General features: G+C 36.0%; 3 protein-coding genes and 1 pseudogene across 4 annotated transcripts; 2 read left to right on the top strand and 2 right to left on the bottom strand.

The window, feature by feature from the left end:
• Positions 1 to 1,944: 1,944 nt before the first annotated feature.
• LOC149236866 (putative RING-H2 finger protein ATL53) lies at positions 1,945 to 3,017 on the bottom strand. The gene has a single exon (XM_089461644.1). It carries the CDS (start codon positions 2,542 to 2,544, stop codon positions 1,954 to 1,956), a length of 591 nt encoding a protein of 196 aa, XP_089317770.1. The 5' UTR covers positions 2,545 to 3,017; the 3' UTR covers positions 1,945 to 1,953.
• Positions 3,018 to 6,807: 3,790 nt separating this feature from the next.
• LOC149236865 (high mobility group B protein 6-like) lies at positions 6,808 to 10,342 on the bottom strand (annotated as a pseudogene). Its single transcript, XR_016268450.1, has 5 exons — positions 9,356 to 10,342; positions 8,405 to 8,542; positions 7,878 to 8,012; positions 7,681 to 7,788; positions 6,808 to 7,309 (listed from the first exon to the last, which is right to left on the bottom strand). The product of XR_016268450.1 is annotated as a high mobility group B protein 6-like (transcript).
• Positions 10,343 to 22,259: 11,917 nt separating this feature from the next.
• On the top strand, positions 22,260 to 22,896 carry LOC149236864 (uncharacterized). The gene is made up of 2 exons (XM_089369056.1): positions 22,260 to 22,640; positions 22,891 to 22,896. Exons 1-2 carry the CDS (start codon positions 22,260 to 22,262, stop codon positions 22,894 to 22,896), a joined length of 387 nt encoding a protein of 128 aa, XP_089225182.1.
• A 5,283-nt stretch (positions 22,897 to 28,179) lies between these two features.
• LOC149236863 (uncharacterized) lies at positions 28,180 to 33,537 on the top strand. The gene is made up of 5 exons (XM_089369055.1): positions 28,180 to 28,530; positions 29,382 to 30,470; positions 30,605 to 30,898; positions 31,027 to 31,311; positions 32,177 to 33,537. Exons 1-5 carry the CDS (start codon positions 28,387 to 28,389, stop codon positions 33,323 to 33,325), a joined length of 2,961 nt encoding a protein of 986 aa, XP_089225181.1. The 5' UTR covers positions 28,180 to 28,386; the 3' UTR covers positions 33,326 to 33,537.
• Positions 33,538 to 62,363: the final 28,826 nt, after the last annotated feature.

Below are 62,363 nucleotides of genomic sequence, written 5' to 3'. Positions count from 1 at the left end.
TTATAATGGCGGGTATACGGCCAGGCCTATTGAAATTCAGACCTCTATTGTGATCCAACAAACACCAAATGTTTTTGTGGCTCGGTAACGTGTCCAACATGAGTCCTGGGAAGATCCTATCGCTACACTAAATTTAAATTACAATTTTTTATTTTCTTGGATAAGAAAAACCACTGCTTTTATTTTATGAATTCTTGGATAAGAAAAACCACCGCTTTTATTTTATGAACCTAGCAGAATACTAAATTTAAATTATAGTTTTTTATTTTCTTGATAAGAAAAACCAGTATTAATAATAGAGGTTGCAGGTGCATACTTCTTACTTTCACAGTTAAAACAATAACAGTTTTAAATGACTGCAAGCAACAAGAAGAGTTCAGTTGAATTCTACATATTTGCAAGCAACAAAAAGAGTTTAGTTGAATTTTACATATTTATTAGCAGAAGAATGGCTCCTTTTCATATGTAGATTCCTGGTCACATGTCCTTATCCAAGACTGCTATATCGTCTCAGGTGATGATATTGCCGCAAAAAAATCTCGTTTTTCTCTGTTCTTGGGGCGTGAAGCGGCCTGTTCCAGGCTGTTGCCCTTGCTGTGCTGAAGCAAGGGCACAACGAGTTGTAGCGATATTATATATTCTAAGGTGAGATCCGAGATTGTTATGGTATGAAGACAGAGACCTGGGATTCTCAGCACTAAGGTATTAAACCCAGCTCTGGAGATCCCAACACCACATAAGTGTTACAAAGGTCCAAATGGCTGAAAGATCCAGACGTCAAAAAGGGAAAGCTAGGAAAGGAAACATATTAAACTTACCATGTATGCCAGTGAAACAGAACTGGCATTTAATGTGCTCTGCTAATACTAGCATTAATTCAGCTAGTATTTACTAGTTTGAAAATACGAAACGAATTACTAATTATAACATATGGTTTTGCTCTTCGGCCTCGGGAAGAGGCCAAATAAGAAGGAAAATAAATCTGTATCGAAAAACTTTGGATGGCAAATCAGTTTTTGTCGAGAAACTTTAGTTATATCGTGATCAATGGGATTAACAAACAAGTGAACTAATGCTAAAATGGGCATAATCGATTACTATAGTCCCTGGCCATTGCCAGATGGTAGGGACTAATAAGTTAGAAAAATAGTTGTATGACAAGAACGATATCAGAACCATCAGTGAAGTAACACCATTCTTAGTGAAGTAACACCATTCTTTATGAAATCATAGCTCTGGCGTATAAAATTTTAGTGTATTTCAGTACAGAGATGTATTTACACAGATCAATTTAACCAGAATATTTTTCAGTTTAAAATCTCCAGGAAGCTAAAGTATAAACGGACATCATAAGGTGAAAACGGGCACCAAACCATAAGGGAGGAAATGCTTTCATTTTCAATGATTTGCATGATTGAGTAGTTCTTTTGGGAAGAAAAATTGTAAGTAAATTTAAGAGATGAATTTTTATCTTGATGGTGGCATTTTAGTAAATATGTTGGAATGTTTCATCTTAATGGTATTTTTAATGTACTTGCAGGAAGTGAGAGGTGACCATGTGAGAAATGACTATTTGAATGGGAATTTTTTTTAGTCTAGTCTAACAATTATGTTTTTTTTTATAGTTACAGAAATTCTGGTCATATTTTGAAAAAATTCGCCAGCGATTTTTGTAAATCTAACTAAAAGTTGTCAAATTTCATAATTTTAGGTGACCTAGAAGTTTTTGATGGTGCTGAATCTATTTCCATCATCAAAACCATAATTGAAACAAGATTTTTTGAAATTTGTTTACTCAGATTCCAACCACTTTTAACCCTCAGATTCCAACCACTTTTAACCCTATGAGCAATTCCTCTGCCCATAAACAACTCCATTCTTTTATATACAAAACTAATCATATACCCAAATCACCTTAATAACAACAACCGAGATACCCAACTATTTCGTTTATTATGATGTGGGAAAACCAAGTACAGTGGCTCTGCACAAAGAGCATGAAGAATTATTAACATTGCATGGAAGAAGCCACCGATCAATGCAGGAAATGTGAAAATAGCGTCTGCAATTGGGAAGAATACGTACTCCATCCTCCTCCCCAATACATCCCAAGCAGATAACACATGAAGATGAGGATGAATCATTCCTATATACATCCTTTGATTTTCTTAAACACCCGTACTTGCCTTTAGGCAGAGCTCTGATCATCATGGAGCGGCGAGACAGAGTATTAGCCGTGGTGTACGGATTGATTCTGGACCGACTGCTATTAACAGTGATACTAATATCAATCCTGCCCATTAGTATGGAAGATCCCACAAACAGGGCAAGCAATCCGTTGAGAAGCTGCAAAGTAGGGAGCACATGCTCATTCAATCCCTCCATCACAATTAGGAGGGCCTCCAAAACATGAGTCCCCGCTGCCAAATCCAAGAAACCCATGCCAATCAACATGATAAATACTACACCCGTGCAAAGCGCATAGATTGCAGTTGACGCCACCACAGGGTTTAATTTGGAAAAAGCACGGACGCCATTCAGCATACACAGTCTTAAACGCTGGAATTTGCTTTTCGCAGAATCCCAAAAATGGCAGAGGGCTTCTACCTTTCGCACTGAGTGCAGGCTCTGCCAACGCCATATGTGTAATATATGAACTGTACTCTACTTATTTTGATTCCTCCACACAATGCAAGCGATTCCCCGGAACTCGGAGCAATTGAATTGGTGAAAAATCCAAAACCTCCTACATATATTAGACTACGCGTATGATAAGACGTTTTAGAGCGAGGGGCGAATCTGGATATGGTTCCAAGTCATAGTTAGGTAAGTACTAAATAAGGTAAGTACTAAATAAAGGAATTTTGTTGTTGGTGGTTTCTGGTAAAAATATGAATCTGGTTTTCTAGAACGCAGGGTGGGAGTAGTCTACCTAGGCGGAGGAATGGCCCGTTTTCCGTTACCGGCCGGAAAATCGTCCAGCTCCGGCCACCGGCAATCCCTCTGCCCTCCGCCACCCTCGCCTAGCTCTGCCACCCTCTTTCTCTGCCACCCTCCCCTGGCATTTCTGATTTTATCCTGACATTCCCTGAAAAAATCACCGATCGCAGCTGGAAGCCTGACATCCCCTGACAGATCAGGGACGAGCTGGAATTGCAGCCGCAGAAATTTTATTGCCGGTTCCAATTCGAATTGAGAAAATGGTCACCCGCGGGCTGCTCTCCAATTCGACTCAGCGTTGCTCTGCAATTCCGCTCTGCAGCTCCAAACCCAGGTACTCTTCGGTGAACCTGTTAGCATCCTCTGCTAAAACAATGGCGTGCTGAGCATGACTTGATATTGGATGCTGTATAATTTTGCAATGGACTTACATGAAGAGCCGAATCTCCAGAGACAAACATTGAATGAAGTGAAATGATGTAATTTGTTATTTTACCCAATTTGGAAAAAGTCATATTTTCTGAGCTGTTTCTGTCATACGATTTTAATCGATCCAACTGTAAAAAAAACGTAAGATGCTTTCAATGAAATAAAGTTTCAAACCCCTATTTTGTACAATTATGGACAACGTTATAGTTTATGACATGAGACACATCCAATGAAATAAAATTCCAAACATATGTTTTGTCAATTCTCGAAAGGGTTAATGGAGTGCAAAAAGAATAATAATGTCTGAGCCTTCAGTGTCTTAAGAATTTTCATCGATTTAGCTGTGAAAAACATAAAATGCATTCACGGAAGTGAAATTTCAAACCTTTGTTTTTGTCAAATTCTGAAAAATGTTAATGAAGTGAAAAAAATCATAATTTCTGAGCTTTTAATGTCCGAAGATTCTTCATCTATCTAGCTGTAAAAACACATAAAACGCATTCCATTCAGAGAGAAATTATAATGCCAATGAAGCAAGCAAATATTACACATTTGATCCCAACCCAACATTGGCGCAGGTTAGAGTACCATTCAATGTCCTATCACAATCTTCTCAAAAAGAAATTGTTAGCTTTGGCTACAACTCAACTTATTTTATGTGTTCCTTAAAAATAAATTAAGTGGAAGGCTCAGCATTTTGGCCTTCCTGATATACTCGAGAGTTGGTCACCAACTTGTTTTGTTGGATATTATTATTTTTGGACCAGAAAATTATGCAATCCTGAGCTGGAACTTGGAAGTAGCTCATTGAACGTCAACAGATGCCTGCATTTCTTCCTTGTTTTCTAACACCAAGTAGACATTCATAGGTATTCTTTGCAACTTTAATGATGTTTGTAGATCAGACCCAATTGATCATGTGAAACTAGACTCTGATCAGTGATCAGGGATGGTTTACCTGAATTCAGTATTTGGATCCTCTACTGTTCACACCTAGCAGTTCTTTGAAATAATCTATTAAGCCCACTGTTCAATACCTTCATGACTGATAAAACACCTGACCATCGTAACAAGATCATGTAGAGCTTTCGTACTTGCCATAGCCCATTCTTGGTCTGTGTGAATTCTAGTGAATAAAGCAGTCCAGGGCAAAAGAACAGGAGCTGTGGGAAAGAATAGGGTGCTAAAAGAATAGGAGCTGTGGGAAAGAATAGGGTGCTAAGACACTCACTGAAGCTGTGGGAAAGAATAGGGTGCTAAGACACTGAAGGCTTAGAAATTATTATTCTTTTTGCACTCCATTAACCCTTTCGAGAATTGACAAAACAGAGGTTTGGAATTTTATTTCATTGGATGTGTCTCATGTCATAAACTATAACGTTTTCCATAATTGGACAAAACAGGGGTTTGAAACTTTATTTCACTGAAAGAATCTTACGTTTTCTTTACAGCTGGATCGATTAAAATCGTCTGACAGAAACGGCTAAGAAAATATGACTTTTTCCAAATTGGGTAAAATAACAAATTACAACATTTCACTTCATTCAATGTTTGTCTCTGGAGATTCGGCTCTTCATGTAAGTCCATCGCAAAATTATACAGCATCCAATATCAAGTCATGCTCAGCACACCATTGTTTTAGCAGAGGATGCTAACAGGTTCACCGAAAAGTACCTGGGTTTGGAGTTGCAGAGCGGAATTGCAGAGTGGCGCTGAGTCGAATTGGAGAGCAGCCTGCGGGTGACCATTTTCTCAATTCGAATTGGAACCGGCAATAAAATTTCCATGGATGCAATTCCAGCTCGTTCCCGATCTGTCAGGGGATGTCAGGCTTCCAGCTGCGATCGGTGATTTTGTCAGGGAATGTTAGGATAAAATCAGAAATGCCAGGAGAGGGTGGCGGAGAAAGAGGGTGGTGGAGCTAGGCGAGGGTGGCGGAGGCAGAGGCGGAGGGATTGCCGGTTGCCGGAGCTGGACGATTTTCCGGTCAGTGATAGAAAACGGGCCATTCCTCCGCCTACATAGACTACTCCCTAGTCAATGTGATACCCAGGGGCTGGTGTGGGCAGGATTTGAAAATGCCCTGACCAAGAAATTGCCTACTGGTGTTGGCAGGATTTGAAAATGCACTGACCAAGAAAATGCCTAACAAATTCTGCTAAACGCTTTGTTTAATCACAATGCATCAGTATCAGGTCGGCGGAAATATTCAGTTATTGACCACGAAATTTCCTAAAATTTCTATTTGATGCTTTATGTCTAATCAATGGAATACCTCGTAGTGACAGGATTTGAAACTGCATTGACGAGAAATTGCCCACGAAATTCGCTAAATTCTTTGTTTGTTCACAATGCATCCGTATATGGTTGGTGGCAAGATTCGTAGATATCTCGTCGGGAAACGGCGATTTTCAACTCTATAGATTCATTAATGCATCAAGGGTTAAATTTAACGCCTGTATACTTGTTTTTAGCTTTTTTACACGTAAAATACTTTCTAGTTTCAAATCTCCACATGATGTGTAACTTGCCAATAATTTTTAAGAATGTCAATATGACAAGCATATTTAAAAATGAAAAGTTTTAAAAATTATATATATATATATATAACCTTGCGCTAAATGGAGAGTGAATCATTGTGAATTGTGATTTATTAACATTTTTAATATCTAATTTAATAATCCACCCGTATCAGTTTCTGAGTCATAAATATCAGTTTCTAATTTTCAATAGGTAAATGGTATGGTATTATTGGTAATTAATTCCCAGCTACCCATTGCCGAGTTAGGTTACTAATTTATGGTGATTCGTTTGCAAGTTGTAACTTCCAAGTTCCAATTCGTGTCAAATTCCAATCCACAGCAATCTGAGTTATTCATTGTTGAATGTGGTGACTTTGGTGAGGAGCAGGTCATAAGAAAAACTCTGCTGTAACTTCGAATGCTACAAAACCAGAACTCAGCGGACCAAGAACTCAGCCGACCAAGTAACCAGTAAGTGCGCTGAATATCCCTCTGAAGCAGTAGTGTTTTGTTTTTTAATTTTTAATAAATTGAATTTTTCTCTTTGATTGGTGGAACTTCCTCTGCAACTTTTTAACTGTATCATTTTCTGTCATTCTTTACAAAGATTTGATTTTTCCCTTTCTTTTGTGCAGAGAATCGGTGTAAATGGGTCAAATAGGCATTTGAGAGGGATATCAAAACCACCATATCCACAATCAGGGGTTTCAGTCAGAGTAGCAGGAGGACGACACCGGATAAATGCCTTCTTCAATCCCCTTGATGATCCCATTGTGCAAAAAGCTATCAAGGTTAGATCCCAAACCATAATCAGCTATACCCAATTTATTTATATATATACACACTTCAGCCTGGCTGATAAACCTACAATGTGAATCTTTGTGTATAATGGTAGGATCATCAGGAAGACTGAAGTATATTCATTAAACATACATTTGGATGTTGCTGTGTATACTTGGCTATGTATTGTAACTATTCCGGCCCATAATCAAGTAAAATCCATATGATGACAGGATTGATTTAATTCAGCCTTTGTAATGAACCTTCTGTATGTATCCAGTTCAAATCCATTACTATCTATATTGATATGAAAGAACGATAAGCCGTGGTTCAACCTTCCCTATTATCCCCTGTGTATCTGTGTCTGTGAATGTTGTGCTTAGACTACATAGATATAAATCATTTGGGTAAAACATTGTGATTCTCTACCAATAAGGCAGCACGGCATTCCCTCGTGAATGCAAAGAAAGCAGTAACGGGATGTTTTGGCTTTGATGGATCTTTCTCTTTCCTGCAAAATAGGATGCTAGTGATTATGTTACTTCAGATACAAGACAGAATATAACCGAGAACTTCTGAGAGATGTTAAAAGCCTATTAATAGACCCACCTCTTACTCTTATCATTTCCCTCTGCATCCTGCAATAACCACAACATGGTTAGCCAAGTTTTTGATAAGCGCAACAATTCACATGCATATTAGATTTTCATTTTTAAAACGTGTAAGGCAATACCCAAATGAACTAATGGGAAATTTTTCCAGTTCATCTTCTCGCAACAGGTCACCAAGACCGTTTCTTGTTATACACACGGCCATGGTGACGTCCCAAGCCACAAAGAGAATGTGTGTACCTAACAATTGCAGAATTAAATTTGAGCCCTTCTTCTCAACAGCTCAAAATTAAAAATAACTTTTCAAGGTTTCTTAGAGAGGTGTTGGAGTTTGTAGTCTTCATTCCTTTATCGCAATTGTAATCATGGAGAATTCATGTGAAGTTAATGGACCTTACCTTCTAGTATTGTAGATATTGTTCCAGAAGCTCAAGTGTTGTCTTCTGCTTCTGTTCATCATGGAGAAGCTTTAGTGCTTCAGTCTCACGCTTCTCTTGTCCCACAACCTTCAAAAATACAATAGCGATAAGCCCTCTGAACGTCTGATGGAAAAACAGAGGTCCATAGTAATACTTTTGGTGGATCCAGAATTTACCTGCAAGTATGCTTCCTTTTCGGCCTCATATTTCTCTTCATATGGTTTCTTCTCTTCTGCGCTCAATGCTTTCCATTTTGCTCCCAAAATGGCTCCCATATCCTTGAAAACAACATTTGGATTTTCTGATTTCACCTGTTGGTTGTATAACAAAACAAATTTGAGCAAAGGATTAAAATGAGCAATCTGAAGAAACATGTGAAACATTCATATAATAAAAAACAAAGCCTTTCTTCTAATGCCATAATCAATTTGCAGAATGAAATTAGAAGACAATCAAAGATCCATCTGTCTTAGAAAAGACCAAAATGGTCTATGACATGAGGGAAATGCATATTCAGTATGCACATGTGATGATAAGATTGAAAACTTAAGTTGCAAAGGAATCTGAATTCTCTTTAGGCCTAGTATTGTAAGGAAGTCAATCAAACACCATTCTTAGAGAACTTTCGGGACATTTCCATTGAAAAGAATAGCAATTAAGATAAGCTTGCCTTCCACACCTACATTTTGCAAATAAGACCTACCTGATTCCATTGTTCTTGGCACCATAATATATATGTCGGAGAAGGTTTCTTTGGCCTGTTTGGATCCTTTTTCTTTTTCTTCTTCTCTTCCTCCTTTGCAAGCTCACTCATGCGTAGCGACTGCCCCAAAGGATGGCTCTGCTCCAACCAAAAATAAATCAAGTAACATATTATGTTAGCACAAAGTTGTGTATCATAGTTTAAACACAACCAAAGAAAGAATAAATCCTCTTAGAAGCTCTGCTCTAGCAGCTAACCCAGATTTCTGATTTAATAACTAATTAGAATACTCCCACAAAAATCCTTTCACCGGAAATGATATAAGAATAAATCCCATCAAATGACAAGGTGTACAGATATGTTCATACTGGACTTCAAGGACAGAGAAGGAATTTGACATCTGGGACATAAGAAAAAGCATGGAGGGGTCATAAGCATAGAAAATGTATTATTTAATGGCCAGGACAGAGGAAGGTGTTAACAACAGGAAACAAGCCTATAGCACTCAGGCTTCCAGGGAACACCTTCTTTTACGAAATAGATGATATAGTAAAAGGGTGAAGAGTAAAGGTAATTCTTTAGACCCTGGCCCTAAGCAGCACCAAGATTCATAATATGAGATAACCCTCTTGCTTGGACAACCACTCACCTACCCTACCCTTCAAGAATTTCAATCTCATAACATAGCCGGCAAACCACATTTTGCAAATCCACCTACACCCCCTCGGGGTCAAATCATAACATAGCCGGCAAACCACATTTTGCAAATCCACCTACACCCCCTCGGGGTCAAATAAAGAAAAAATTCTTCAGCATGGACGTAAAGCTCTGTAGCAGAAACCTAGATTGAGGGTTGGAGGGTTGAATCCCTTCAATTTCTGGAGCTTCTTGAGCTCTATAGCAAAAACCTAGGTGAAGGGTTTGGCGAGAAAAGTAAGAAAAAACTATTACCATAACAGGGTTGAATCCCTTCAATTTCTGGAGCTTTTTGAGCTCCAACTGAAGCTTCTCTTGAGCCTTCGCTTTGAGCTGCAACTCAGCCTCCTTCTCCCTAAGCAAAGCATCGTGTTCCTCTAGCAACTCGTCAGTCTTCTCCTTCTCCATATTCAGCTTTTAGAGTCTAATCCGCACTGCTTCCAACTCCTCCTGCAATGAATTAGTTACAGGGGGACGAATAAGGTTTGACACATTCTGAAGAGCACTTTTCTTCCTCGATCTCCCAACCGGCTTGGGAGTCGAAACCACCAAGTTCTCCTTCTGTGCTTCGTCTTCCATTAGAATAGCAGGAGAAGAAGAAAGAAATTTTTGGTCCTCTTTCAGCTTCTTCCCCACCGGAGAAGCAACAGTGTTTTCAATCACTGGAACAGTTTTTGGCTTCACAGCAGCCTTCCTCCCTCCCTTTCTGGTGAGCTTATTCTCGTCACTCATTTTCTCTACACAGGTAGCCATCTGTTCCTCCACTAACTCACTTGTTTGCTGTTATTTCCTTCAAAGCTCTGACTCTCTACGTTACACAGTGAGGGCATCAACCACTCGATATATAGCGGCCAGAACTTGACGGCACACAAAAATAAAAAATTCAAAATAGATCATGGTTACCAAATAGGAAATGGGCCGAAACTAGTGGATAACTACTATAAAATAAATTGGCTGGGTTGTAAAGTCCATGCCTGGAGAGTGAGAGCAGCCTCATCACTGAAAATATACCTGAAACTACGTTTATGACAACTTTCCGTAACTGAGGACTGAGGAGATCATTCCCTGAACAGTTTGTGCACTGAGCCTCCCATGAAAGTTCCAAACACAGGCAAAGAATCTAGTGCAGACACAGGAAATAAAATACAGAGGCGAACTGTTACAACAAGAAGAAATCTCTGTTCAATAGCGCTTCATAGATTCGACATGGAGTTTTACACAACGCGAAAAAGAGAAATTGCTTTTAGTTTCATTCATATACAGAAAATTGCTAGCCCAATACATTACACACACGTGGCTTTGATATAGCCAGCTGGAGTCTTTATTTGAGCAGCGATGGTCTTGTGTAAAACCTTATTGTTCATGGAATTTTCCACGTGGCGGGGAAACATAGCCATAATATATGGAGTGTTTATATCTGACAGTGACAAATCGACCTATGAGACTCTATGTTGGCAGATGGTACAGTCAGTGATGACATGTACGAAAGGCATTCACCTCGTGACAGGTGCATGACATTTTCCACGCGTCCGCTTTGCTCTCTTATGTTTGCTCATGTAATGTAAAATAAGTGATAATGGTAAAATTTGCAGCGATGAGTATGGTTGAGAAAGCCTCCAAACATTTGGAACATTGAAATGATTGTTTCAACTGAAATGTCAGTATCCAAGACAGAGTGTCCGCTGAAAATCCAGGAAAACTATGATTTATGTATCTTTAAAATTGACTTTTTCATAGCATTGATTAGTGAGTTAGTGGCTTAGCCAAACGCTGTCTCCCATCATGTCCACAAACTTTCTGATAGGCATATTATTATTATTATGTAATTTGTGAATTAAACTTTGTTATCATTAGTTACCCTAGCTCTATCATCAGCATGTGCAAGATTTTTCAAATATTCTGAAGTATCACCAATTTGAGAATCGAAATATACTAAATTCTACTACTTGTCATCTGGAGAAAATTGGTAAACCTGCTATTTGTTGTTACAGAGGCTACTACTTGTCATCTGGTGAAAATTGGTAAACCTGCTATTTGTTTTCACCGGTTGACATGTACCAACTTTTAGTCAACCAAACACTTCAGCCAAAAGATGGATATTGACTCAACCTCAATCAGAGGCAGAACAACTAGAACTCTAAATCATTGGGCACCATAGGGAAATCCTGGAAGATTCTCGGCTCCAGCTCCAATCAGAACAAAATGATTTTGTAATGAAAATGTACAGTTCTAACAATGTAAGAAGTGGTGGTATTACCAGTGGCTCGCACCAGTCTCATTAGCTGATTGCCTTCAAGATGCCTAATGGATAGGACAAGGCCCTAGGAGATCATGATGTAAATGGAGTATTTTACAGATGGGGCCAGAGAATCAGGAATTTTTTAAGAAATATTTGTAAACTTCGAAGTCAACTGCTCATATTCAGGAAGTAGGTTTGGTCAAGTAGGTATGTAGATGGAAATCTTGAAATAGCAGTCATGAATCAAATCCTATGGAGTCTATTTACACAACCATCACTCCTAATACAAAAGAATGACGTATCTATCTAGGGCATGAGAAGAGGAAAATCTCCTTGACCAATATAAATGGAAGGCAAATCATATTACTAAACTTGAATGAAAGGACATATATAATTTTACAGAAACTTTCTAGCAGAGTGACCGTAACTGTAAACATGACAGTTCCAATTTTGGAATATTTCTACATATATAGACTACTTACCTTTGCCCCATTACTAATAGTCTAATAAGTTAAAAGTGTTGGAGATATTTTTTATTTTTCCTGATATTTCCAATTTCTTCCCATTTTCAGGTAGCTGATTTGTCTTATAATTTCGGAGTTTTAATGTCCAAGTTTATTCTGGCCACTGTGGAAGTTTCAGTCTTCATTTATGAAAGCTACTCTTGAGAAATTATTAAATATTATAAAGAATTAACAGGTATATTTTTAAATATTATAAAGAATAAATAGGTATATTTTCTGGTTAATATCATTTCTTGTATCACTGCAAGATTATTTTTTTAATATGGTTTTAGTTGATGAAATGAAATTCATATATGCTAAATACTTTATTTTTATTATATAGATATTGTTGGTTTGACAACAAACTTGGTCAAACAGTTTTGTAACTGATTTAGTTTTTAGTTACGGTTAGTTTAGTTATATGTAACGGTAGCTGTTCATAGGTTATATTGAATACCATGTAATGAAATCATCATCGAATAAAACAGATTCATTTCAGTTTCTATTTCTTGGTCTTCTCTCTCTGTTCTTGATTCTTTCTTTCTCTGCACAACAAGTGGTATCAGAGCCAAGTTCGAGGTTACCCAAGTGGATGAATCCTCGGAATGTCGAAACAAAGATGGTGAGCCCCCGTAAGCCTGTGGATGAGCTCGGTTAAACAGGCGGTGTGCTCCGGATTCTTCATGGACGTGTCTTGCCTACCAACACGGTGAAGAGGAGTTGACCTGGGATGGAGCAAGCTCTCGAGACCGGTGGTGCTACCATGTAAGGCGTGAGCCACCAACGCATTGGAGCGGAGAATCCTGGTTGGTAGAGAGGGGAGAATCCTGTGGATGGTTTGAGGGGAGGCTCGATGGTCCTTTGTTCAAGGGGAGGATTGTTGGGTATACGACCAAATAGTCCCACATTGACTAGAAGTGGGGAGGATCATGGGTATATAAGGATGGACAAATATCTCCATTGGTATGAGGCCTTTTGGGGTAAGTCCAAAAGCAAATCCATGAGGGCTTAGGCCCAAAGTGGACAATATCATACCATTGTTGAGTTAATAACAGAGAAAGAATCAAGAACAGAATGAGAGAGAAGACCAAGAAATAGAAACTGAAATGAATCTGTTTTTATTCGATGATGATTTCATTACATGGTATTCAATATAACCTATGAACAGCTACCGTTACATATAACTAAACTAACCGTAACTAAAAACTAAATCGGTTACAAAACTGTTTGACCAAGTTCATTGTCAAACCAACAAACTCCACCTTGACAACAACTTTCCCATTCATCATCTTTCCTGCAAGCCAAGAGAAGCTAAACACCACCGCAACTTCTCTACTGTAACTGGCTTTGTGAATATGTCTGCACAATTTTCTCGTGTGTGGACCTTTTTAAGAGCTACTTTTCCACCATCGATCACATGTCTCAGAAAATGATATCTCACATCAATGTGCTTGGTTCTGCTATGATAGGCAGGATTTGTGGCCAAGTGAATAGCACTTTGACTGTCACAAAGTACACTCACTTCCTCCTGCGTTCTTCCGATTTCATCGAGCAAACCCTTTAACCAGATTGCTTCTTTACTGGCATCTGAAGCAGCTATATATTCAGCTTCGGTAGTGGACAATGCAACCGTGTCTTGAAGCTTTGACATCCAACTAATTGCTCCACCTGCAAGAGTAAAGACGTAACCTGTAGTAGATCTTCTTTTGTCCAAATCACCTGCATAGTCAGCATCTACATATCCGCAGACTGATCCTTCACTACCATCAAAGACGATGCAATGATCACTTGTGCCTCTTAGATATCGAAGCACCCATTTCACTGCTTGCCAATGTTCTTTACCTGGATTTGCCATGAACCTGCTGACAACTCCAACTGCATGTGAAATGTCAGGTCTCGTAGATACCATCGCATACATCAAGTTGCCTACCGCATTTGCATATGGTACATGAGACATATACTGCTTTTCTTCATCATCTCTAGGACTCAAAACCGAAGAAAGCTTAAAATGGGAAGCTAACGGAACATTAACAGGTTTCACATTATTCATAGAGAACTTTTCAAGTACCTTCTCCACATACTTCTGCTGTGATAACCAAAGCTTACCATTTTTCCTATCTCTGTGTATCTCCATGCCCAAGATATGTTTTGCTGCTCCAAGATCCTTCATATCAAACGCCCTAGAGAGTTGAGCCTTTAACCTGTTGATCTCTTCCATGCTTTTGCTTGCAATAAGCATATCGTCAACATACAAAGCTAAGATAATGAATATGCCATTGAAACTTTTGAAGTACACACAATGATCATACTCACTTCTTATAAAGTTCTGGCTCACCATGAAGGAATCAAACTTCTTGTACCATTGTCTGGGAGACTGCCTCAGACCATACAATGATTTCCTGAGCTTGCAAACTAATCTTCTGCTGCGACCTCGCACAAAACCTTCTGGTTGTTCCATATATATCTCTTCGTTCAAATCACCATGTAGAAAAGCTGTTTTAACATCTAACTGTTCTAACTCAAGATTAAGCAACGCAGTTAGTGCCAACACATTACGTATAGAAACAAGTTTTACAACTGGAGAAAAAATCTCATGAAAGTCTATACCTTCAACCTGAGAATACCCTTTTGCTACCAGTCTCGCCTTATACCTCTCGATACTACCATCAACTTTCCGTTTCAGCTTGAAGACCCATTTACATCCAACAACACTTCTCCCTTCAGGAAGCTCTACAAGATCCCAGGTATTGTTCTTGGCTAAGGAGTCCATTTCTTCTTCCATAGCCTTTTTCCATTTCTCGCTATCTGTATCATCTATCGCTTCCTGATAACAAGACGGTTCCCCATCTTCAGTAACCAAAGCAAAAGATGAAGCAGCAGAATCTTCATACCTTTTGGGAGTTTTCTTCGCCCTTGTAGACCTTCTCAGAGCGACTGGTTGCTGAACTGGTTTAGAAACTTGCTCTGGTTCAGAAGCTTCAACGGCTTCCTTTGTGTCTTCAATACCTTTGTCTCCAGAAGTCTCTCCTTCCTTTCGACTGTCACCGAAAGATCTAGCCTCCAACTGAACTCGTTGACTCGGCGATACCTGTTCCTGTTCAATTCTTTCAACATTTGATTTTAACAAAGAGGATTCATCAAATGTTACATCTCTACTGATAACTATCTTCCGCAATGTAGGATCCCACAACCTATATCCTTTCACTGCATAGTCATACCCAACAAAGACATAACATTTCGACTTTGGATCTAACTTTGAACGCTGATTTTTCGAAATCAGAGAATAAGCATCACAGCCAAATATCCTCAAATGAGAATAGTCACAAGACTAACCTGTCCAGACTTCTTCAGGAATTTTACAATCAATTGCTACTGAAGGTGATCTGTTAACCAAATAACAAGCAGTAGATACTGCTTCTGCCCACAACTCCTTTTGCAAGTTAGCATTGCTGATCATGCTTCTGGCTCTTTCCATAAGAGTCCGATTCATACGCTCAGCAACACCATTTTGCTGAGGAGTATAAACAGCAGTTTTGTGTCTAACAATGCCCTCATCCTTACAGTATTGCTCAAATTCAACAGAAGTGAACTCACCACCATTGTCAGTTCTTAGACATTTAATAGATTTGCCTGTTCTTTTCTCTACCATTACTTTAAATTGTTTAAACACATTGAATACATCAGCTTTCCTTTTTAGCAGATAGACCCAAACTTTACGAGAATAATCATCAATGAACGTTACAAAATACAAAGCACCTCCATATGACATAACAGAGGAAGGCCCCCACACATCAGAATGAATGTAGTCTAAAACATCTTTACTATTATGATTACCAACTTTAAATCTCTGTTTACACTGCTTCCCATACACACAATGTTTACAGAAATCTAAATTCAAGGATTTCAGACCGGGAAGAGATTTACGTTTCATCAGTATGTGAAGACCTTTCTCGCTCATATGACCCAAACGCTGATGCCACAGACGAGTACCTGCTTCTTCCTTTTCCGACGCAACCGCTGCTTCACCGACCTGAGTACTTCCTTTTAACCTGTAAAGATTCCCGACCTTCTCTGCCTTCATAACCACAAGGGCACCTTTGAAGACTTTCAAAACGCCATTCTGACCTGTAAACTTATAACCATCTGAATCCAACACTCCCAAAGAGATTAAATTTTTCTTCAAATCAGGCACATGTCTAACACTAGTTAATGTCCTAACTGTGTTATCATACATCTTAATCCTGATATCTCCCATCCCAACAGTCTGACATGACATATTGTTACCCATAAACACAGAACTACCGTTTACATTTTCATACGAAGTAAACTAGTTTCTATGTGGGCACATATGATGCGAAGCACCAGAGTCTAACAGCCAGCTATCAAAACTATGAGAGACATTACATTCAGGTGAAGTTTCATCTATCGTACACAAATCATCAGCAGATAAAACTTCGTCTACAATACCTGAATCAGCCTGATTCGCTTCGTTCTTCAGGTTTTCGGATTCCTTCCGTTTCCAACAGTCCTTCCTCAAGTGTCCAACTTTACCGCAGCTCCAACATTTTGCCTTACACTTTTTGCCCTTCGATTTCGACCTGGAAGTTCCCCTTGGTTTGCCTCCTCTTTCCTTTGAGCGTCCTCTAGCAACCATGGCTTCTGATGCATTTGTATCAGTGCTGGATTTCCTTCGTACCTCTTCAGACAGAAGAGCTCCCACGACTGATTCAAACTTCAAAGAATCAGCAGAGCTGAAACTAATTGAAGTTACGAAGTGATCCCATGATTCAGGCAGAGAACACAGCAAGGTTATGGCCTTATCTTCTTCGTGTATTTTTACTTCCATATCTGTTAATTGACAAATTAGTGTATTAAAGACATTCAAATGTTCTGCAATGCTTGAACCTTCTTTCATTCGAAGACTGTATAATTGTCGTTTCAGATAGATTCTGTTAGTTAATGATTTTGTCATATAAAGGTTTTCAAGTTTTTCCCACAAACCTGACGCCGTAGTTTCTTCAACGATGTTGAAGAGAACTTCATCCGCTAGACATAGCCGGATGGTACTGAGGGCTCGGGCATCCAAGTCCTCCCATTCTGTAGTAGTCATGGTTGTGGGTTTCTTAGTAACCCCATCCAATGCCTTGTGCAACCCTTGTTGCACAAGCAGATCCTTGACCTTCAGTTTCCAAAGAGCAAAATTACTCTTTCCGGTGAATTTCTCCACCTCGAATCTTGCATTCGACATCTTGGCCATTTTTCCTCCTTCCTAGGGTTTCAGTCTTTAAAAAAAACAAATAACTTTCCCAATTCAAAAACAGAAAGTCAGGTTTCAAAACCTTTGATTTCTTGCAAACCCTTTTGTTGTTCTAGTTTCACAACATCAAACAACCTTTTCAATCTGCTGTTCTTCCAATATTTAAAAAAAACAACAATCCTTTGCAACCTCTACTGTTTTAAAAAAAAATTCAAACCCTTCTGCTGTTCTACAATATGTGAAAAAAAACAACCACCTTTTCTTTCTCTGCTGTCAAAAAAAAATAAATAAATTTCTGAACAAACTTTGCTGCCTGCTATCTTTTTTTTAATTTCTGAAAAAGAAAATTCTGAACAAATTTTGCTGCCTGCTATCTTTTTTTTTAATTTCTGCAAGCCCTTCTGCTGTTCTACAGTATTTGGAAAAAAAACCACAACTCGATTTGATTTCAAAAATTTAAAAAAATACCCGGTTTTCACGCTGTCACAAATCCTCTGCAGCGCCTGCAATTTCCCTCACGCGGTCACTGGACTGGACAAGCTCTTCCTTCACACACAACAGCAAAAAAAAACCGCCTGCAATTTCCCTCACGCAGTCACTGGACTGACGTCCCTCACGCAGACAGCCTCACGCACAGCAGCAAAAAACAAGCTCACTGGACTGGACAGGCTCTTCCTTCACGCACAGCAGCGAAAAAAAAACGCCTGCAACGCAGCCAACGCAGCCTCAGACAGCCTCACTCACAGCAGCAAAAAAGAAAACAAGCCCTCACGCAGGTCTTGGACTTTCTGCAAGAACACTCTTTGGACTTTCTGCAAGAACACGCCGTCCACTCCACAAGTTCCAATCAATCACGAAGAGATTCTTCAAGCAATTCTGCAGGAACACACGCCGTCTACGGTCCACAGGAATTCAGGTTCGCACAACAGGGGTTTTGTCCAGGCTCTGAAGAACGAAGCGAATCAGGCTGATTCAGGTATTGTAGACGAAGTTTTATCTGCTGATGATTTGTGTATGATAGATGAAACTTCACCTGAATGTAATGTCTCTCATAGTTTTGATAGCTGGCTGTTAGACTCTGGTGCTTCGCATCATATGTGCCCACATAGAAACTGGTTTACTTCGTATGAAAATGTAAACGGTAGTTCTGTATTTATGGGTAACAATATGTCATGTCAGACTGTTGGGATGGGAGATATCAGGATTAAGATGTATGATAACACAGTTAGGACATTAACTAGTGTTAGGCATGTGCCTGATTTGAAGAAAAATTTAATCTCTTTGGGAGTGTTGGATTCAGATGGTTATAAGTTTACAGGTCAGAATGGCGTTTTGAAAGTCTTCAAAGGTGCCCTTGTGGTTATGAAGGCAGAGAAGGTCGGGAATCTTTACAGGTTAAAAGGAAGTACTCAGGTCGGTGAAGCAGCGGTTGCGTCAGAAAATGAAGAAGCAGGTACTCGTCTGTGGCATCAGCGTTTGGGTCATATGAGCGAGAAAGGTCTTCACATACTGATGAAACGTAAATCTCTTCCCGGTCTGAAATCCTTGAATTTAGATTTCTGTAAACATTGTGTGTATGGGAAGCAGTGTAAACAGAGATTTAAAGTTGGTAATCATAATAGTAAAGATGTTTTAGACTACATTCATTCTGATGTGTGGGGGCCTTCCCCTGTTATGTCATATGGAGGTGCTTTGTATTTTGTAACGTTCATTGATGATTATTCTCGTAAAGTTTGGGTCTATCTGCTAAAAAGGAAAGCTGATGTATTCAATGTGTTTAAACAATTTAAAGTAATGGTAGAGAAAAGAACAGGCAAATCTATTAAATGTCTAAGAACTGACAATGGTGGTGAGTTCACTTCTGTTGAATTTGAACAATACTGTAAGGATGAGGGCATTGTTAGACACAAAACTGCTGTTTATACTCCTCAGCAAAATGGTGTTGCTGAGCGTATGAATCGGACTCTTATGGAAAGAGCCAGAAGCATGATTAGCAATGCTAACTTGCAAAAGGAGTTGTGGGCGGAAGCAGTATCTACTGCTTGTTATTTAGTTAACAGATCACCCTCAGTAGCAATTGATTGTAAAATTCCTGAAGAAGTCTGGACAGGTCAGTCTTGTGACTATTCTCATTTGAGGATATTTGGCTATGATGCTTATTCTCTGATTTCGAAAAATCAGCGTTCAAAGTTAGATCCAAAGTCGAAATGTTATGTCTTTGTTGGGTATGACTATGCAGTGAAAGGATATAGGTTGTGGGATCCTACATTGCGGAAGATAGTTATTAGTAGAGATGTAACATTTGATGAATCATCTTTGTTAAAATCAAATGTTGAAAGAATTGAACAGGAACAGGTATCGCCGAGTCAACGAGTTCAGTTGGAGGCCAGATCTTTCGGTGGCAGTCGAAAGGAAGGAGAGACTTCTGGAGACAAAGGTGTTGAAGACACAAAGGAAGCCGTTGAAGCTTCTGAACCAGAGCAAGTTTCTGAACCAGTTCAGCAACCAGTCGCTCTGAGAAGGTCTACAAGGGCGAAGAAAACTCCCAAAAGGTATGAAGATTCTGCTGCTTCATCTTTTGCTTTGGTTACTGAAGATGGGGAACCGTCTTGTTATCAGGAAGCGATAGATGATACAGATAGCGAGAAATGGAAAAAGGCTATGGAAGAAGAAATGGACTCCTTAGCCAAGAACAATACCTGGGATCTTGTAGAGCTTCCTGAAGGGAGAAGTGTTGTTGGATGTAAATGGGTCTTCAAGCTGAAACGGAAAGTTGATGGTAGTATCGAGAGGTATAAGGCGAGACTGGTAGCAAAAGGGTATTCTCAGGTTGAAGGTATAGACTTTCATGAGATTTTTTCTCCAGTTGTAAAACTTGTTTCTATACGTACTGTGTTGGCACTAACTGCGTTGCTTAATCTTGAGTTAGAACAGTTAGATGTTAAAACAGCTTTTCTACATGGTGATTTGAACGAAGAGATATATATGGAACAACCAGAAGGTTTTGTGCGAGGTCGCAGCAGAAGATTAGTTTGCAAGCTCAGGAAATCATTGTATGGTCTGAGGCAGTCTCCCAGACAATGGTACAAGAAGTTTGATTCCTTCATGGTGAGCCAGAACTTTATAAGAAGTGAGTATGATCATTGTGTGTACTTCAAAAGTTTCAATGGCATATTCATTATCTTAGCTTTGTATGTTGACGATATGCTTATTGCAAGCAAAAGCATGGAAGAGATCAACAGGTTAAAGGCTCAACTCTCTAGGGCGTTTGATATGAAGGATCTTGGAGCAGCAAAACATATCTTGGGCATGGAGATACACAGAGACAGGAAAAATGGTAAGCTTTGGTTATCACAGCAGAAGTATGTGGAGAAGGTACTTGAAAAGTTCTCTATGAATAATGTGAAACCTGTTAATGTTCCGTTAGCTTCCCATTTTAAGCTTTCTTCGGTTTTGAGTCCTAGAGATGATGAAGAAAAGCAATATATGTCTCATGTACCATATGCAAATGCAGTAGGCAATTTAATGTATGCGATGGTATCTACAAGACCTGACATTTCACATGCAGTTGGAGTTTTCAGCAGGTTCATGGCAAATCCAGGTAAAGAACATTGGCAAGCAGTGAAATGGGTGCTTCGATATCTAAGAGGCACAAGAGATCATTGCATCGTCTTTGATGGTAGTGAAGGATCAGTCTGCGGATATGTAGATGCTGACTATGCAGGTGATTTGGACAAAAGAAGATCTACTATAGGTTACGTCTTTACTCTTGCAGGTGGAGCAATTAGTTGGATGTCAAAGCTTCAAGACACGGTTGCATTGTCCACTACCGAAGCTGAATATATAGCTGCTTCAGATGCCAGTAAAGAAGCAATCTGGTTAAAGGGTTTGCTCGATGAAATCGGAAGGACGCAGGAGAAAGTGAGTGTACTTTGTGACAGTCAAAGTGCTATTCACTTGGCCACAAATCCTGCCTATCACAGCAGAACCAAGCACATTGATGTGAGATATCATTTTCTGAGACATGTGATCGATGGTGGAAAAGTAGCTCTTAAAAAGGTCCACACACGAGAAAATTGTGCAGACATATTCACAAAGCCAGTTACAGTAGAGAAGTTGCGGTGGTGTTTAGCTTCTCTTGGCTTGCAGGAAAGATGATGAATGGGAAAGTTGTTGTCAAGGTGGAGTTTGTTGGTTTGACAACGAACTTGGTCAAACAGTTTTGTAACCGATTTAGTTTTTAGTTACGGTTAGTTTAGTTATATGTAACGGTAGCTGTTCATAGGTTATATTGAATACCATGTAATGAAATCATCATCGAATAAAACAGATTCATTTCAGTTTCTATTTCTTGGTCTTCTCTCTCTGTTCTTGATTCTTTCTTTCTCTGCACAACAGATATTATATATCAAAAATGTCTTCAAAAAAAGGGAATCAACTTTCTATCATAAAATTCTTTGGATGGTCTAATACATCTCAAGCTTCATTGCCCGATAAAGAAGATCATGATTTTGATCTAAATGAAGATTTAGATGTCTTGGGGCATAATGAAGAATATGATATCTTGAAGCATAATGAAGAAAGTGATGAAGAATTTCACCACGGAGAACCTAGCACCCAAAAGAAAAGAAAAATGAAAGTAAAAAGAGAGTTTCCTGATCAGTGGAAAACTAAGTATAAGTGGTTGAGAGAGGCAAAGCATGAAGGAAAAACAGTTATGAAATGCATATATTGTGAAATGCATAAGGCAATGGGGCCATGGGGAATTGGGACTGGTTGCTCTACATTTCGGCATGATTCTATAATTGTTCATGCTAATTCAAGCATTCATAGACTCTCACAGGGAAAGTGGATATGTGGAAATGAGAAGAAGGCGAAGTCTATTATAGAACACATTGCATGCATTGATTATATGAACAAGGAAAGGGTCATCACTACTATGAAATTAGTATATTGGATGGTGCAAGAGGATCTACCACTCTCAAAATATGAATCTCTTTGTTTGTTTGCAATGTCTTTACACACGCCAAATATGCCAAAGAACAAAGATTATACATCATATACAAATCACATGGCTGCGAAAGAATTCCTTTTTGCTATATCTCAGTATCTTGAAGAGCTACAAATTTCCAAAATGCTAGATAGCCACCTTTTTCATTGATGTTAGATGAAAGTACAGACCGTAGTTTAGAAAAACATCTTGTGGTTTATGCCACGTTTTTAACCTCAAAAGGATTGGGTCTTCCAATTTCACAGTTTTTAAAGCTCATAAATGTTTGTGATGGAAGAGGGAAAACAACTTATGATGCAATCAAACATTTAATGGAATCAAGGGGCCTTTCAACAGAAAGATTGATAGGAGTTTCCACAGATGGCGCTTCTTCAATGGTTGGTAATGAAAATGGTTTTATCACTTTCTTGAAGAAAGATGTACCTAATCTTGTAGGTGTCCATTGCATTGCTCATCGTGAAGCCTTAGCCGCATCAGATGCTTCAAAAAAATTACCTGAATTATTATTTGTTGAGAAATTAGCAAATAAGGTATATTCTTGGGTGCAAAATTCTACTAAAAGAAATAGTCAACTTATTGCTCTACAAGAACTTATGCAACTTGAAACTCTTCAAGCTCTTCAAATCCATGGAGTTAGATGGCTTTCAAGGGGACAAGTCATTGCAAGACTTGTTGTACTTATACCTCCCATATTAACATTGTGGAAAGATGAAAGAAAAGACTCATGGTATGATAAGGCAAGAATCTTTTCAGTACAATTTTGTTTACATATGCTTGCAGATATAATGTGTGAATTAAACAAGTTGAACAAGCAATTCCAAGAAGAGTACATTGATGTCAGCTCTTTAGGGGCAGCCACAGATGTCATGGCAAACACTTTGAAAAGGTGGCTTTTAAGAAGCGACACATTTGCAGATGGCACATGTTATTTATCTAAATTTATAGATGCCTCTAAATTTGGCTTTCTAGAAATTTGTGATAAGGAGGGGCTTGTTCACAAGCATGAATTACGATTTGTAGCAATTCCACATGCATATGTTGATTGTGTTGATATACAAAAACAATCATGGAAACCGTGTATTGAAGGTTCAATAGAAAGTTGCAAACAACTTGCAAAAGATTATGTTCAAGCTCTCATAGAGAATTTGAACGGAAGATTCTCTGATCTTGCATTTTTCAACTCAGCAAGGTTGTTTAGCCCTTGCCATTATTTAGAGGATGTTCATGGCAGAGAACGAAATTCAAAGCGTTGGCTCGAAAAGATTTTTCAACACTTACAACATCCTTATTATCAAAGTGAAGAAAACAAAACTACATTTGATTTTGAGGCTTGTTTGAAAGAGTTGCATCCATTTGTTGACACTCTTCGTGTTCATTGCGAGGGATCATCCATGAAAGATGCATGGAGAATTTTTATGTTACAGGGTTGCATACAAATTTTCCTAACATGTCAAAATTATGGCAGGCGATACTTACTATTCCTGCAAGTACAATTTCTTGTGAGAGAGGATTCTCAAGACAAAACATAATAAAGGATGTCCGAAGAACAAAGTTATCATTAGTTGCATTGGATGCCTTGATGCGGGTGTCTCTAATAGGGCTTGATTCATCAATGGTGGAATGGGATAGGGTATTTGACATCTAGAAAGATGCTAAAGAAAGAAGAATCTTAGATATTTAAAGTTTTTGCTTTTACTTTTATGTTTGTAATAGTGGTGTTTTGACAATTACCTCTTTTGGTGAAACTATCCAAAATTTAGTTTGTGTACGTGATGATATTGAATCTAATTTTTGAACATTTACATAGTTCATGCACATTATGTTTTTGGTTTGAAAATTATTTCACAACTATTGTTCTTTTAATGGGATTAACATGGTAGTGACTTAAATGGAAAACATGGTATGTGTGAGTGAATTATTTTTGTCAAATTTGTTGCAACAATATTAACATTCATTATTTTCATGTGAAAGTAATTATGAATATATATTTTTTCACTTTATAATATTATTTTTTGTTGTTTCTATATATATTTCCCATCTATTTTATCACTATTTCCATCTTAAAAAAAAAACTCAGAACATTTGAACAATCTGGAAAATTTGCAGAAAAGTTTGATCAACAGGTCTCAAAACAAAGTGTAGCAATGAGACTTGAGCCAAATGGTACAACAAATAATGGAAAATTTGAACAATTATAAGTACAAATTGAAATTAGATGAAACTTGTACAAATAAATATTAAAATTCATATGATAGGCAGTTTAAAAATAAAAACATCATAAATAAATTCCTTGACGGGTAGGGTCACCCGTCAAATTTAACTCCTGAATGCACCCTTACAACTCTATAGATTCATTAATGCACCCTTACAATACCTGCCACCACTCTGGATTCACCAACATGCATGCATGGTATGGATGGAAACCATAAGAAGATTTGACATGGTATGGATGTTAACCATAAGAAGATTTAACAGCATCTGGCAGCCTCCGTGCGATAGTCAAACATTTTTCCGGCTTCCAACACTTTCCGAGCTCAACTCTATTTCCGGGCAGCTCCGTAGCTCTGACTCCCATTAATGCACATCGCCTGGATATTTGTTGCGGCAACAGTCCCTCTATTTCAAATTTCAGATTTGAGTTTTGAGCGGGATGCACCTTTGTATACGATACATATACGACGAGTTAAGAAATACGTTGTGCACATTAATGAGACGCTTACTTGAATTTTGAAAACCCTCCAAACTTTGAAATTTGAATTTCAAGGCGCGCTCAAATTTTTGAAATGAACTGATGACATAACCATTGTTGGGTTTCCACCATGGTTTTTGTGTTACATTCGCCCAGCGCTGACGTTTCATGAAGTTTGTGGTGAAAGTATCAAAACGTTTATGAACGAATGCCTCTGCCTCTGCCTCCTCCTCCTGGTTTGAGGTCCCAATCCTCGCCATGGATGAATGGGGTCGAAGGCTACATGGGAATTTTGGTTAACACATGTTGAGAGCTAGAGTTTCCATTCATCGAATACACAGAAAAGGAGATAGAGAAGCCCATCTAGGCAGCAGGGCCTTTTCTTCCCTTCTCTTCTTTCTGGAATCAGTCAGAACCATATACTGCTATAACACATGATAGCGCCATCCACAACAGGAAGAGTAGTATCGATGAGGAAATCAAATTGTTTTATACTACAAATTTTCTTTAAATATCTTGTGAGACAAACTTGATCTATGTAAATGGAAACCTCTTCAAACTCAAGAAAAAAGCCATGCGCCATGTTAACCCAGTTTCCTAAAACTCTTACCAAATTCTTTCCATTAACGTTGCCTGATATTATTTTACAAGCTGCCCTCTACCAACATTTGCATTGGGAGTTGTCTATAATGCGACTTTTTGGAGATTCCGGTGACGGAATCTGGCAGAAGAAATTGAGGTTAAATCTTGATTTGTTGCAGTTAAAATGGTTTTTTAACTGGATATTTGGGTTCAGCACCCTAAAAAACCCCTGGGATGCTTTGATTGTGTAGAAACTAGCTATCAAACTTGTGATTCCAATAAATTGCTGCCGGATTTTGACCGGAAAAACCCACCGGAAAGGCTTCCAAAAAGTCGCAAAGGCTTCCAAAAAGTTGCATTATAGACCACTGCTTTGCATTGTAAGGTGAGAAGCATTAATCACGATTTGTTGAATCAAAATTTGGTACAATAAATGATGTTAAGTGTTTCACAGTTTAATATGGATTAGATATTGTAGTGGTTTTAATATGGATAAATTTTTAAAGTAATGATGTTAAGTGTTTCACAGTTTTCAAAATAAAGTTTGATTATGGATCAAGACTTTTCGCATATCTAGTAGTGTGAATATTCCTCCTATGAGTACTATCATTATCACAGTTTATACATAAAACAAATAATATAGGCTAAAAGGTCTTAATTTTTTTGTATAAACACTTCACATAAAAGATGCATTGAATCTTACCATCCATATGCAGTTTTTTCAAATAAGGGTGGAAAAAATTATTTTTATCAATTTTTGTAGTAATATTATTTATATAGCTTTTTCTGAAATTTCTAAAATAAAGAAAAATGTATTAAGAAGAAGCATGCTAGCTCAAAGTACAGGAACTCAAAACTTTTTCTTGAAATAGGCTTAAAGGTGTATATGCATAATGTAATTTTGAATCGTTTTATAAATGAATGAAAATTAGGGTTTTAAGAAGAAGAAAAAAAGAAAAATTAAAAAAAGCTAAAAATATTAATAAAAAATAAGAGCTAAATTTAATTTGTTATATTTGTTTTTATTAATAAAATTACATTTTTTTTTAAATAAATAAATAAAGAATTTAATCATAATATGCATATTAGATTGAAAACAATTTAAATAATAATTTTCAAAACTTTATTTTTAAATTTAATTAATAACCATATACAAATTATCTATATATATATATAATTTAATGTTATGTATGTTAAGCAGTTAAATTTTTAGCAAAATTGATTTTGTATGACTAAGAGGCCCAAGACAAGTATTTAGTTGGAGTGAGAGGTTGCCTCTTTAGGGACCACTAGCTTGTCATTCAAAATGAATTTAAAATTATAAATAATAATAACTGGGGTAGATCCATCTTAACTCTTGATCTACTAAGTGCTAAGAATGATCAAATCTATTAAAATATAAATATCTTTTAAAATGAAAAGAGATTTGATTTAGATTTGATTCCTCTTTATATTTACAAATTTAAAATTAACATTGATGTGAACTGATAACTAAAAATATAATAACAATTTTAAAAAATATCATTAAAATTCTATTTGCTGAATTTTGGCATCGTAATATCCCATGACTTTGTGAACATAAGAATACATGGCTTTTGGGCCTGGAGTATGCCCTAAAACTGCTTCTGCTTGGCTAAGAGCTCGTCTTCCTCGGACGTAAGGAAACAGGTTAACGGCCCAAGACCCAGAGGCATCTGGTAGGAGTGAAAGCCTGCTCCCTTACGGACCACCAGCGGGTTATTTCAGGTGGCGTGGTTTTCCTTGATAACAGTGATGTGTCAACTGACATTTGCGGATAGCAGCCAGAGATGGCTGTCCTCACTGTTGGTTTGACAAACTGAGTTTGATAGGTTTTTCCACCTTTTGAAAGAAAAAAAAAAAAAGAAGAAAAGAAAAAGAAAAAAGAAAAAAGAATACATGGCTTTTGTGAACATTGATGTCCAAATAGCACAAATACATGATGGCAAGATAGGTCAAATCGGTGTGACTGTCTTCTTTTTCCAGGAAAATGAAACCACTTTCTTTACAACTTGTGACCATTGTGGCATCCAAGAACGTGAAGCTATCATTACATTAAAGGAGTGACATGGAAATTACTAAGAAATTCGACTTAATGCTTAGGTCTAATCAATGTGATACATGGGGGCTGGTGGTGGCAGGATTTGAAAATGCACTGACTAAGAAATTGCCTAACAAATTCTGCTAAATGCTTTGTTTAATCACAATGCATCAGTATACGGTCGGCGGCAATATTCAGAAATGTATTGGGATACTTGGTAGTGACAGGATTTGAAACTGCATTGACTAGAAATTGCCCACGAAATTCGCTAAATTCTTTATGTTTGTTCACAATACATGGCAAGATTCGTAGATACCTGGGCGGTGGCATTATTAAAAAATTATTTAATTATTTACAAATTGCTCACAACTTGGACTAAATGCTTTATATCTGATCAATTCTTAGTGGTAAGAATTGAAAATGCATGGGGAAGAAGTTCCCTAAGAATTGCTAAATGCTTTATGTTTAATCACAACACATCAGTAGTATGTGGTTGGTAAAGTTTTGAAAATAAATGGGGAGAAATTGCCCGGAACTTCTGCTAAATGCTTTACGTCTAATCAATGCGTCACATCCAAGACACGAAAAAGCAATAACCAAGGAAATTGCCTCCTCGCTGCCCCGTTCAAACTAATGTATTATTACTTCCTTCCTTCCATCCATCCAAGAAAAAAAAAGGTAAGAGAAAAGGCCTCACGACTCAGTTTCTTCAAGAAAATAAGAAGTTCAGAAATCAACCAGATTTCAGTGCTCAATTTTTCAATAGATTGGCTGAATATTGGCCGAATATTGAGAGTGATTAAGGCGCATAATACTGGTTACTCTGAAATAGTGAGACCATACAGGCGAGGAGAACGACAACACTATTGAGGTTAAGTGCGCATTTCCAGGCTCTGCAACACATCTTCAATCTTTACTTCTTTGTTATTCATTTCTATAATATCCCATGGCTTCCTCCTCAACATCCACCTCACATAGCGTCAACAACGACTATGTATTTGATGTTTTCATTAATCATAGGGGTCCCGATGTCAAGAAAACCTTGGCCACCCATCTCTACCAGGAATTGAGCAGGAATTGCGCGCGGGAGGTCCTGTAAACCCTCAACTTGAAAGCGCCGTTAGAACATCCTCAGTGAATATAGCGATTTTTTCTCCAAATTATGCGTATTCAAAATGGTGCCTCAATGAGCTGCTAAATATGGTAGACTCTATGTCAAAGTACAAGTCCACCATCATCCCAGTCTTCTTTGGTGTCACGCCTGCAGAGGTTCGGCGGACGCAGGACGGACAGGGAGTCTACGCTCAAGCCCTATACAAGCTTCAAGGGAAAAAAACATTTGATGGTCAGCATCGACACGATTCCGACATTATTGAAAAATGGAGGAATGCTCTGTCTACAGTTGCAGATATAAAAGGGTTTGACGGAGCGACATACAACAGGTGAGAAAACCACCCCTCCATATAAATTTGGGCATTTAATTGATAGATAGGTAGCACCATATGTACCCATTTCTACATGCTGACTTTTCGCCAATTATTATCTGTTTCCATTTCTGTTTTAAAAGAGAAGGAAAGAGATGAAGATGAATTTCGTTTGCGTGGTAGCAATAAGCACTCCTATAAAAAAAATCAATAAAATCTCTTTGGAAAAATAATGAACAAATAAACAAATATCCTAGAGCAAAAGCAAATTAAATTCATAAAAATTTCATAGTTAAATGTGATTAAAACTTCCGATGCATGTATATAGGCAGCTTTATTTGTTTCTAATTATGATTAATGATAAAGATGAAACCAAATCTAGATTAAATATCACTCAAAATAAATTCTTCTTTCCTGTCCATATATTCTTTTGAGATCTTTAGTTCTGCCCTTGTACTTCATAGCGAGTGTCTGATGTTCAACCACTGTTCATGTTTGGTTTCTTTCACTGTTTTAGCATGGAGCAGCTCCTAGAAGACGTGGTGGTAGAGTGCTGAAAAATGTGAAAAGAAGACTGTATGTGTCAGAATATCCAAAAGGCTTGGAGGGAAAATTAAAAAATTTTGAAACCACAATGTCATTGCAGCAGGAAGATGGGAAGGTTAGAGTTACAGGAATTGTGGGCCTTGGAGGGGTTGGTAAAACCACCCTAGCAAAAGAGTTCTTTAACAATCAGAGATCAAAATACAAGCGATGTTGCTTTTTATTTGATATAAGAGACAAATCTTTAGCTACCTTGCAGAGCGACCTTATGAAGGATTTAATTCAATCAAATGCGCAAATAGGCAGCACTGATGAAGGCAAAGAAAAGCTCCGAAGGTATCTTCCATCTTCTGATTGTCTCATTATTTTAGATGATGTAGATAATATTGAGCAGCTGGAGGCATTACTTTATCCAGCGAAGGATGCCCTTAAAAGCAGTAGCTTAATTTTAGTGACATCTCGCAATAAGGATGTTCTCACAAGCTCAGACATCCCAGAATCATCCATATACATTCTGAAAGGCCTCAGTCGACGGCACTCCAAAGAGCTCTTTTGCTCGCATGCATTCGGCCAGCATCATCCTACTGCGGGATTTGACATAGTGGTTAACAAGTTTTTGGATTCCTGCCTTGGATTACCATTATCTATTAAAGTGCTTGCCTCGCTTCTTCGTGGAAAAAATGATTTAAATCATTGGGAAGCACAATTTCGCAAAATCTCCAACATGCTTCCTGATGATATACAAGGCAGGCTAAGAATTAGCTACGACGGTCTTGATGAGGAGGAGAAAAAGATATTCTTAGACATTGCCTGCTTCTTCAGAGGAGAAAAAAGAGATAGAGTCATTAGAATATTGAATAGAACCGGCTGGGAAGGAACGCTGGGCCTTTGGAAGCTGGAAAACAGATGTTTGGTGCAAGTGGACAGTGAAAACCGTCTGAGAATGCATGACCATGTCAGAGACATGGGCAGATATCTGGCGGAGAAGGAACCTCCTGATGGTGAGCTTCGGCTTTGGAACCCAACTGCCAACCTTTTTCATAAGCTTTCCGGCCAATTACCTGTAAGTATTTTGAAGTGTTTTCGACAGATTTCCAATTAGCGTCCTGTTATCACAATTGTGTCTGGTTAGTTTTCAATTCTTAAAACTTTGCAAGAATGAATCTTGTTTCTAACAGCTCTGAGTGAACAATTCAGGTGCGTGGAATTAGCCTGGTAGATGGAAATGAGGTTGAACAATCTTTCGAAAACCTTGCGGAGCCTGCTCGCACTCGTTTATTGAGTAATATGAGCAGGTTGCAGTTGCTTAAGGCTGAAAGTTATTTTCCTAAATGCCTATTGAATGTTTGCCACCATTTACCAAACCTAATATATTTAGACTGGCTGAACTGTCCCGAGTCCTCCTTCCCTTCCTGGATTCCAACAAAGAATTTAAGAGTTTTACATATAAAGGGAAAATCTTTGAAAACACTCTGGCAACACGAATCTCAGGTATTCTTTTTAAATTTCTATTTTTTGTTTTTTCTTCAATTTGTAAATAAGAATTGTCTTCCTCTAACACACTGCCTGTGACATTTACAGTCTTAGACGTACTTTAATAATGTATGTGAACAATGCAGGCACCTCTGCAGCTGAGGGAATTGTGTATTCGCGCTCCCCTTTTAAATGTTCCAGATTTCATTGGGAACCTGCAGCACCTCGAAAAATTTGTACTGTCCCTAAGTCATCTTCAAACTTTCCCAGATTCGGTTGGGAACCTAGCACGCCTCCAACATCTCGACTTGGTAGAGTGCTCCTATCTGCAGACGCTTCCTGACTCGGTTGGGAACCTAGCGGGCCTCCAATTACTCCTCTTGTTTAACTGTTCCGCTCTACAGACGCTTCCGGACTCGGTCGGGAACCTAGTGTTGGGACTCTGGACACCACATATCTCCACAATGGTATGATATTGTCCACTTTGGGCCTAAGCCCTCATGGGTTTGTTTTTGGGCTTTACCCCAAAAGGCCTCATTACCAATGGAGATATTTGTTCATCCTTATATACCCATGATCCTTCCCACTTCTACCACTTCTAATCAATGTGGGACTTTGTTCGTATACCCAACAATCCTCCCCTCGAACAAAGGACCATCGAGCCTCCCCTCAAACCATCCGCAGGATTCTCCCCTCTCTACCAACCAGGATTCTCCGCTCCAATGCATTGGTGGACACGCCTTACATGGTAGCACCACCTGTCTCGAGAGCTCTCCGAGAGCTTCGAGAGCTTGCTCCATCCCAAGTCAACTCCTCTTCGCCGTGTTGAGCTTGCTCCATCCCAAGTCAACTCCTCTTCACCGTGTTGGAGAACAGAGCTTGCTCCATCCCAAGTCAACTCCTCTTCGCCGTGTTGAGCTTGCTCCATCCCAAGTCAACTCCTCTTCACCGTGTTGGAGAACAAGACACGTCCATGAAGAATCCAGAGCACACCGCCTGTTTAACCGAGCTCATCCACAGGCTTATGGGGGCTCACCATCTTTGTTCGGAATACGGGGGCTCACCATCTTTGTTCGGCATTCCGAGGATTCATCCACTTGGGTAACCTCGAACTTGGCTCTGATACCACTTGTTGGGACTCCGGACACCACATATCTCCACAATGGTATGATATTGTCCACTTTGGGCCTAAGCCCTCATGGGTTTGTTTTTGGGCTTTACCCCAAAAGGCCTCATTACCAATGGAGATATTTGTTCATCCTTATATACCCATGATCCTTCCCACTTCTACCACTTCTAATCAATGTGGGACTTTGTTCGTATACCCAACACCTAGCAGGCCTCCAACTTCTGGACTTAACCTACTGCTCCGCTCTGCAGACGCTTCCGGGCTCGTTTGGGAACCTAGCAGGCCTCCGATATCTGCACTTAAGCCGCTGCTCTGCTCTGCAGACGCTTCCGGGCTCGGTTGGGAACCTAGCAGGCCTCCGATATCTGTACTTAAGCCACTGCTCCACTCTGCAGACGCTTCCGGACTCGGTTGGGAACCTAGCAAGGCTCCAACATCTCAACTTGTCTGGGTGCTCCTATCTGCAGACGCTTCCGAACTCGGTTGGGAACCTAGAACGCCTCCAACATCTCGACTTGTTTGGGTGCTCCTATCTGCAGACGCTTCCGGACTCGGTTGGGAACCTAGCAGGCCTCCAACATCTGGACTTGAGGAACTGCTCCGCTCTGCAGACGCTTCCGGACTCGGTTGGGAACCTAGCAGGCCTCCAACATCTGGACTTGAGGAACTGCTCCGCTCTGCAGACGCTTCCAGACTCTGTTGGGAACCTAGCAGGCCTCCAACATCTGGACTTGAGGAAATGCTCCGCTCTGCAGACGCTTCCGGCCTCGGTTGGGAACCTAGCACGCCTCCAACATCTCGACCTGTCGGAGTGCTCCTATCTGCGGACACTTCCGGACTCTGTTGGGAACCTAGCAGGCCTCCAACATCTGGACTTGAGGGAATGCTCCGCTCTGCATACGCTTCCGGACTCGGTTGGGAACCTAGCAGGCCTCCAACATCTGGACTTGTTTAACTGCTCTGCTCTGCAAAGGCTCCCAGACTCGATTGGCAACTTAACGAGCCTCCAAACTCTTCGGTTGGCCGATTGTTCCAATTTAGAGATGGTGCCCAATGTTGAGCATTTGGGTTCGTTGAAGTATCTTGATGTGTCTCAATGTTCCAAACTGCAATGGGATGCGGGAATAGTAGAGCAGCTGCGCCAACGCCTGGGAGAAGGCTTTGATGGAGGCTTTGATGAAGAAAGCAGTTATGAAATAGATTCCAGTGATGAAGAAGGATTTCTTGAAGAAGGATGGCAAAAAGTTTCCAGTGATGGAGAAGGTTTCAACGAAGAAAGCAGTGACGAAATAGATTCCAGTGATGGAGAAGGATAGATTCCAGTGATGGAGAAGGTTTCAATGAAGAAATAGATTGCAGTGAAGAAAGCGGGTATCAGGGAGACGAAAGCGAGTGGTAAAATATAACAGCACTTTCAGAATGACAATCGTGGTCTGGTGGCTACAGTGCAGCTTATATTATCAAAGAAATTTATTAAGGTTTATATATCTGGACACCAAAGTTTTTTATTAAAGATTATTATCGAGGACGAATTATGTATTTGGAGAACTAAACCTTTTTTAAAGGTTTAAAGATATAAAGTGATATTATAAAATTTCTTTGAATGAGTTTTATATTAAATTGATGTAAATTCATTTAATAGAAATTTATGTTAAAATTTATTAAAGATTATTAAAAATACAGAAGAAGAAATTAATTTACTTTTAACTCTTTGGAAGTGTTTAAAATATTTTTTTAATATAAAATTAAAATATGTTTTTTTACGTGTTTGATTTTTTTTTAATGAATAAATTTTATTTAAAAAATTTACAAAAATTTATTAAAATTATATATTTACTAAATTAATTTAAAAACAAAAACTATTTAAAAATTAAATAAAAGCAATGAAATTTTATTATATTAAAATATTAAGAAAAATTTAATAATTTAAAATTTCCCATCTTTAAAATTTTTAATTATACACTTACTAAAATATTATATAAAAATAATAAAATTCCATTATATTAAAATATTAAAAAAATTAATAATTTGAAATTCCCAATCTTTAAAATTTTTAATCATACACTTACTAAAATATTATATAAAAATAATAAAATTCTATTATATTAAAATATTAAAAAAAAACTTAATAATTTGAAATTTTGAAAATTCTTAATCATATTCTAAGTGCTTATAATTTCAAAATTTAAACTTTATTGTCTATGTTTTTCAAATATAAAAAAATAAAATCTAAAGCATTTTAGGCTTCAATATGTTTTTATAAAATGTGTTTTATTTAAAAATTAATTTATTTTCATTTTGCAAATATAAAAGTCAATAATTGAAAGCTATATATATATATATATATATATATATATCTATCAATAAAGTTTTTTTTGATGACTGATTCATTCATTAGTATATTTTTATTTTTATTTTATTTATTTATTTTTAATTTTTCTATTTATTTATTAATATAAATTTTTTCTATTTTTTTAACTTTATATTCTATACATTTATAAATAACATCTTTAACTTACATAAATCAATATACTTCTAGGCATTTACAACCCTCATCAAAGCATCTACATACAAATAACCATTAACCAACTAAATAATAATATTGCTATAAAGTAACCCTTCATTGCTTGTCATTTATACCTATTTTTATAAATAAGGAGAAACAAATTAGAGAGTGGGTATGCAAAATACTAAGGAAACTTTTTATTTTATATGCAATTTCTCACAAGTGGGAGTCATATTTGTTGATAGTCATTGAGAGTTGAATATTCTATAAATTCAAGTATTTTCAATTTTTTTATAAAAATATTGATGACAATAAATTTAATTAAATTTTTATTTTTATTTAATTAAACTCCATTTTTATATAAATATGTAGAGAAACAAATTCATAAAATATTATATATAATTTATTATTTATTCATAAAATATTTAATAAAAATAGATTGTATAATAAAAAAATTATATTTAATTTCTCAATATATCTTTCATTTTGTAAGTTTAATCTAATTAATTTTCAAAATTAAATTAATCATATTAATTTCAGATATATATATGTGTGTGTGTGCGCGGTTAAAAATTGTGTTTACATTACACCTAGGGTTTCTTTTGTTGTCATGCTATTTTAGTCTAGTGAAGTTGTGAGTTGTGTTTGTAAATTATTAATTTCTTAATCCCAATTTCATGAATGGATCTTTGAGCAATTTTGTCAACATCAGACTCCCATATATTATTGTGTGGTTACTTATGCCTTTCAGTTCTCTAGGCTTGCACTTCATATTTGTTGAGTGTTTTTTGTTGGTGTGTCGTTAAACAATCTCAATGGTTGGGCCTTCCACATCAAATGTGGAAGCCTTTGGTTCGACAAGTGAGAAGAAATGCAAAATTGTGAAAAGGGCAAGGCACTGTATTTTTTAAACTTCTTATTTATTTTTATTTTTTAATTGTTATGTTTTACAAAAATAATTATCATTTATCATTTTGTTTGTTAATTTAAGCTATAATTTTTTTGTAATTTATTGATTTATATATCTGTTTTTTTTTAGGAAAATGGCATCAAAGAAGATTTTTGTGAATCTTTCTGGGCCTAATACTATTAAAGGTGGATCTTCAAAAACACTGTTGAATGAACCAAACCTAAGATGATAGCTACAAATCTTTCAAGTGCCTCAAACGATAAGAAGATTTCATACAGGAAGAAATCAAAAGAAGTGAAACTTCCAAAAAATGTCTGGTATGTGAAAGAAAGAGAAAGCCAAGATATGTAGATATATCTATATGTTGATATACCTAATGATAATGGAATTTATGAAGTGCTGGGAAAGGTCATAGACAGGTGTTCGGTACCAGATAATGAAGTTGTTTACATACTTACAAAACCGCCCAAGTCACATGAAAGGATTAAATATCAATTATTATATTCAGTGTATGACACGAGAGAGGTATCTACAAAGTTGTGTAAACAAATCGTAAATGATATGACACAAAATATCATAAGTATTGTTATTTATATTTGTGTTTTTCATTCTTGTAAATGTCTCATTATATTTTTATAACTTTGTTTTTATTGACATATGATATTTTGTTTGGCATAATTTTGTTGAAAGTGTTTCAATTATGTTGGGAGGCATTCATTTCATAGAGCATGATATTATGAAAGTTGTCAGCAGTTTCTAATCAGTGTCAGAAGAAGATAGGCAAACAAGCAAAAGGTAGTAATTCATGATGCTACAAAACTACATCCAAGGGATCAGAAAAAATGCCTCTAGTGGATAAATCTAGCAAAGGTAGACTAATTACTTTTGAAGATGAGGAAGTTGAAACTGACACTGAAGAATATGTTGTCGTTACCGAGGATGACATTGGAACTGATGTTAGAAAGGAGAAGAGCCATAAAATACCAAAAGTAACAATGCCCAATAATAAATCTGTTCTAGTTAATGATGAGAATGTTATGACGAAGAAAAGTAAAGTTGAACATTCTCAAGTAGTCATTACCAACAGTGAAGATGCTAGTGAAACTTCAAAAGAAAGGAGAGAAATCATTACACCAAGAGTTGATTTAGAGGATGACATTATTAAAACAAAACAAAATTCCATTTCACAAAACTTGACAAAGAGAAACTTAATTGAGGGTGGTCGTACATTTCAGCTTAATGTGAGACAAATCTATAACGCAAGTGTAGTACAATGTAAATGTCAAATCATAAAGTCACACCACCTGCATGTTCACAACTTGAAGACATTGATGAGGTACAATCCATATGCTCATGTGGTTAATTATGTGCTTCTTGTTGATCCAGTTTAAGTTCCCAACAAAGAAGCATTTGATAAGTCAAAATGTTTTGAATACAATTATTATGTGCTTGGGGGGAACCCTTCTGTAGAAGCTCAAAGACAATTGATGGAGGAATATCCCAATAACCCACATTTTGAAATAATGAAATGTATCATTTATGTTGGTTTATCAGATACAGAAGCAAAGTTAGTGGCATGGGATCATAATTCAGATAATGAATATAAGATGTCTATGGCTTTCATCCAAAGGGTTAGATTTATTCAGAGTGAATTTGAAGAAAAATGTGGCGGGGATAAGATAAATCTTACTATAGATTTCCGAAATGAATGTTATATGGAAATAAGCTATCAAATTAAGGAGAAAATCAGTTCAAAAGGCGACAGAGTAAATACTGATTTATTCAGAGGTATTGACAACATTTTTTAGTTGGAATTTAGAACTGGAGAGATATGGGAATTGATTAATGATATTTTTAGCATGTGGGAGAACATTGGCATTAAAAACGAGAAGGTCAAAATGTCTAAATCATTGATATATAGCAATAGTAAATCAAGTCCTAAAATGAAGCAACTTCCAGAAGATATGACTATCACACCTTGGAGAGCATTGCAAGGAGTGAAGGATGGAAAACTTGTCAAAGAAATATTATCTCGTGTGAGGTTGGGGGAATTATCATTGGAAGGAATGTCTGAGGAATTTCAAAAGTAAGTTTGTTGAGTTATTTTTACTTAATTTTAGAGTATAATTTTCTTTTAAATATAACATATTGTGTTTGGTAGTATTTGTTATACATATCATTATATTAACTTTTTTTTCTTTATTTATGTAGTCACAAATTTTACATGAAAATACAAGAACAAATGGTTAAATTGTTGAATGAAGATAGTTGGGATGATGTTGTATGCAACTATCCAGATTCACGTTCTACATCAACATTAATTTTTTTTTATCTTGCATTTAAAAATGTATGTTGATTTATATATTCATTTTTATTCATTTGTATACTATTTTTATTTTATAAATTACACATATATTTGTTTATTTTAGTAAATATGATGAAGAATGCAAATGGAGCACCAGGTAGTTTCAAAACCTTTATTGAACAAATTAAGATCAAAAGACTGAAGAAGAAATGCCTTAGGAATGTTGAACTTGATCCAACTCTCACTCATTTCATTTGGAATGGGATTGACACTATTCAATATCAAGTAATACAAGGCGACTGTGAAGACATTGCTAAACTCCTACCTAAAAGGGATTATGCCCTAGTCATTGCAGATATTGCCCATGGTTTCAATATTCCAAATATTGACTATGATAGTGACCCTTATACTTATCAAGCTCTTAGTAAAGTTGTTGTGGGATTTATATAAGTCACATCATCACCATTATGGAGATTTGTGACATTTCATTCAAACACACAATTGACAATGTTATTGTCAAGATTCAAGGGTGTTGAAAATGGAAACAAGAAATGCTAAAAATAGAAGTGCTAAAAATAGCATTGCTATAAATAGCAGTTCGGGTACCAGTGTTGGACATAACAACAAGGAATGAAAAATGGAAGTGCTAAAAATATCATTGCTATAAATAGCATTTCGGAATGGATTCCTATTTTAGTTAGTCCTTGAACTAAAATAGAGAAGTAAAATTTGAATTTGGTCTTAACGGTTGTTTGATTAATAATTAATTAATTCATCTTGAGTTAATTAATTGTAGAAAATCAAACATGAAGTCTATGTGAACACATGCAACAATTTCTCCATTGATTGAGGAATTTATCCATCAGTTAAAGAGATAAGGATGAGTTGTAATTAGTTGGCTTAGTTAACTAAGTCAAGTCCAGTTAGATTAGTTCAAATAGTTTGTTTGACTGATTGTGAGTTCAGTTAGTTAATGCATGCATGCATGTAACTGCTGCACTTCAGATAACTGAATATTCTCTCATAAATAACTCATGCATGTCAGTTCAGTCATAGACCCAGTCGAGATTAGATGGTGGGACAGTGTACTATCAGTTGAGGAAAGGCATATGCGTTGCCTGGACAACCTGTGAGATGCATTGTTTGATTGTGCTGAGAGCTAGATAGTTTTCTGAGCTAAAAATTTGTGTAATCATACATATTTTCCACTTGTATGATATACAGAGATTGGGGTTTTAGGCTGAGTCTTTCCCCAAGATTATTTTTCTGTGTTCATGTGATTGCTTTCTCTTCATCTGTTATATGTGTTCTTATTGATCTTGCTCATATTCGATTAAGCTTCTGCATAATTGTTTGTAGAAGTAGATCAAGTATTTTGCTTTAGTATATTGCATTATCAGGTGATCTACAGTGGGAATTTCTACATGGTATCAGAGCGAAGGTGATCAAGGAGAGAATAATATATAAGAAGGGATAAGTTCGAAGTTTGTGGTTCCTGAATATAGAAATCGAGTTCTTATCACATCTTAATTTCACCAATGGCATTCAAAGGTTTAAGGCTCGAGTATGCCCTTGATGGCAACTCAAATTATATAGCTTGGAAGGATTTCATGGAAACAATATTAGAGGATAATGGTCTAAAGGACTTCATTGATCAAGAAGTCCCCAAGCCTGTAGTGGCTAATGCTACAGAATTGGCGGAATGGAAGAAATGTGTGGCTAGAGTAAGGAGAATCCTTTTGGAGGGAGTTCGAGACCACATAGTCTCAAGTCTCCATGGGAAGGAGACACCGTTTTCAATGTGGAAAACATTGAAACATCTATATTAGAACAACAGCGATCAGAGGAAGCTAGTGCTGAAAGATAAGCTTCAGAAAATCAAGTGTGAAAAGGGCGACACGATCTCTATGTATTTGAACAAGCTCACCTCCTGTAGGGATGAGCTTGGAAGTGTAGGGATCACGACCGTCGATGACGACATGGTGAGTCTAGCTCTCCTCGGTTTTCCTAAGAGCTGGCATAGCTACCAAGACTCGGTAAATGGAAGAGAAAAACTGCCAGATCGAGAACGACTTTGGTCAGATATGATGCAGGAGGATATAAGAAGAAGCACTAGAGATGGTTCTTCATCCAAGGAGGATGAAGAAAATTGCGCCTTAGCGAGTAAGGCGAAGAAGGGGAAGGAGAAGGATTCTCATTCCAAATCCAGTTCTTCCCATGGTGGGAAGAAGTTTGACAAAGCAAAAGTGTGATGCTTTCGTTGTCATGAAGTGGACCATTTTGCTACAAATTGTCCATTAAGGAAATCCAAGAAGGGATCCTTGGAAGGATCAGAAGGTGAGGGATTGGCCTCATAGTTCAAGTTGGATTTCACCCTCTTCGCATGCATGATTTCAACCATGGTGGGAAGTGGTTTGTTTCTTGACAGTGGAGCTTCTTTCCACATGACCGGCGACAAGAGTTTGTTCAGTACCTTAGAGGAGAAAGATCTCCAGATACCCATAGCGATGGGTAATGATGAAAAGCATAGTGTCTCAGGTGTAGGCACGGTTGTTTTTCAGAGAGAGCATGGAGCTCACATTACCTTGACCGATGTCAAGTATGTACCAGGATTGAAAATAAATTTGGTGTCAATCGCCATACTGGAAGACAAGGGATATGATGTAGTCTTCAGTAAGCGAAAGGTTTTCCTTCAACACATCACCACAAGACAGGTGAAGCAGACCGGTTCACGGGTCAAGAACCTGTATGCTCTTGAGGTTCAAGATGCATGCACAGCCTTGAGGAGCAAGGCAACTGATGGAGACCTGGTGGTTGAGAGGGAGAGCATACTACCTCTCAACATGCAGTGCCAAAAGAAGTCTGAGACGATTGTGGAGGAACCACAATTGGTGAAGCAGCTTTAGGAGGTTGTGGAGCAGCCACAACTAGGGAAGTTGAGAGGAGACAGAGTGGAGGCATCAACTCATGTAGAGAACTCTAGTAGGGAGAAATTTCGAGCCAGGTGGGCAGAGGGATCACATGCATCCATACCTCCAAGTAGGAGGTGGGGCGATGTGGAGTGATAGTCCCAAGAAGGCTAGAATAGGGGCAGGATCATTGAGGTACCCAACCTCTTTGATTAGACCTTGCTATGGGAGCCCTGATAAGGAGTAGTAGGACTAGCTGAGTGGGTAGAGACAGATGCGGATGGAGCGATATAGAGAGCTACAGTGCAGGAGTCCCAATACTGTGCAGAGCTAGCAAGCTACAGCAATGTGAGAGGCACAGGAGTGTTGCACCAGTGCAGGATGGCACAAAGAGGTGTGCAACGGTGCGAGATGCATGGAGTGTTGCAGCAGCTTAGAGGTCAGAGAGGGAACACTTGTCAGTAGCAGATGAAGCTTCAGCATCAGAGTATGTTCTAGCCCAACAAAGAGGTCAGCTGGGAGGTTTTTTGTTTCTAGAGTTGTTGGAGCAATAACACTTGGGAGAAGTGTTGCATGCAGAACATTCCAAAGGTTTAGGATTGGGTTCGAGTTGAATGTCTTTCTTGTTGAGAGGGAGTGTTGAAAATGGCAACAATAAATGCTAAAAATAGAAGTGCTAAAAATATCACTGCTATGAATAGCAGTTCGGGTACCAGTGTTGGACATAGAAACAAGGAATGAAAAATGGAAGTGCTAAAAATAACATTGCTATAAATAGCATTTCGGGATGTATTCTTATTTTAGTTAGTCCCTGAACTAAAATAGAGAAGTAAAATTTGAATTTGGTCTTAACAACTGTTTGATTAATAATTAATTAATTCATCTTGAGTTAGTTAGTTGTAGAAAATCAAACGTGAAGTCTATGTGAATACATGCAACAATTTCTCCATTGATTGAGGAATTTATCCATTAGTCAAAGAGATAAGGATGAGTTGTAATTTGAGTTGTAATTAGTTGGCTCAGTTATTTGAGTCAAGTCTAGTTAGATTAATTCAAATAGTTTGTTGAACTAATTGTGAGTTCAGTTAGTTAATGCATTCTTGCATGTAATTGCTGCACTTCAGATAATTGAATATTTTCTCATAAATAAATCATGCATGTCATTTCAGTCAGAGACCCAGTTGAGATCAGATGGTGGGACAATGTACTATCAGTTGCTAGAATATTCCTTGGTGAATATCTCTTTCATGCAGAAGGAATTCTTTCCTTGAGGATTGCGCAGTTACTTCTTCCTGTTTAGTGAGTGTGATGAGGCCAATTCACACATGTGGCTTCACTAGACCCCAAGAGAAACTGCGCAAGGAAATAGGAGGCTTGGAGGGCTGAGGAAAGGCATATATGTTGCCTGGACAGTCTGTGAGCTGCATTATCTGATTGTGCTGAGAGCTGGATAGTTTTCTGAGCTAAGGCTTTGTGTAATCAGACATATTTTCCACTTGTATGATATACATAGATTGGGGTTTTAGGCTGAGGCTTTCCCCAGGATTATTTTTCTGTGTTCATGTGATTGCTTTCTCTTCATCTGTTATATGTGTTCTTATTAATCTTGCTCATATTCGATTAAGCTTCCACATAATTGTTTGTAGAAGTAGATCAAGTATTTTTCTTTAGTATATTGCATTATCAGGTGATCTACAGTGGGAATTTCTACAAAGGGGAAGACAAACTCAAGGATTCAACTTACATGGTAAGACATTGAAAAGGTATATTTGATTAATGTTAAAAAATTAATTTATGTACAAGTTAATTGAACTTTTACTATTTCATGATATAGGCAAAAGTCAAATCTTCTTAACCGTGAAGATCAACCATTTATAAATGATTGTGAGTTCATCCATATTAATAGTTGGGAAAAAGATGATAGCTATATGTCTATGATTTTTAATCGGGTAGATGGAAACAGTCATAACCAAGTACTGGATTATGATGTTGTTGTGAGAAAACTAATATATGAAGACAAAGAAGAAAAATGAGAGATAGTTAACATTTATCAAAAACCACAGTTATTGATTAACTATCTTATAGACATATGTTCAAATGAAGGAGATTGGGTTCTCGATTTATTTTCTGGCTCAGGTAAGTTTTATTATATAGAATTGAATTTCAATATCTTCTTTCTTAATTATATCTCATTGTACTAATTTACGTAATTATTTCTTTTGTGTTTGATAATTAGCTACAACACAAGCATGTTGCCTTCAAAAAGGAAGAAATTACATTTCCATTGAAAAAGATTCAATACAGTGCAATTTTATTCAGCAAAGAATTAATGCTCTTCAATTTCTTCCAGATGCAATGCAAGAAATTGGGTTGAAGAAAGGGGACTTTAGTGAATCACATGTGACAAGAAAGGCAAAGGAACCTCAACCACCATTACATGGAATGATTGGAAAGGCATACATTGGGAGATTCACAGACATCAAAGATCCATTAGAAGAGGACAATGAGAAAAATGAAGCATAAAATATTGTGGAAGAAGACAATGATGAAACTGTAGAGAATGAAGAGATTGGATTACGTGATATTGTTGATTAAATTTAAGTTATGCTCGGAAATCAAACTCATTTTTTGTAACTATTAATTAGTTATACTTGTAATGTTTTGACTTTGACATTTGATAAGAAAAATAAGCATTCAATTAATGTTGTTATGTGTTCAATATTTGTATTATGTGATTTTCGCATTAATTTTTATGTTAATCATTATTTTTTGAAAAAAAAAAACAGTAATTAGTATTTTTTTTTGACATGAAATCCATAAAAAAAAACTATTATTTGACCATTTTTAGTTAAAATTTTCCTATAAAAATTGTGATTTTGGCATGTCATTTCTAGCAAAAAATTACAAAATATTATCAAAATATGTAATTTTTTAGTTATATTTATGTTGAAAATGGTTATTTTTATATCAATTGTTAAAAATTAATGTTTTTTAGAGACAATTATTTCATGTGCATTGAAAAATTAATTAACGATGTATAAATATGTAGAATATCGAGACTTCAAAATATTGACCTTCTTCTTTAAATATGCAAAACAATAAAAACCTCACTACAAAAAAAAAAACAAGAAAATATAAAGAAGAAGGCCACTTCAAAAATTGTTAAATTTAGAAAATAATTATTTACATTTCATAAATTAGAAAATTTAAAGTGAAAAAATAGGTCTTTTAAAAAAGGGGTCTGATGCAGAATCACCACTTTTTAAAATCAACATGCAAATCACTAACATTCTAAAATGTAATGTACAAAGTGCCAAAAACTATGCTCTAAAAAAAATATGTGTGTTCTGCATCGCCCCTTTTCAAAATCGGGTCACTTTTTTGCTATCTCTATGAAACGGGTAACAATATCAGTTCCCATTTCAAAGTTTACATTGTTCAAATCTAAAAGAAATGGCGGGAACCAAGTTCTTACTAATCTTCCAACCATCATCTCTATTCAGATTTCTCGAGTGTTTTTCAATCTCAGTGGATTCTATGAACTTCCTATGATGATAGTGCCCATTTTTTGATAGGATCATGTAGTCTTCAATGCGAATATGTCGTTTGGTTTTCTCAGCATGCTTAGCTAGAGCTGAGGAATGAGACCTACCATGTTTAATGTCTTCCACATGCTCTAGAATCCTTTGCTTAACATATCTTCCTGTCTCGCCAACATAGGGAGCCCCTCAAGAGAACGACATTAAGTATACCCCTTTCATGTTTGAAGGGTCAACAGGATCCTTGACAGATTTCAAGATACCACTAATGTTGCTTAATGGCTTGAAAGAAGTAGGAACTTGATTCTTCCTTAATATGTGAGCAATTATATCTATGGTTCCATGGATAAAGGAAAGTTGAACATTGGTGATAGGATCAACAAGGTCCCTCTTTTATCTAAAACACTAGCTAGATTTTTGGAACGCCTTGATGCCTTGTTTTTTCTTATAGAAACAAATCATTAAAACTATTAAAAATTCATTTGTTTTGTGAGCAAAACCCAAACCTTCACCCAAGCTCCCATCCTCTCACTACATCCATCCAAACAAGCTCCACCACCATGTAACTTGTAGGTCACCCCACCAAAGGTGGACACCCTTCCATCGTTCCCATCCACGCAGACTCCACCACCATGTTGTTGTTGAGGTGGCCCATGGCCAACTAGATAGTGGTTGTTTGGATAAACATGGCAGAAGGAATGGGAATGTAGGTGGAGGGGTCACACAATGCCCGTCCCCAAAATACATGAAATTTTTAATAGTTTTAATGTTTTCTTTCATTATTTTTTTTAATTTTAAATAGTTTATTATTATTATTATTTTTATGTAATTTATATTTTTTAAGTATTTTTTAATGTTTGTTTTAATTTCTTTTAATTTTTAATTTTAGTTTTAAAAAAAGTGTTTTGAATTTAGTTTTTAAAAGTGTTTTTTTGTGTTTTTTATTTTTTTTTTATTTTTGTTTTGTTTTTGAAAGTTATTTTTATGTCTCTGTTTTTTTTTTTCCTTTTTTTTTTTATAATTTAATTTGGAAATGTGTTTTCGTTTTTTTATATAAAAATTTGGGATTTTTATTTTAATATAAAAATTTAGAAAATATTGATTATGGATTTTTTGAAATTATTATTATTTATGAGAAATTTGAAAACACATTTATGTATTTTTTTTTATGAGAAATTTAAAAACACATTTATGTATTTTTTTTCTTTTTCTATCCATTTAATTTTTTAATGTAAATGCAACACCCTCCTCCCACATCTACCCAAGTAACCATGCTAACCGGGGTAAACATGAGATGAGAGGCTACTATGATCAAATTCAACCTCATATGTGACCTTAAGGCAGTGGAATCGATGGAATATCACACACATTCATCCAACATCATCAACAGAACCCTCAGGAGACAAGTCAGCCACTCAAACAGCCTGTCTCTAGGCCCCACTGTTATTCTAGACCTCTTAGGCCATAGTCGCTCTCTTGTTTTCGAAATGTCTTCAACCTTCATTCTAATTTGATGATATCCTGAATGAAGATCCAGCTTGGTGAAGTAAATTGCTCCATGTAATTCATCCAACAATTCATTAATAACAAGAATGGGAAATTTATCTTTAATAGTGAGCTTGTTGAGCTCCCTATAATCTGGACACATATGCCATGATCCATCCTTCTTGTGCACCAATACTACTGGAGCAGAGAAAGAACTTTGACTAGGTTGAATTATACCAACCTCTAACATTTCTGCAACCATATGTTTAATTTCACTCTTTTGGACATAGGGATATCTGTAAGGCTTGATGTTTGGAGGAACACTTCCTGGAATCAAATGAATAGCATGTTCATGATCATGAATAGGTGGGAGGCCATGGGGAGTCTCAAATACCTTGGAATGATTTTCCAAAACGTTTTGGAGATTTGGAGAAATAGATGATTTCGTTGTTTGAACATCTAGTGAGCATAATTGTGCAATTACGCCCTGTTGTTCTTTCTTCAGAATCTTTGTCATGCTATTAGAGTTGATTATCTTTCTTGTTTTCCCTGTGATACCCCTTAATTCAGCTTCCTCTCCTTCCCAAAAACAGTTCAAGAAAAGTTCTTGAAAATTAAAAGTTATTGTCCCCAAAGATTGTAACCATTAGACTCCTAGTACAACATCAACACCACCCATTGGTATGGAAAGCATTGGACTATTCAATACATATTCCCCCATGGTTAAGTTGATATTATGGCACTTTCTAGAGCAATTTATAGTTCCTCCATTTGCAACCATCACTTGACACTCTGGTGTTGGATATAGAAAGCAATTCAATTCCTTGGTTATCTTACAATGAATAAAATTATGGGCACTACCCGAATCAATCAACATTATTACCTTTTTCTTCTTGATATATCCTTCTGCCTTGAGAGTTTTAGGAGTGGTAATTCCTGCTAATGCATCACAAGATATGGTCAAATTCATTTCTTCTTTCTCAGGGGTTGGTTCCTGGTGTATATCATCCTCTTTTGATGTTTCTTGTTCCTTTCCTTCCTCCTCTTCACAATTTATGTAAAATAATTTCTTCTCAGGACACTTACGACCTTTAGTGTATTTTCTATCACAACTATAACAAAGCCCTTTTGCTATTTTTTTCTCCAATTGTTGTGGTGTCAACCTTATAGGTTGTGGAAGGCTAGGAGCAACAAAACTTCCATTTTTATAGTTGTGAGTGGTAGACTTCCTTGTTTCCAAAAATTTTCTTTCAACTTTTCTTGCCACCTATAATGCCTTCTCCAATGAATCAGGTTCCCAAAGGAAAAATTCTTGTTGGATGTTATCCTTTAGAGTCCCTATGAAAACATCAATCCTATGGTCCTATAGAATATCAGTTACCCTGATATTTAATTTTTGGAAGTCCTCAATGTGCTCTGCCATTGAACCCTTTTGTTTGAGATTTATCAATTGGCTAAAGAAGGTGTTTCTCTTTGTATCTTCATAATGTGTTATCATTTCTCCATAAAAATTGACCAAGTGACAAGGGGTTTACATGAGAAAAAATCCATCAATTCCATACAAACTGATTGGGTTCTAAATATAAAGATGCAATGTGTACCTTTCGTGTGTGTTGCACATCATAGAGATCAAAATATTACTCCATCTGTAGTATCCATGTTACCGGAACCTTACCATCAAATCATATTGATATTTGGAATGTGGTTTGTATTTAACCAAACGTTGGAGTCTCTAAAATCATAATTCATATTCCTTTTGTTCTCGTCATGATTTTCATGGATTATCTTGTCACCATTGGGAAGCCTTTCTTGTAGTAACTTTTTCAATTCTTCCATCTTAACATTCATCATTGCTTCCACGTCTTCTTTTAAACCATCCTTCAAACCTTCCATGTCCCTTTTTATTTTTACATCTAAACCATCCATCTTAAAATTCATCATCACTTCCAATTCATTTTTGGTTACTCTTTAAGAGAGAGAAATTTGTTGCACTTGGTCTCGTAATTTTGATATATCATGTTGAATTTCTTCCTCTTCTTCATGTGTCATAGTCGAGCTTTCTGGTTTCTTACTAGGTGTATCCATTTTTTTGCTTTGAGGAATTTTTGAATCAAACAATGATATATATGATTCACTATGCCCTTTGAATCACTTCAAACTGATTTTTCAAACCAAAGTTATGCAAAATTTAAAAAAATACACACATTTTTCTTGCTTTTTAGGAGCTCTATATTGAAACTATTGTATCTCTGTAATTTCGGCTCTACAAGGTTTGAAATTTCTTCTTGTGGTTTCCCTTTGAGTCTTCTTTCCAATTCCATAATTCACATGGATATTCGATTATTCAAGATAAAGTTATCCCCAATATCCCATGATGGCATGATTATGGACTGGTTTAGTATATTGAACTTGTAGGTAATTCCATGTGTCATTTTTACAACCTTCGAACTTGAAAATGATACAAGAAAAACTACAGTTAGTGAAATTTAAGTCAGCTTTTGTGAAATTCAAATTCGATTCTCGTAGAGAAAGTTATGACGAATTTCCCTAGGTCACTTGTTTTAGAATGAATTATGGACCCTGCAAAACCTCAACTTCCTTGGATCATATCTCATAAACTATAGTGAAGAAAGATATGAAATTTTTACATGAAGTTCACAAAGATTTCATGTCCATGTGGTTGCAATATCAACTTTTGAAACCTCGTAGAAAAAATTATAGTGAAAGTTCCAAGATGACCTGTTTGAAGAAGCGAAATCCTAGAATCCAAAACTTTGATACCAAATGTTATAAACCATCTCACAAAAAAAATAAAATATAGATCAACGACTTGAGAAATATCCTCTTTGATGGGTAAATCTCCTTTACATCACATAAATGAACAATTATTGGTTTATACAAATGATAAGACATCCTTGATATATATAGAAGTCTAAGGGATCACAATAAAATCAGAGCCTACATAACAATAATAATGTAAGGGAAAAATAATAATAATAGTGGGCTTCTATGCGGCACAACAATAACAATACAGGGGCAACACAGGAACAACAATAACAATAGGGGGCTACACTAGTATTATAGGGACCTAACAAACTATATTCCATTTTACACTTAGAGCTTAAAGTTACAAAAATGGTATGGTGCTTTAAGGGCTTTGGCATAACACCTACATAGCACTTTAGTCTATTACATCATGCTTATTCCCTAGTTGCATTGTGTGCTATTATGAGGAACACTGGAATGTTGTAAAGGAGATAATTGTTGTTACTGAAATTACCTCTAATGGTTTCTTTTATATGCAAATAAATCTCAGGTTTTCATTGCATAAGGTTTAATGCACCACCGTTGATTTTAATATATCTAGATGCTACAAAATTTACTCTGAAACATGCTACCTATTAGAACATGACAATCGATGGTATCATATGTAAGGACCATACCATAAATCTGTGTATATACATAAGATTGTTCACGGGTTACAGCTAATTAATATAATTAGTGGATCTACAAGTTTAAATCTCCTCTACATTACAACCAACATATGGATTAACAAGGCATGGTTATTATTTCTCCTTATTTGAGAAGTCCACACTGAGAGGCCACAAGGGGTTGTATCCATGATGAAATTTGGGGTTAACATATGTAATCTCATAGTGTATGCATTACAACAACATGTTATAATGGTTTTGTATGCTAATCAAGTGAATTTTGCACATGCGTAGTGTTTTCCTAGGCTGGATATGTTTACATTCGAATAGTTGTAAATAACCTCAATTGCAAAATTCCTTTTTCTATAAAGTAAGATAAATACTATGATCAATGTTAGAGTCATTGATTGTGAAATATATATATATATATATATATATATATCCTGCATGTGGTAACTTATACTACATCGTTCATCGCTTGCAAAGAATATGAAGAATTTGAGGAGCTTCATTAGATGCATGAATAGATTCAACAAAAAGGGTAGAAACAATGCTTATAGTCACAAACCTCTAAGTGGATAGGTGAATAGAGTAAAAAAGTTGCACCACACTATCAACAACAAGGGTGTCAAAGAAAACAGTCAAATTTCTAGTCCCTTTACAGAGCTGGAATGCTGAAATATCTCCATGTAAAGTACACTTGACATCTAATTCTGTTAAGTGGTAAATATAAATTAGTATTCCAGATCTCAAAACTAGGTACGTTGACAACCAAACTTGAATTTAACTCTCCAAAATATCCATTACAACTCGCAGTTTAACCTGCATATGAACTGCAACCCCTCTATTACTACCTAGACTATTGTTGTCTAGTGGTTGCCAAGGATATGTTTTTCGCTTCCCTTAAAATACTTTGAGACAAAATGGTTGACCTTGCAAATTTAAAATATGATGTAAGATATGTTTTCTCATCTAGAACAAAAAGTTTCATCGTTCAAATCTCCATAATTCAATCCAACCAAAAACCAAACTTAAATAATGTGAGTCATAGAACCCATTCTCACCTAGAGAGACAGGTTCCCCTATTATTCATTTCCCCAGTTCCAAGAGGTGTGTTACAACAACTCCTTTCTTTGAAATTCTTCTTCTTCCTTTTATTGAAACTCTTATTCCTCCATTTTTCTTTGGTCATACAACATGCTCTTCATGTGTAGATTTTGGAGGCCATCTTTCAAATTAATGGAGGTGAAATGAATATTGATAGTTGGCCAAGAAGAAAACAATCGCGAGATGGAAAATAAAGGCATGAAAAAAATTGCAGGAATGGAAAATGCAGATAGGAAATTTTACATTTAATGCAGCTTAAATGTACTTAAATGTACGCCATGATTTCTGTTTTGGCAGGAAACCCAAGCAAATACCTCCAAATTTGACCTGGCTGAAAAACCCAGCAAAAACCTCCAAATTCGACCTGGCCGGAAAACCAAGCAAAGCCCCCATATTCGACCTGGCCACCAAAACAAGGGCCTTTGGGTAGAGTTTTTAATTTAAAATAGCTAAATATATTAAAAGAGTTATATAGATTCGACCTATTTAAAATGTTGTAGGAAGATATTGGATGGATTTGTTCAATGACTTTGCGTTGAACTGCTCTACATCATCAGCTCTGTATCAATTAAGATGATTTGAACCATCTAGGAAAGAAAAGACATCTAATTACTTATGATAGTGTGACTACCTGCCAACTTGACAACTAAACCAATTAATTACTAGTGCCAACATGACTACTTGCCATCTTAACAACTAAAATATGAGCAAAACAAAAAACCTTAATTTTTATAAATTATTTGATGCAAAAAATATCCTATGAGACCACTATGAAATTGGAATTACATAATGCATTGTAAGTGCTATTTCATTGTAAGTGCTATTTCATTGGAAAATAATCATGTTAATTATAATTTTATTGAGGGTGGGCATGGATTATCAAGTGCTTCAAAATGGAAAAACATAATCCATGAGACAAAAATTATGTTCGAAAGTCAAGCCCCCTTTCTCTATGACTTTAAGATTTCGACCATAATTTTAACACACATAAAGTGGGGCTTACAGATGGTTTTTGTGATTTTGTATCATTATGGTTAATTGTCATAACATTCTAAATAATGGATCTATCCGTATATTAGATGTGACTCTCCAAAAAGTTAATAGGGAGAAATTGATTTTTCTAAAGTGAAATTGGTTTAATATCCTATGAAAATTGTACCCTGCTTATGAAGATCAGAGGAGAAAAATCACTCTAGAAAAAATGGTCTACGTGATTGATTCTAGGGTTTGTCTGCTACACCTCTCTTGCCTGGATGTCGCCGCTTGCCATGAGTTGGCTTACACCACTGGGGAAGGGCCAAACAATGGAGACTGGTTCTTTTGTTATCTCGATGTAAACAACAGTGGGGACCTTTGAGATATGGTTGAGGAAGAATAGAGTTTGGCTAAAAAATGAAGGTGTGGCAAGTCGAAACTGGGATCTAGATGTCTTGAGAGCAATGCATCAGATTTTTCGATAAAGGTTTGCCACCGTTGTGCCCAACTTTTTTCCACAACCATAGTGCTCTCACCATGGATTGGTAAATGGTGGTATGGCTCCTCTATGTGTGGTGGCTATTTTCTTCAATTGCTAGAGTATGTTTCCATTTATGTTCATGATTTTGATTCTAGCTCATTCGATGACCATGACCATGGAGGGTTTTCCTATGGTTTAAAGATTGTGTTCGATAATCATGGATGTGAGATTTATGAGACCAAATCCTTATGTTTCAGATGCATATTGAACACTCCATAGACCATGTAGCAAATTCGCCAAAGTGTTATACTGATTTTGTAGTCCTCCTCTATACAAGACTCGATCTGTGCTTTCTACCTCCTTTCTTGGTAGAACCCGATGAAGACGAAAAGGAGGGTCTCCCAAGGTCGATGAAATATGGGTGAGAGGCATTTTTTATTCCCAACGAGTGTCCATCAAAGAAAAGTGAGAAAGCACTTATCATGGGAAAATGTGCAGTATTTCAAATTTTCACTCAAGCCCCATTTGGAATATTGATCCTCATGGGGGTCAAAAAATGATTTCTTGGTACAATATTTGAAAAGAGAGATCCATAACAGATCCCGTATTCTAGTGGAGGCACAAAGTTTGATCTATGTCGGTAGATCTATGAAGGATGATCAACAACTATAGGACTATGGCGTAGATAGGAACTCCACAATCATCATTAACCTGAGGTTGCGGGGAGTCTTGCCTGGACGAATTTATGGATCTACTTCCTTTAAAGACGCTCTTAAAGGTAAATTTGTTGCATCAGGTAAATCTGAATAGACTCTAAACATTCATGGAGCCTATATTGTGGAGCAGATAAAACAAATCTCGACAATGACAATAGATCTAGCATAGTCAACTAATCTTCGTGCAACCTATCAATCCCAGGCAATTACTTGCAGGTTTAATGGTTTTTGCCAAAACCTCTGGATCTCTTTCAATGGATTTTTATGACTTGGACACCAAACTGTGAGGTTCATTTATGGTCCAAGGGTTTCCTCATAGTTAAATTTGAATCATCAGAGACCAGAGAGTATGTTATACAAGAGGTCCCATGGTTTTGGGGTAATGTAGGACTATTTATCACTCCATGGTTCCCATATTTTGATGCCAACTCAATGGTGGTCTCAAAAATGCCAGTGTGGGTAAGATTTCATAATTTAGCCCTTCATTTATGGCATCCAAAAGTCCTTGAAGGAATTGGTAACCTGTTGGGAAGATACATCAAGATGGGTACACAAAGAACAAAAGGAGCAATATATACTTTTTCCCGAATTTGTGTAGAGGTGGACCTCAACAAAGGACTTCTTGATCGTATTCTTCTGCAACACAACAATGATTGTTGGACCCAATTCTTAAATTATGTGAATACAACATTCAGGTGTCGCTTTTGTCTACAAATTGGACATTTACAAAACTCATGTCCTTTGACAAAGAAAGATCCTAGAAAGAAAAAGAAACCAACCAAGAAGCCTAAGGGATGGCAATTCTTAGCAGAACAACCAGATGAGGAAGAGGAAGAGGATCCCATAACTGAGGATAACTCAAATCCTCCAACAAACGAAGGAATCAATCAAGAAGGAACGGTGGGAGCAAGGTCACAAAATCTAGATGTAGAAGGAAATATTGATCAATAAATGCAAAAAGAGAAGGAAACCAGAGGACCCAAACGTCCTTATTCCTCTGAGAGCTCAGACTCAGATAAAGAACATCCGAGGAAAACAATAGACAATCAACTAATCATTGTAATGTCCACTCCTGATCACGGAGGATGGCGAAAAGTAGAAAATAAGAAGGGTAGAAAAGGGTGACTAAGATTTATTCCTTAGTCCCACCTTTCTTCTTTTTGTTTGGTTTTTGGCTTTTAGGCACCAACTATTGACTGGCTCTACCTTGAAAGTTTCATGTAATTTTTAATTTTTTCTTTTTCTTTTTCTTTTTCTTTTTGGGCATCAGTCGAAAGGTTGATCTAAAGGAATGCCTACAGGCATCTGCAAAATTTAATTTTATTTTTCCTTGATTTTCAGGTTGACTAAAATTACAATTTTTATTTGGAAACAAAAATTGTACCCTACTTATAATAATATTATTTGGTGAAAACAAACATTCTTACTTTTTATAAATTACTTGATATAAAAAATATCCTAAATTTTTGGTAGAGGATTCTAGCGCACTTGAGAGAACCATGTTGAAGGAACTAGGAAATGTGAGTCCATAACTTCCGGAGTTAGTAAGATGCGAATAAGATTAGGAGATGGGTGGGTTACCGTATGAAAATATTGAATTCACACCCTGGACAAAGAAAAAACCATCCCTATAAACTAGATTATTATGAGCCATACTTGGCATTTAGGTATCCACTGTAAAGGAAACATGTCTAAAATTACCTAATAGTGGAAGAGGTCGAGATCATCATGAAATGATAGATGAGTAAGAATATACAATGCATTAAAATGCCCTTCTCAGTGATTGTTTACTTCTACTAGAGCAATATTTATAGGTTATGCTAAACATTCTCAGTCACTAACAAATACCAATCCCTTTTTTTTGGTAAATAAGTATATTTACAAGTTAATTATTTATTTATTGTGATAGTCAAAGAATCAAATTTTATTTACTAAAGAAAGTGAGTGGGTTTAATGGATAAATATTCATTTCAAGTTGAATAGATAATAGTAATAAAATTTATAGTATTTTCAATTTCATGGAAGAATGAAACTTAAGTTTACTAAAGAAAGTGAGTGGGCCTAATGGATACCTATTGGTTTCAAGATAAATAGATAATAGTAGTAGAGTGGCTAGTGCCTTCAATTGTGCAATAATGGTTGTTGTTTTTTATTAGAAGTTCAATTGTATGAGTTCATAAGGAGTAACAATATCATTTCCCCCTTTGACATTTTCATTATTGGGGGCATGGATCTTACAAATTTTAAAACTAACCTTAGGAGTTTAATTTCCACCATTGCATGGAAGAAACCAGGTAGCAAAGATTCTAAGATTTCTTATAGGATTTCTCAAATCTCAAGGGGAGAGGTTGAGGATGGGAGCCAATTGTGGAGGGAATAAATTGTGCAATGAGCCATAAAAAATCGATCCACTCTTGCACATTCTTAAAAGTAGCATTCCTCTTTTGAGAAGATCATCCTTCTATTCAACATTGAAATTTGTCCGACTTAAATTCAACATAGCTTTAGGCAAAGAAACATCTAAAATTTTGATATATATTACACCTACTCATAAATATAAATTAAATGTATTTCAATAGATTTTTTCTGTAACTTTAAATACAACTCAATTCATTTCATTATAATTATATTAATATTATATATTATTATGAAAGATAATCTACAAATTATAAAATATATATTATATTACTTTTTATATTATATAGTATTTCTTCTTAAGGTATAAATCAAATCAACTCAACCCACAATACAAAATTTATACATAAAATAATATATTACATTTATTATATTATATTATTTAATTTTTATATATTATTTTAATTATATGTTATTTATAATTAAATGGTTAACCATTATGAATTTATATTTATAATTTATTTTAAAAACAAAGGACAAATGCATTAATTATTATTATTATTTTATAATTTATTAGTTTCTAATATTATCATACTTTGATAGTAGCGGATTCTGGAGATCCTAAGATTCTTCAACTGCTCGAGATTGTTGCCTTCTACCATACTGATGGATACTTTGTCTGTCATATTGTGTTGAACTTTCAAATGGTATGCATAATCAAAGGATGCATTGCTTTGTCGAGTCTTAGATTTTCATACTTAACACATATAATATAGTTGTATGTGCACAATAAATACGATTTGTAAAATATTTATTAGTGTTTTATTTGAATAAAATAAATAAATATGACATTATTAGCTTATATTGGTTCAGAGATATTCAAATTGTAAAGTCAGACATTCTTGGGTTGAGTTTCAAATTTACTCCATTCTTAAATTTATAGTGATTTGCAAATATATTTCAATGTTCAGATCCTTTTAACTTTTTCGTCTAGAAAAACATGTATAATTTATTTAATTTTTAAAGCATAGTTGATATATATCATTTAAATTGTCTATATAGAAATAGATATTTCTTATTCTATCGATTATTGATTTCTAATTAAGGGTATTTTAATTCTTTCAATGCATTAAAGATACTAATAATTTGGACAATATGAATCAAAAATAAAATATTTCAATGCATATGTTGAGTAAAATATGTTAAATGTCAATTATGTATGTATTATATAACAATTGAAATTTAAAATTCTTTTATGGATAAAACCTTTTATTGGAGTGTGGCTAAAAAGGAATGAGATATGTAATTCTTTCTATGTTTACTATGAAGTTCACTTATATATAAGAGACTCTCATAGATCTATCTTAATTCGAGATTTATCAAGCGTCCAAAAAGGATCAATTTTTTAGAGATTTAAACATGTTTTAAAATGCTAAACTTGAAAAAATATTTGCACCTCAAATAATTTGATCTCACCTTACACTTGATAAATATAAAGTTAAAATAAATATATGCAAGTTTGCATTTTTCAATCTTTCAACTTCATAAAAATTACAATTTTGACTTGCATTATGTACCAATATTAACCCATACATTCAAGCCATAAATATAGTATTATTCTAATTATTTTATAACAATAATGTAGGTATATTTATGTATAACCCGTACATTCAAACCACAAATATGTTGTTATTCTAGTTTAATCACATCACTAATGTAGATATATATTTATATTACTAACTTCGTTATATTGACGTTAGCCCTAACTTTAAAAAAATAATTAAAAAAAATGCTACATTAGATGCTTATCTCATAATTGACATCGATCTATCAAATTGACTTGGCATAAAGTCCAAAATTAATGTCTTTATAATTGTTTATAACATGGGTACATCTACGTTACTAATGTCGATATTTCAATGTTAACTTCAGCAATGAAAAATAAAATATTGATACCTTATGATTGAGCTTCTTCATCTTCTTTTGCATTTCTTCAATGCATAGTAAAAGTTCTTGGTAGGTTTATGAGCAATTGACCAACACATTTTCTATTATTTTTTTTAGCTACTGATATAAGTCAATAGTATGCATATACTTCATTTCCTAGGTTTTGGTGTTTCTAAAACCCAACTTCCTACCTTTTTATTGGCTTGAGCATGCAATATCAATAATATTTCTATGCTTGCATATCTTTCCGCATTTTGAATTTCTCTTCTCACATCAAGAGGGTGGATTGCACAAATATTGCTATAGAACATTCAACTATGTATTGTGCCCTTGAACTTGGAGGGTGCTTAGACCTCCTCACATAGTGACCCTCCAAACCAATAGTAAGTGGCATAGTGACACGAAATATGGAAGAGCTAGTTAGACTGAAACCTAACAAGACTAAGGTAGTATCACTATAGGGAGAAACACACTAGAACCATAATGACACCTAGAGAATAACTCAAGCCAAGATAGAGAACTAAGGACGACCTTGAACTGCAATCCAAAAGGAAAAGGTGGTGAGAAATTCTGCCAAAAATGGAGTAAAACCCACACCTTCCCTTTTGAAATCAAACTAAAAGTTGAATCCTACCAGAGGTCCCACACCTTGTGGAAAATGGTTAATGAAATATGATACAACAACAAACCTAAGCATTGTAACAAAGGCATAAAGTGTCAATAATAGGTCCACATGCTAGAAAAGGAGTAGACCTCTAGAAAAATAAAGTTACTAGTAATAGACTTGAAATAATAATGTGCACCACGTGCTCCCCTATGAGTTGAACTTGAGTGTAGAATAAGGGAATTATTTGACCAATTTTCCACCTGAATCCTATTGTTGGTCACCAAAAATTGAGATTGTAACCAAATCCCACAAGGGAACACAAACCTCCTTAATGAGCACTAGAAACATCAAACTTCCATGGGACCAAACACTGTAATACAAGCTCCCAATGCAAAAAATATTCCCCCAGCTAGGAAAATATTTGTTTTCAAAGAATTTAAAATTCTCCAAGAACAGAAAACCTAGGAAAAGTGAGTGCTCAAAGAGAAATTGTGACTAAATACAAATAGTTTCCTAACCAAAATCCTTTGTATAATGCAAAGTATCCATACTCACACCCTTTTCCTTGCCATGAGAGATATGTTATGTCTCTTTCTTGAATAATGATCATTCTTGATGGGAGAGACCATCAAACACATCATCAAGACAAAACATAGTGCAAAAATAAACCTTACTACATGTGCATGAACCATCTTCATATATAATTTCCATGTAGGTTGATCATATATCCCCACCTCCCTCAACTATTACCTCACTTAATCACTGGTTGTACCCCCATTTATGAGCACCTGCACTAGGAGTTAAATAACACATTTGTTAAATAGTTGATTTAGTATTGAATAAATATCCATCGTATATAAAATTTTGAAATGCGAGAAATATGTTAGTATGTTTTGAAATGGTTCACTAACAAATAATTTTAAGTCAATTTTTTGTTTTCCATTTGTTTCAACATTTTGTATATGATTCTTGCTTGATTTTACATCTAGTTCAATCCAATAATATATAGGTAAGGTATGGATCTTTTGATATGAATTAAAAAATAAATAAAAAAATTAACTAACAAGTTATGAATTTAACATATATTAATTTTATGTTGAAATAAAATTATCAAAAAATATAATATTAAAAATTAATTCTCCCAGATCTAGGTGTTTTCTTGATGGTGGATCCCTGTAAGAATGGGTAGGACAAAATTCATTCCTAAAATGATTGGGGCCTCCAAGTACAACCATGTCTCTCTCTAGGTAATAGATGCACGAGTTATTACAAATTGTCTAACTCATTCCTTCATCATCTACTTTGTGATCTACCTCACAAACTTATTTAATGTGCCAGTTAATGCTTATGTCCCTACTCATGTCCCAACCTTTTGGTCTCCCCCTACATTCCTTCATGCAAATATTAGCAGTTGATAGGCACAAACACTCCTTCGCTCTCCTTGTCATTGTTGCCAGAGATCACTGCACGGGGTTCATCGATTCTCAATCTACCAACATGGAAAGAGAGATAGGAAGAGCAAGACGAGGGGGTGGGGTCAAATTTCCTGGGAATTCACCTCACATTCCCTTGATTGATGACGCCATGGAGTTATTCGACTTAGATGTTCATGTCCATATCCATTGCAGGGTGGCTTCCTTGGAGGTCGAGGAATGAAGAATTTTGGGTGAAGGACACTAGGTTTTTCAGAACTTGTTTGCATGCCATCTCTGGACTATGGAGTTAGCTAGAGAAGGTGTTCAAAGGAGGATGGCAGAAAAAAATGCTCAACTCAGTAGAACTCATCTCTCATTACACAATCTCTCTAGATCCATTGGTATAGAATTCCTGCCTGCTCTTGTATCCTCGACGTCCTCTAGTTCCTTGGAATGTTCAGAGGATAGAAATTCTACCCACCAACCTCGTTCCCCTCCTCTCCCTGATCTCCCAATAGGAAAAGTGCAAGACATAGGTCTTGTGGTCAAAGGTTCTCCAAGCCATAAGCCTAAAGAAAAGGTGTGAAAATTCAAGTAGCCCCCCACCAATGACACCCATATTTCCACTGAAAATCCCTCTCAGCAAGACATAAGTTCTTATGGATGCCTCATTGTTGAGGAAAAGGTGGATGTCTGATTCTCCAAGCAATGCAAGCATCGACAAAGGAGTAATAAAAAAAGCACAACAAGTTCCATGTGGCCCTAAGGGAAAGTAATCAAACCGAATAGGTTTTCTATTTAGTTTTATTTATTTTTGTTCCTCTTTAGCTCACTACATGGCTCTAGTTTTGATGGCCACTCCTGTAGGAATCTCGACAAATTTGTAAGACCTCTATTATCTTTGAGGGGCCATCAAAACTATATGGGCCACATCTAGATCTAGTAATTTTGGTCTTGACTCCAAGTCTCACAGTGACTCTACGATTTTATTCTATGTAACATATTTTTGCTAATATAAAGTTTCTTGCTTACAATGTTTTTTACTAAAATATTTATATTTTATTTTACTAGAATAAAATAGTGTAGAATAAATATTTTTAATATAACATTAATTCTTAATATTTTTAAAGGAAAAATTATAAAAAATTGAAACTAAAATTATATTTTATATATATTTCTAAACATATATTTTTAGCTTACTATTATTATTATTATTAAATAATAAAAACTTACTCTAATATTAACAAATTATATAAATTTTGTACTTTTAATTTTTAAATAAATTTTAATTGATCTCATATTAATACCCTTTCGCCTTCTTTAGCTTTTTCAAGTGTTATTTTCACTTTTTCTTACTGTCCCAAGTGTCATTTTTTATTATGTCCACTCCTATATGTGTCGCACCTTCACACATCACTGGAGGCAGCTCTAGCACATTCTTACACATTAGATGATCCTACATATCATAAGAATATGTGTTATACAAATTCCTATAGCTTAGCGCACTTTCTAGTCGCAGTCGATGCTTCTGTTGCAATTTGTGTTTTAAGTGTTGCAATGCTACATTTCAACTATCGCACTTAGAAATAAGTGTTTCTTTGTTGTCATTTCAAGGTGTGATTGTTGATTGTGAGTCTTATGCATTCCCTTCGTTTGTATTGATGAAATTCATGTGTGTGATCTATGTTTGAGTCTCCTTTTAATGCTTTTCCCTCTTTTACTCTATTGATCCCACACTTAGCCATTTTGGAGCTCTTCTTCATCCTCTTGTCAGGTGCAAGTTATGAAATCATTAATATTTCACCAGGTGATCAGCATTGCCTATGCATGAACCTCATTGATAAAATCCTACCCTCTGGACTTATGTACTAGGCCTTTCTCAGGGACAACTCCTATCATTGCACATCCCTCTTGATCTTGACCTTCTTGCATCCATCTTGTAAATTTATTAATCTCGTCCTCATCATCAGCATGATGTCATTCCTTCCTTGCATGAACTAGGGTTTCTTCTTTCAGCAGAAACATCAGCTCTAAGGATTTATCTACAAACCCTAGGTTTTCACATCCAAGACTTCAAATATTCTAGAATTTACAAATCCTATTTTTATAATACTCATTTTACACCTTTTGCAAGTCCAACAAACAAAAGATATGCACATATATGAAAGTTGTGCATATATGGAAGATGCACATATCTTTCTTATATGCACAACTTCCGTATATGTGAATATATTTTGTATATGCACATATCTTCCGTATATGTGCAACTTCTGTATATACACATACACAGAAGTTGCACATATACAGAAGTTGTGCGCAACTTCCATAACTTGCATATATGACAGTCTCCAAATATGCACAACTTTTGTATATGCACATCTATTGTATATGCACAACTTTCAAATATGCACATTTACAGAACAAATGCACATATGCGGAAGATATGTGCATATACAAAATATGTGCACATATTTTGTATCGCATATCTTCCATATATGCACAACTTCCATATATGCGCATATATTTTGTATATGCACAACTTTTATATGTGTGCATATATGCAAGCGCATATACAGAGCAAGCACATATACAGAAGTTGCACATATACAGAGGTTGGGCGTATACGGAAGTTGTGCATATACAGAGGTTGCGTATATACAGAGGTTGAAGTTGTGCACATCTTCTGTATATGTGTAGCTTCCATATATGCACGTATGGAAGTTGCACATGTATGGTAAATGCACATATACAGAATATGTGCATATATAGAATATGTGCATATACATAATTTATGTGCAACTTCAACCACTGTATATATGCAACCTCCATATATCCACAATTTTCATATATGCATAATTTTTGTATATGTGCAACTTTTGTATATGCGCATATAAGGAAGGTATGTGCATATATGAAAGTTACACCTATATAGAGCTTGAAATTCTGCACAACTTCCGCATATGCGCATATATTTTGTATATGCACAACTTCTTTATATGCACATATATTTTGTATATGCACAACTTCTCTATATGCGCATATCTTCTATATATGTGCAACTTTTGTATATGCACATAGCTTCCATATATGTGCAACTTCAGTATATGCACATATATGGAAGTTGTTCATATACATAAGCATTGTGCAACTTCTGTAATATGCATATAAGACAACCTCCATATATGCATAACTTTCGTATATGTGCACATCTTCTATATATGCACAACTTCTGTATATGCACATATCTTCCATATATATGTAGCTTCTGTATATGTGTATCTACCGTATATGTGAAACTTCTGTATATTCACATCTCTTTTGTATATGTTTAACTTCCTTATATGTGCACATCTTTTGTATATGTGTGTCTATCGTATATGTGTAACTTCCATATATACACACATACGGAAAATATGTGCATATGGAAGATGTTATTATACATATGATATGTGTGTATATGAAAGTTGCGCAGATATGAAATATATGCACATATACATAAATTGTGTATATATGGAGGTTGAAGTTGTGCACATGTATGTGAATATACGAAAGATATGAGCATATACGAAAGTTGCACATACACAAAAGATATGTGCATATATGAAAGTTACACATATATGGAAGATATGTGCGTATACAGAATATGTGCATATACATAAGTTGCAC

This window comes from Pinus tabuliformis, chromosome 8 (assembly GCF_031772625.1).
Source record: "Pinus tabuliformis cultivar Carrire ecotype Pingquan chromosome 8, CPIR1, whole genome shotgun sequence".
NCBI classification, from domain to species: domain Eukaryota; kingdom Viridiplantae; phylum Streptophyta; class Pinopsida; order Pinales; family Pinaceae; genus Pinus; species Pinus tabuliformis.
The sequence above is the reverse complement of the archived record's forward strand: the minus strand, read 5'-3'. Positions and strand labels throughout refer to the sequence as shown.

Bases quoted from the DNA above. Each gene is read 5' to 3' on its own strand.
- LOC149236866 (XM_089461644.1), bottom strand. From the start codon at position 2,544: ATGCTGAATGGCGTCCGTGCTTTTTCCAAATTAAACCCTGTGGTGGCG.
- LOC149236864 (XM_089369056.1), top strand. From the start codon at position 22,260: ATGTTAGATGAAAGTACAGACCGTAGTTTAGAAAAACATCTTGTGGTT.
- LOC149236863 (XM_089369055.1), top strand. From the start codon at position 28,387: ATGGCTTCCTCCTCAACATCCACCTCACATAGCGTCAACAACGACTAT. The intron at 30,471-30,604 runs GTAAGTATTTTG...TGAACAATTCAG, and splicing joins AGCTTTCCGGCCAATTACCT to GTGCGTGGAATTAGCCTGGT. The intron at 31,312-32,176 runs GTGTTGGGACTC...CTTCTACCACTT, and splicing joins CGGACTCGGTCGGGAACCTA to CTAATCAATGTGGGACTTTG.